Source organism: Myxocyprinus asiaticus, chromosome 47 (genome assembly GCF_019703515.2).
Source record: "Myxocyprinus asiaticus isolate MX2 ecotype Aquarium Trade chromosome 47, UBuf_Myxa_2, whole genome shotgun sequence".
In the NCBI taxonomy this organism is placed as follows: domain Eukaryota; kingdom Metazoa; phylum Chordata; class Actinopteri; order Cypriniformes; family Catostomidae; genus Myxocyprinus; species Myxocyprinus asiaticus.
The window spans coordinates 3,059,777-3,131,865 of NC_059390.1; the positions used below are offsets into that span (position 1 = coordinate 3,059,777).

Here is a 72,089-nt window from a genome sequence, read left to right on the forward strand (position 1 = left end):
TTCTTGGTTGTTGGCAGAAAGGATGTTCGAGGCTTCTTGGAGAACTTTCCACAGTTCTTCTATCTATTTCAGCTGTCTCAATGGCTTCTGTCTCTTCATGTAATCCCAAACTGACTCGATGTTGAGATCTGGGCTCTGTGGGGGCCATGACATCTGTTGTAGGACTCTTCCATTCTATTCTATTCTATTTGCAAAAGTAATGTTTGGAAGTCTAAAATTGATATTTCCTATTGACACATTAAAGCTGAGGATATAAATAACCATCTTAAAACAAATGTTTTTGTGAAACATCTTATGTGCCTAAGACTTCTGCACAGTACTGTATGTGATATATGATTATGCAATAGTCAGTGAGATGATCAGAGTTCATTTGGAGTACTCGCATAATTTAATGACACCAGACAATAAAACAAAAACAAGCTGTTCATGGCATTTCTATATTTGCTTAAAATTCCCTTTTCTGGAAATTTGTGAGAAAAAAAAAAGTTGATTTGAATTAAGTGCGCAATAATCGGGGTTATCTAAAATAATCACGAGCAGATTATGTATTAATCGTGACAGGCCTACTTGCATTCTGGACCTGTGAATGTCAAACACAAACAAGTTTGACAGGATAAACTGCTCCAAAGTCACTGCAGCCACGTCTCCAAATGTCATCCATATGAAGTGTGACGATAAACTGGTCTAGTCCCATTTATACCCCACTCTTCTAGTCCTAAACAGATGTGCAGATAACGCTGGGGCGAGAAGGAACAGCTGTAAGTCTTTGGGATTGTGGACTGCCAGAGGCGACTACGACCATTGGCTCATCTTGGTCTGTCTCATGTCCACATGCAAGAGAGCCCTGAGGGACACTGGAAACGTGACCAAGAACAGCTCCTTCTAGCTTGCATGGTGTCCAGGGTCTCTGCACATGGAGTATTGAGCCAACAAAACAAAACATTGCAGGCAAAGCAGAATTTCCTGTTTGGCTTTGGTTTCTGGTGGTAGTTTTTCACAGTCTCCAAGCCTCTGGTCAAACATGCTTGATAAAGTTAGCAGCACGTACCAATAAAAGAGGAACAGTATCTCTAAATGTACCGGCAGATATCGGAGAACTGCCTTGGGATAGCAAATCTCTTGTGATAAAGCTCCCAGGCCTGTCCTACCTGCCACATGGCCAAGATGAGATGCAACAGTGCTAGAGAGAGGACAAAGAGAGCTGAAAACCGATCCAGAAAAAGAGGCATGACCCACGGCTTATGCAGATCTCACCTCCTCAAGCTGGCTCGAAAATCTGATTGGATGAGCCATGCTCAGCGCTGTTGTAAATAGACAATCAACACACCTGTAACCACATATCAAATTCTATGGTAATGCACCAAGTTCCAACAAACCATTAAACAATATACCATCAAAGGAAATGTCCTGATAAATAAATATCAACAATCACACATCATTTATTATACAATAAATCTACTATAAATTTAACAAAATGTATCTGTCACAAAAAACAATGACAATCTCAATTAGGATTTTAGGGATTATGTGAGAGACATTAAACAAATAGGTTGGCAACATTAAATTGAGCAAATACAATCATACTAAATAAAAACATACTACAATGAACAAACAAAATACATCTAAAAAAATACTTTTATAATAACAGCATCGAAAACAGTGATAAACAGCTGCAATTACCTAAATATTATGCTTCATATAAGACGTAGTGACTTCTTTGCAGTGAATCGTTTATTTGAATTGGTTCATTTACATGAACAAACCGATTCACTCAAATGAATTGGACTTCCAAAAGCTACATACAAGTGAACTGGTGAATGCGTCTTATATGTTTTGGACTTCCCATGATAAAGAGAGACAGGACAGTTTAGGTGAGCGTGTTTGATCTCTGTCTTGGTTTGCTTGGCTGCTGCATGTGCAGTACAATGGGACAATAAGCAATGTCCTGTTTTGTCATGTTACACCATTACTCATGAAAATATTCTAACTATTGTCACACTACTGTATAATGTAATGAAGTTAGCAGCTACCTTTTGTTAATTACTTAACAAAACATGCTGCTCGGCTCATCTGGGCGCCTTAGAGAGTGACTGCCTGTGCCAAGATCCGCCACTCTTTTCGCCTGGCGGACAATAAAATGGGCAACAAAAAAAAAATTCCCATAGACTTGCTTTGACGAAGGGATCCAAGTCACATCTATAGACTCATATCTATCGTATTTATTCATTTCTAGGGACACTAGGGAGTCATATCATTGAGCGTTGGGGGTGGGCTCTTTTGACTCTGGCCAGTAAATAACCACTAAGTCACCATCCAGAACATTTCTCCTGATGGAAAGCTAATAAGAGAAAGAATACCAGATCCTCAACGGATGCAATTGATCCAGCAATTGATCGAGCATCATGCCAAAGACCCAGCAGGCACGCTCGCTTTTCAGAGGTTGCTCCAGGGAGCACAGGTGCAGATTTTCCACGACCCCTCGTCCCTCACGTCTCTCCCCGCGAGCTGGCACTAGCGCCTTACCTTCCGCTTCTGAAACCTGTGGTTGCTAAGCACATGGTAATTCACACAGGGATACGGGAGTTCTGCTTCCACTTAATGAGCATCAATCAGGCAGCACTATCAAGCTGGAAGCATACAAACACACTCAATCTGGCCATTGATACAGTGGGAGAGAGATAACGACATAATGAGAGCGGTCATTACAGACGGATACTAGAGAAGGTGAATGAGACATTGAGTGTGTTTACATGTATGCCAATGCAATGATATCTACCAAAAATCTGCTTATTCAAAAAGTCAAACAATACAAGAAAACTGCTCTTACGTGAGACTTGAAAGCACCAGATTATTCTCTGTTTTGAATGTCAAAATGTAATTAGGCATGCACGCAACTATTTCGCACATTGGATAAACCAGTAAAAATGCCATTTGAAAGATGTTCAGATGCAATGCTAAATTGGGGTAATAGGCAAATATCAACCTGTGTCAATCATTTTATGCTTTAACCATTTATTACCTTAGTCCTATAAAGGAAAGCCATTTCAACATGGCCACACACGTTGTCAGCTTATTAAGCATAATCTGTGTAAGGTTGTGCATGTAAATTTGCTTTTTGAATCAAAGGAAACAGAGCTTTGGGGCATGAGGAATTGTCTAAAAAATAAAGAAAACATGCACACACTCTTTCTCCCTTTTTCAAAGCTTCTACCGAGAAGTGTCTTGGGACAGGGTTTGAATAAAAAGTTAACATATTAATTCACACCTTGAAATATTTACATGTACGTTCAGCTTTGTAATTTGAAGCATTCTGTGTGATATTTTTATGTTCTACAAAGATGGATTTTTGAATTTGGTGAGAAACTAATGTTCTATAATTAGTCCTATTCTTCCTCTACTGTATCAGTGTGCACCAAAACACCCACACATGTATGGCGGCAATGACTGAACCTAAAACATGCCTCATGCGAGGTTGTCATGTCTGCATTATGAAGAGTCGAATGGAGCTCTTGCTTTCAAAGTAAACTCACCCAAATCCTTGCTCTGGGCTATTACATACATGGATTTTCTTTAAGTATTCCTGTCTGCCCTTTCCTTTGTCCCTCACTACTTAACTGTGGATCTATAGAGAATTAAGAGAGAAGATAAGAAATAGTGTATTTGTTACAAGGTCCAACATCAGCTCTGCAAAGAGAGTAAAATTCACGTCTGGGGGAAGGCCCTTTTGGAGCAATAGGGTAAGAAAGGGTTACAACTATTCCAGGAGACCAGTCGGGAACCAGAAGAGTGTTATAAACCACAGCGGAGAGAGGGAGGAAGGGGGAGGGAAAGCAAGAGTGAGAGAGGCGAGGTGGGAGGGAAAGAGAGAGAGAGGAGGAGGAGAGAAGAGTAGGTAGGGCTAAGCGTAGGGATTGAGAGAGAGAGAGAAAGACAGAGGTAAGGAACGAGTAATAGGAGAGGAGCAGTTCTCTAAGCAAGATGCATGGCACTACATCCTGGAGCATCTGAATTCCCTACCCCTCCTGACAGACGAGGCAGCGCTCCGAGAAAGCATCACTCTGTGTAGCATGTGCTTTATCACTCCACCTGGCATGGCTCCACCCAAACTGGGAAAAATATGGGCTACCAGGTCACTAATTCTTATGGCAGCACCAAGAGGTAAAAGCTTCAGGTTTTGGCACTTTAGCACAGATAAAACTGGAGCATGTGCTAAGTAGAATGCATGCTTTTCACAGATCCATAACTTGTTAGAATCCAACAAACTTTTTAAAAATAAAGCAAGTAATTTGCAGGTTGTGTATAACTTGTGATTATGTGAACAATTGTATATGTCAGTATGTAGTTAGCCTCAATTGATTCAAAGGTCTGTGCATTATTCTACTGATTTGAAGAAAATTGCATTGCATTGTGCATAAAAGATGCATGCTGTATTTTATGTACTTCCTCCAGTGGCTAACACATTAACGGACACATCTAATGCAAATCATCTTCATTACTGTATGTGTAAAGTGCATGTATGTGTAATCGAAAGCCATCTAGCACATTATCCTCTTTCAGGGAAGATGATGTGAGCACTCTTGTCCCCTTCACAGCTTCTAGCTAGTGCTGAAAGCTGCCTCGTAACTCAGAAAAAGGGAGACAGAATATGAGATGCTTGGAGATTCATGATTTCATTTCTGTTCTGCATAAATGGAGTAGAGTCTATGTAGTTCACAGGTTTGGTGTGGGAGTACTGAAAATCTGCTCTGTGAACAACCACTCACAGTTGCTGTAGGAATCCATTAAACCAAAAGAACATTAGTCTAATTAGTTGTTATTGGGCTAAAGGATTTTCGACTAACAAATTACACCAGAGACAGCTTCAAAGACAAAACAGTTAAAAAGCCCATTAACTTTGACTGGGGATAAAACTTGCAGAGAGAATTATGAAGGGTGCATAATCTCTGCAAGGTTAGAAAACATTAGTGACTATTAAATATGAAAAAATTAAAGCAAATTGATTATATTTGCTTAAGGGGTTATTGTAAAGTAGCTTATATGAATACCAAGGAGATATCGATCACTAGATTTTCACGGTAATAAATGTCTCAGGTCGAATGACAAAGAAAATAAATCTTACTCTTATGTTCTTGTACCTACCAGCATCCAGAGTGTGCAACTACTGAGAATGGAGCTCCTGTTTTGGTGTCACACATGAGCACTGTGAATAAAATAAATATACCACACAATGCACAGCGAGCCCACATCTACTGGCCTCACTACCTCCTTCCCTCTGGAAACCTGTGACCTTGCTGTGATTTCTGTGTACCTCTGTCTATTTGCCTGGTCTCCTGGAGCTGTATTGTGGCCACAGCAGGTGGGATTGTGATTATTCTGCTGGAATACAAGGGACGGTGAATTATATCAAGGGGCCGTAGAGTCTGCAGGGGAATAGAACAACTTGTGTTCTATGGCAAGTAGACAATGTCAGTCCTGACCTAAGTGAGATGCACTTTTGCTTGTAGTCCTGGAATACAGACTGAAAAGAGTGGGCACTTACGAGGATGGGACATGGCACTCGCTCTGATCGATTTTGCAAGATCTGTTTGGCCAACACAAAGGACAAAAGGGTAAAGATGAGCCTGAATACAACACAGCTTTCATGTCAGGACCACGTGGATATTACAATGCACAACCCATTCCCACGCTCTGAGAAGAACAGAGAGCGTCTCCATCTCCCACACCCTCCTACAAAAATCTGAGGATGCGATGGATTGAGTTATGACCTGTTTGGATGGTGTTTAATCAATCCTACAGAGAGGAAACTGCTGAGTCCTCCCTTGTTTGGTCTGTACCATGCTGGGGCCGAGGACAGCCTTAGCTGGTACTCTAGGATAATTTTAGCTAATTTCAAATCACTGCTTTCAGAAAAAACTAAATCAAATCCTCACAAAGCCCACATCGGTGTAGGTACAAAACTGAAAGTGTCGAGTGGCCAAAGGACACTGCTGAGATAAAGAGGCATTGGAGTATGGTTGGCGCCTATGAAATCCTGCCAACACATCAACGCTTTGGTCGCAATTGCAACACAAGCTCCGAACGAGGACGGTGAACACAAGGGAGGGGTGAGTTTCATTAGTCTATGCACAATTGTTATGTTCATGTGAAGCGCAGATAAAAAGTTTCATCCTTTTAAGGTTCCTACTTAATTTTGAGACCTTCCATTTACCTTTTAAAATTCACTTCACATAGTAATTAAGAAACTAACCAGTTCTGGCGTTAGGATGTACCAGGCCATGGAAATGCTTCTACAACAGCTTTCTTGTAAAAGCTACTTTTGTCCCTTTAATAGACATGTTAAACAATAGACATATGTGTTTTATTTTGTGTAGGAGAATGCATACCCCTCCTGTGCTGGGATTTCAAGCCACCATGAGCAACGTCACTGTCCTCGATAACGTTGAACCCCTTGACTTCGATATGGACTTGGACGTTCCCTACCCTGTAAGCTTCCAGGTGTCTTTGACAGGGTTCCTCATGCTAGAGATTGTGTTGGGTCTCAGCAGCAACCTGACTGTGCTGGCTCTCTATTGCATGAAGTCTAACCTGGTGAGCTCCGTCAGCAACATTGTAACCATGAACCTGCACGTGTTGGATGTGCTGGTGTGCGTGGGATGCATCCCACTGACAATTGTTGTGGTGCTGTTGCCACTGGAGGGCAACAGTGCACTAATTTGCTGCTTCCATGAGGCTTGTGTATCCTTCGCTAGCTTGGCTACTGCTGCCAATGTCCTGGCTATCACTCTAGACCGCTATGACATCTCAGTACGGCCCGCAAATCGAGTTCTAACAATGGGACGAGCAGTGGCCCTATTGGGATCCATTTGGGTGCTATCCTTCCTTAGCTTTCTGGTGCCCTTCATAGAAGAAGGTTTCTTCAGCCAGGCGGGTAATGAAAGGAATCAAACACAAGGTGAAGAACCTTCAAACCAATACTTCACCGAACTGGGCCTCTACTATCACTTGCTGGCACAGATCCCAATATTCTTCTTTACTGCCGTGGTCATGTTGGTTACCTACTACAAGATTCTGCAGGCGCTTAACATCCGCATTGGTACTCGTTTCCATGCAGTGCCTAAGAAGCCAAGAAAGAAAAAGACCATCTCCATGACTTCCACCCAGCCAGAGTCCACTGACGCCTCGCAGAGCAGTGCCAGCCGCAATCCGCCGTTGGCCATGCGTACCTCAGTGTCCGTGATCATCGCCCTTCGTAGGGCAGTCAAACGGCACAGGGAACGCCGTGAGCGACAAAAGAGGGTTTTCCGCATGTCCCTTTTAATCATCTCCACCTTCCTGCTTTGCTGGACACCCATCTCCGTGCTCAACACAGTCATCTTAAGTGCTGGGCCGAGCAACTTCATGGTGCGCCTCAGACTGGGCTTCCTGGTCATGGCCTACGGAACTACCATTTTTCACCCACTGCTCTACGCCTTCACCCGGCAGAAATTTCAGAAGGTTCTCAAGAGCAAAATGAAGAAGCAGGTCGTGTCAGTTGTGGAGCCTGACCCTATGCCTAATAACGTGGTCATCCACAACTCATGGATTGACCCAAAAAGGAACAAAAAGGTGACTTTTGAGGAGACGGAGGTCAGGCAAAAATGTCTCTCATCGGAGGATGTGGAATGAGCTACTGAGACAATGTAAAGCAAATATCCTTATCAGGTACAAAAGCATTAAAAAGGGAAACCACTAATCCAAAGCAGTAATGAACTTGAAGTGTATTAATTGTACAGTACCATAAGAGGAATAATTTATAACTATTTATTGTGATGGTGAGTAGGTGTCATAGACAGTGAAGTGTAAATACCGCATGTGCTTAGTTCAAGTAGTCATGGACTACTCAGTAGATACCCGAGTAAAGTATAAACCACAAATGTACAGACAGATACTGATGCTCTTGGTTTTGTTTATTTGTATTAAATGCCCCAAAACAGATGAAGGGCTCTTTTGTTATCAAGATGAACCCTACTTAAATGCTTTGCGATGATAAGAATGGAACACTGGACCACATTTCAGAAGTAAAGACTGTTTAAAGTTTTTTGAGTGGTTATATGTCTTTGTTTTCCTTTTTAAGTTTTAATATAAGATCACTACTGTTTAGAATTCAAACTATGGGTCTCATAAAGTGGATATCCACTATTTGCGCTTTGCCCCGGAACAGAGAGTACAGTACAGCTATATTACAACTCAGGTCAACATGGGTGGACTTGCCAAGTAAAAACTCGGTCTGCTCCCTTTCAAAATCACCCTCCAAGACAACTGGAATGAAAATCATCTCTTTTTATAGGGATGAGGGTATGGAGCATATTGTCCAATAAAGGTGCTAGGGTTTGAAGTGGCTGGCAAGTGTCAATGAGAGGGTGTTGATTCGAAATACTTGACCGTGTGAGACCCATAAAGCTGATGGTGTTTGATTGGGAAGGCTGGATTAGAGGGTGATAATTGTCCCTTTTGGCAGGCTATGAAAAATAAATCACCCCTTGTATTCCAACAACGGAAGATCAAATACTGATTAGAGTCATGCAATTGCACGCAGTGTTGAAAAACAGGTTGATTCCCAATTGAGTTAACATGCTCAAATCCAGGAACAGACGTGAGTAGTGTTGGTTGACAACTAGCTATCATGTGTGTTTACAATGAAGTTAAGCTAAATTAATAGCATTTGTGGGATAGTGTTGATTGCCACTAAAAATATGTATATAAAAAAAAAAATTAAATCATGGTTTTGTGTATGTATGCTCAAAACAAATTTCCCTCATTGGGACAAATAAAGTATATATGGTTACAGTAAGAAACACAGTGGAAGTGAATGGGGCCAGCTGCTAAACACTAAATACACTGTTTCATAAGTATAGCCAAAGGACGTAAACATTATACATGTTAACATAATTGCAGTGTGATAAATTTGCTTAGAAACCATATATGTTTAAAGTTAAATTCACTATTACAACTGGTTGTAACTGTTGTCATGACAATGAAATTCTATAATCCCGGTACTGCTATAACTAAGGTTAGCAAGCGATTTTATGCCACAAATGTTGTTGATTGGGCTTAACTTGTATTGAACCCAAAACATTCCTTATAACAGTTGTTGAAATCAAGCTTGTTCAAATTATAGCTTTTAAAGCAACTAGTAAACTTGCCATAGTAAGACTGACATAATGTTTGTGATGTCATGCAACCAGATAATGCAAGTGAGATCACTTGAGAGAGCTTCCAAGGTCGGTCAAGAAGTGGAAATATCTCTAAGGGTATCAATGTGGCTACATGGGCTACTGTGGATGCTCTAACGTAGAGCCCATAATATCTGATTGAACATAATTTAATAATAATAATAATTAAAAAAAACAGCTTTTTCAAATATTAAAAGATTTTCACGCACCAAATCTTTCAGTTAATTTTAAGCGCTTGCTCAAAAGGCAAAAGACAAATTATATGCACGGGTACTGGCAGTTATCCAAAGCGCAGCTCAGTTGGGTATGCTTTAAACTTAATTGAAAAACCATCTGACAGTCTATTACTGGTTACAGCAATCTCTTGTCATCAGGAGCTACATAACATTCAGCTTATATCATCAAGTGATTTTAAAATGCTACGTTCTTGAGTTTATCTATAGATAAAGGGTCAGAAATCCAGGTCAGTTGATCCATAATTAGAGCTTACACACCATGCAGAACAATAGCAAGTGGGCGTTGTGGAGTGCATGAGTGATGCATGTCTTTTATGGAGTAACAGCTCTCTCAAAATAGTAAGTTACACTGGTAAAACCCACACATATACAAATCCATCCAATCTGCCACGAGAACCAGAAACCCAACAGCAATCCGAGCCAAAATGCAGTGGCTAATGGTCAGCTTGAAATTGCTTAAAGCAAATGGTATCCTCATATGCAATGAGTCACATAGAGGCTTTCGCAGCTATTGCCCTCTGTTGAGTTGACTGGGTGTTTACGTGTCAGGGTTCCCACTCTTCTCAAGGCACAATTTTCCAGGACACTTTATGCACCCAGCAAGTGTAATATTTAAGCAAAAACACATGCGTCCATTTAAATCGAGCTTTTATGCTCGATTTGTTGGCGTTTATATGTGTCCAACTGCCTTCGTTGTCTAAAGTTTATAACTCACAGGGATGCGAACTCGTGAGGGGCGAAAAAGGTGAGACAATCACTGATCCACGAACATGTTTTCCGAGGTTATTTGTTTTTAAAGCAGATCTACTGAATTACTTTCCTACAGCATTTAAACTGCTGAGCATGACTTTTATCAGAAAAGACAACAATGGGGGGCTGTGTAGCTCAGCAAGTAAAGACGCTGTCTACCACACCTGGAGTCGCGAGTTTGAATCCAGGGCGTGCAGAGTGACTTCAGCCATGTCTCCTAAGCAACCAGATTTGCCCAGTTGCTATTGAGGGTAGAGCCACATGGGGTAACCTCCTCGCGGTCGCTATAATGTGGTTCACTCTCGGTGGGGCGCGTGGCGAGTTGTGCGTGGATACCGTGGAGAATAGCATGAAGCCTCCACATGCACTAGGTCTCCGCGGTAACGCGCTCAAAAGCCACGTGATAAGATGCGCGGATTGATGGTCTCAGAGGCGGAGGCAACTGAGATTCGTCCTCTGCCACCTGGATCGAGGCGGGTCACTACACCACCATGAGGACCTAGAGCGCATTGGGAATTGGGCATTCAAATTGGGGAGAAAAAGGGGAGAAAAATAAATAAAATAATAAATAATAGAAAAGTCAACAATAATAGCCTAATAATAATAATTTTATGTTTCAATAATGTCCTTTCGTCATTGAAAAGCACATTTCACAGGAGTTGAGTCTCACTCAACGCCAGCGTCAAGCGGCGCTTTGCCCTCCACATGACAAATGTTGCAGAAAACGTCACAGAGGGCGAATTTTCGAGAAAGTAAAAAGAGGACTCGTTTATGTTTAATAATGTAATTACTGTAGTTCAATAACTGGAATCTATGGATACTCGGAAACGATAAGGTAATAATCAAATAAATTATAAGACATTCAATATTTCTTCAGAAATTTGGACAGTTTTAAAATATTTATTGTAGCTTTGTACTCTCAAAGACATCATTTGTGAGGCAAAAACATGTGCGAAAAACACTTTGGTGTAAAGTTGGAGCCAAGGTTGCGCTGACGCGTCTCTTCATAGACAGTGCTGACGCGAGTCAAGTGAAAGTCATACCCCTCAACGTGCATAAACATCAGTCACTTTTACACATTAATAGCTCTTCTGCCCTTTTCTCTCCGTGATGAACAAGGTAGACTCACATGCCAATGCTGAAGTAAACAAAACAATAGGAATTTGTGTATTTTACTCCTATTCCGAATACCGATCGTTACCATGTTTTTGTGCATGTAACGAAAACCTTGCTAGCAACACAGTCAAACCGTTTTATTATACTTAAATATTTTCCATGCCATTTGGGTATTTTTCTAATTTTTCATGACTGAAAAACTGCATTGCAAAATTCCAGGTTTTCCAGGACACTTGGGAACCCTGCGCGTATTCATGAATGGAGGCTTTAAGGTTTTTGCTGTAGACAAGCTGTGTTAATGTATCTGGGAGGACTGTGTAAAAACATTCTGATTGAAAGTGGTGGGTCCCCTGCCATTGAAAAATGCTGCCAGTACCGTTGCTGAATTTTAGGGGCCTGAAAACAAGTGTAATGTTAGCACCAATACTAAGAACTGTTTCAGACTTAATTAATAGAACTTTGTTTGTTGTTGCGTGTCTGCCTGGTATTGCTATTACAGATATAGGGCTCTATTTTCGTAAGCACGCATAGCGCTACATGCACTATATCTTATCCAATTTTCATGACAGTACTAATTCCAAGCACATTTTCTGTGCTAGAGCAAAGCGCAAGTGGGTGGGAGTGTTTGCGCTATCTGTGGGTGTATGCACGCAAACTGTGGGTGTATTGTTTGTTTATGAAGTGGCACAAAGACGTTTGAGAAGCACGTTTGTTTTCAGTGTAAATTCAGCCCCTACATTTGCCGTTTGGAGATTCCACCAGCAGGTTGTAATAAAGTTCATGTCCAAACTCTGAAAATTTAGTGGAACATCAAATTAAGTCCCTGACAATTGCCGATTTATGAAACAAAAATGTATTTGATTGTGTTAAACTATCTGTAGGTCATGGCTTATTTTTTAATTATTATGTTTATATTTACAATTGTATGTATTTATTATTTGTGTTGGTATTTTTTCACCTGTTGTCATAGGGTGATTTTTAAATCAATGCAAAAGGTGCCGGTGGAAGAAGTTGGAGAGGGTAACATGTTTGGATTTGGTATGATTTTTTGGACCACTTCATTATTTTGATTATATTTTAATTTCGTTCAAAGTTAGAAATGTTTTAATTGTATTTTTCTGTGTTTTAATAAATGAATGAAATTTTTCAAGATCAAAATCGACCGGTAAACATGAAGTGCGTGCTGATACAATTACTATTAATACTAGCCATGATTTGTGTGTCAGTAGATGAAAATGATTAATAATACTTTCATTCTCTATAATTAAATGGTGCGTACATCCAAATCCTGAACCAAATTTTCATGAGTACAAAAGGAGCATGTCACTGTCAAAGAAATATGCCTGACATTCAACAAGGACGTAGTTAATGCACAAAAGAACACAAGTCCATATTTCTATCCTTCTAATTCATTGCATTCAGTCCATTTACACTACCAACTTCTTATAAATGTGCTGTCTTTGTTCATTTCGCTGGTTCTTTCAGGAATGGACTATATAACAGGATGCAGAAGCTGCAATAACCGGACCTTCTAATTAAATTACACTTGACCCAGCTAATTAGCACTTTGCATGCACAATTTCTCCAAACCCACTTGCGCCTAGACTTAGCGCATGCTTACACGAAAAAAACAACTTCATGGCCATGCCCATTGACTTAGCACATATTACTTATGGCAAAGCGCTCTTAAAATAGGCCCATAGTCACATACTGTGTAAGAACAGAAAATTACTTTATGCAAATGCATATGTTTGACCAACTCATTGGAAGCGCTCGACCAGTTGAACATACTGTACTAAAAGTACACTCTTGTTTCGCATGTAACTAATTCAGTGCTCATGGGGTGACAGAATTCCTTTCAAATGTCTGCGCAATTAAACCAGATAATATTATTCAGGTAAATTGCGATAAACATATCAATTTCAAATGACTTGCTCAGCAAGATTCTCTTCAAACTGTAGCTAGTTTATGCTCATGCTCACTATAGCACCCTTTGTGGCAACGCTGAGATTGCAATGCATAAACACGTGGTCTGATACCTCTTGGAATAAAACAATGCACAAAATTGAGCATGTGTAGCTAGAAGTGACTGCATAATGTACATGTCCTTGCATAGCTTTTTTATACAATACCAACCATATTCTAAATGCTTTTAGAGAAGATTATTAAACCTTGAGCAGCACCCAAGAGCCAAATGTTCCCCCAGCTGGCATGCATATCTGCAGCCTGTAATTAAGACTGAATCAAGCCACAAAGAGGATTTTATCACCTGTGTGCTTTTAATCGGTGGTTAACTGGAGCGTCCTTAATTTCCACTGCCTGCTTTCATTCACCCCTTCCATTCCTCTTATCTCTCAATATTCCTGCTACACTGCTCTCGACATCCACATGTCACTCATAATGTCCCAGAGGAAAGCGTCACTAAGTCTAAAGGCCTGTGATTGGCATTCCATCCCCATTTGACAGACAGGTGCAGTTCAGGTGATGCAGACAACAAACAGAATGAAACTCCCCAGTGTGAACCACTGCATGTTGGGTTTAAATCAAGTCAGCTATTCTAAAAGCCATCCAATCTGTAATTTTGTCATATATTTGGCTCCTCATCAGATAGACTGAATAAAGTTTTAAAGCATTCTTAATATACAAGAGTATTTTAATATATAATGCAACAAGACCTCTTATGTGAATCTCACACACACAAAAAAACATGTCTTGGTACATATTTTTACCCCAAAATGAAAAGAAAAACCCAACAAAAACTAATTATATTTTACATGAAGTAATTACTTTTAATTTTACTGCACTATTACAGTATAAAAATACTGTAATGCACCAACATAAGCAAATCAGCAATCTTTCTTTTGATTTTGGGGTGAAATATGATCTAGAAAGGCTCTTGACAGGTTTCATGAGTCACTCATTTTTTTATTCGGTACAGGTAAAATCAATAATAAAAAACAGGTTGGTGATGTAGCTGGTGTTTTGCCATTTACGAGCAGCTGAAAATCATGCTGGATGTTATGCGCTCTACATAATCTGACCTGGTGGAATATTTCAATTTCAAAGAGGTAAATTTACTCGCATGAGAGATATTGGTTTCTTATTTATTAAAACGCCCTTGAGTTCCATGATTTACTCTGTGATTTATTCACCTTTCCTATCTCTATTCAACCCTATAATTTCCTTTTCCCCATATCCTTTTCGTGTTGCAGGGAGCAGCTCTTCAATCCTGCTCTTGACATTTATCTGACTTTGATTTCCAGTCTTCAATAACAGCATCTTCTGCTGTTCACGATGTGACTCCACTCCAATCATCTCATTACGGTCGACAGCATTCACTTGTGTCCTCTGCCTTTCAAAACTCCTTCACCTTCCTCAATCTTCCCTTTAGCCATTTACAGCATACACACCATCACCTGATCTCCTACATCTCTGCATCAATTAATGTGTCCCTTCACACACTGCATCCTGCGCTGACACCAGCCAGTTCAGTAACTGCTGTATGAGTCACAAATCGCATTAGGTATTCTGTAATTACTGTGTTAGGATGTAATTCAGGGCTGTTTCAAGCATGTGTTCTGTATACTGTATAAAGAGAAGCAAGAAAACCCAACAAAACCAAGAAAATAGCCTGCAAAGTGCTTTGAAATCTGAGAAAGCTGAGAAAAGACACTAGGGCTGGGTGGTATGATCACAATCTTATATCACTGTACAGGGTTAGTACACATTTTGAAATTTCCATGACGTTTTTATGAGTTTCCAAAACTCTTTTGCAGCGGTTTTGAATGTTTCTATTAGGGCTGTTGGTTTAACGCGTTAATTCGGTGCGATTAATTAAATAGAAAAAAAATTATATGTTAAACAAATTAACGCAAATAATCATGTCCCCAGACTGTAATAAGGAATATTCCTACCATCTTGAAGTACGACCTGTTTTCAGCAGGGGGCGGTAAGCAAAACTCCAGCTGTATAGACAATATGCAGCTTATACAGAGAACAAACCACACTTAGAGGAACACATTCTTGCGTATAAAAACTGCTGGACGGAGCGCAATTCAGAATGCAGGGATCTTTACTTGTTTCAAACTACATTTAACTTGACACAGCAACCTAAAAACGCTGTTTATGACACGAAGCAACCAAAACGCTCTAAAAGCGTTCGTCTGACACGTGTACAATGATGCATCCTTAGAAAAGCCCTTATAAGAAGTCTATCTAGGACAGATTGAAGAATTCAATTGCAAACTGGATTGCTGTGGACTGTAGGCCAATGAAAGGCTTATATGTTTAATAATATGGAAATAAATATATTGCCTTCTAAAGCCATTGTTTTTTTTTCCAATGTTGGAATGCCCAATTCCCACTACTTAGTAGGTCCTGATGGTGGCGCGGTTACACACCTCAATCCGGGTGGCGGAGGACAAGTCTCAGTTGCATCCGCTTCTGAGACCGTCAATCCGCGCATCTTATCAGTGTCATGCTCGTTGTGCATTTAATAATATAAGCCTAATCAAATGTGTATATAATATAATTATCATTCGTAGTGTAACCTCTGATGGAACACGCATTCCCTTCCATACAGTGGCATTTTGCCTAACCGCAATAGAAACAATACTCAAATTTCCACCAGCTGAAACATTTCCACCACTAGCCTATATTAATTTAACCGGTACAGAGCCCACCCCAAGTTCAAACTCTAAATTTGAACCAGACAATCCACATTTCAAGCCATAGTAAAATTGCTGATATGCAAACCAGTAAACGGACATCAATTGAATTCAATAGTAATGCAGCAAGTTATGACATTGTTTGGTAACCGTAAACAACTAAGCTCTGCTTCATGTTGTGCCTGACAAATATCCCTTAAAAACAAGTTAATCTTGACTTGCTTGCTCTGTATTTTCACATTGCTCCATGTTTCTCAAATATTTATTATGTAAAGATGTGCTGCCCACTGATAGTGGCACAAATACATCTACCACAGTATAAATGGTATGGCAAAACCTCTAGCGCTTGACAAATTTATACCATTGCATAGCATACAATGCCCATTCAACCAGCCCTACACTGGCACAAAATGCAGTTATGCCAAATGGTAAACCGGAAAGCATTTTGCATAAAAGCATAAAAAATCCATTATCATTTACTGATTGCCTAGTTTACAATCCAATAACATGATGCTATCAGCGGTTCCATAAACTCTCGAGTCCAACTGCACCTCTTCTCAGTTTCATATAACAACGTCTGAGGACAGTGTGCACTAGACTTCAAAACAAAGAGACATTTCATTGCTTCTATGGTTTTAAAGTGGCATCCTCCTGCATCTGGAAAAAAAGACAAATGTGATCAGGCAAGAACCATAAAAATATCCTGTCAATACCTAGAGGCAGCCCAAAAGCTTTCATGCCATTCTAAAGACAGCAGTGTTTGGTTGAGGCAGTATGTAGACAATTCTGACACAATTACGGTTGCCTAATGGAAACATTTGTAGGACAGCTTTCACACTGAATGCCAACGAGCGAAGAGAATCAAATCAGACTCGAGCAGTTCATGTTATGCCTTAAAAAGGTGGCGGGGCAGGCATTAAAGCCGAGCATTTTCCGTGAAAAGGACAGATGCTCTTAGTGCAGTCTAATTGTCTTGTCTTCGACGTTGACACTAATGCAGAGATGTCTCTGTAATCCATTAGCTGTGTGAGGCGAACCCAAACATGACCCTCACTTTGACAAGATAAATAATTCAATGGATGCGGAAAACATTTTACTGAATCTTAACGTGTGAAAAGAACTGTAGGCCTATAGCTCTGTTCCAAAACCGAGTGTGCTGCCTTGCGCTCTATTGCCTACTGCTAAGGCTTCTACGGTCTACAGTTATCTAAGCTTGAACACTCAGTTTTCAGTTTCCTAACGGCACCGTTTTACAAACTATGTGGTAATGGAGAGCGTTTTTGAAAGTCGGTGTTGCCGATGGAGGAAAACGCCATTCCACGCAGCAATAACAAGATTAGTGTGGATGCTGCCAAGCTCATTAGCACAGGAGTGTACTGTTAACTACCAAAAAGCAGCAACTCTCACATAAAATGCATGGGAGATTGCATTCAGAATTCATTTCAATACATTTTGATGTTAGCATGTTGCTAAGCTAACTACACGATATTCTAATTAGCAAAAAAAAAAAAAAAAAACGCAAAAAGCTTGGATAAAACAGTCAATTTTGAATTTGATTCAACTACTTTAGCAACACTTTTTTGATACACGACAACATGAAATGCCATTCACTACCCATTTCACTTCTGTAATGTGACATTACACAATGATCACTGTAAGACATTATAGATATTACAGTTTCATTTTTTGTTTGTTTTTGTTAATGCATGATTTTCTGTAAAGCTGCTTTGAAACATGTGTGTTGTGAAAAGAGCTATACAAATAAAAATGACTTGTGAAACAGGTCACAAGAAAAACAAATGTAGGACGGGACTTGACTTTATCGAGAAGTGATTGGATTGTTTCAGAGGTGGAGCACATTATTATATTTAGATAAAAGATTATGAAAAAAAAAAGTGAATTTTGTTTTCATTTGAATTTTAATTAAATTTAAGTACATTTTGAAACAGCCTTTGCATTGGAATTAGCCCTATTTTTGAAACAGAACTATATATATATATATAAATATACATATATATATATATATATATATATATATATATATATATATATATATATGTTCATGTGTGTGCGTGAGAATGAATAATAGAAACAGACGGGAATACTTAGTGTTTCTGGTCACAGCATAAATATGCAATCGGTAAACAGAAAAATCAGTATGCCTTCCATTTGCACAACGGGAAACTATTGCATGCCTGCATTCATTTAGCTTCACTTGAAAACAATATGCAAATACAAACCTTGGAAAAGTACCTCACTGATATTCACTGGAATCTATCCTACAGGGCCTGCGACATAATAATGAAGACTTGTTTACTGTATTACTTACAGCTCGGAAATAATACAAAAATAAAAAGAGCACAATGAATTTGCAATGTGCTACTTATCGGTCCGTAAAACACCTGGGCAAATATAACACTGGGGTCACAGAGTATGGGTTGATATTAATGTCATTAAAACTCAAAACAGAAAACAAGTTTTGTATTTCAGATAACATTCACAACCACATGAATTCCAGACAGTAGTATGGTGTGGTTCTTTTTTTTGTGTGGATTTTTCCCCCTTTTTCACCCAATTTGGAATGCCCAATTCCCAATGCGCTTTTAAGTCCTCATGGTCACGTAGTGATTCGCCTCAATCCGGGTGGCGGAGGACGAATCCCAGTTGCCTCCGCGTCTGAAACCATCAACCCGTGCATCTTATCACGTGGCTTGTTTAGCGCGTGTTTAGACATAGCGTGTGTGGAGGCTTCACGCCGTCCTCCGCGGCATCCACGCACAACTCAACACGCGCCCCACCGAGAACGAACCACATTATAGCGACCACGAGGAGGTTACCCCATGTGACTCTACCTTCCCTAGCAACCAGGCCAGATTCGAACTAGTGAACTAGCGAACTCCAGGGGTGGTAGCCATCGTCTTCACCACTGAGCTACCCAGGCCCCCGTATGGTGTGGTTCTAAAATTACAGGGCAACATTTAGTACATTCAGCACCCTTAAAGTCAACATGGAACAGTGTTTGCACCCTATATTTTTATGTAGGCATGGGACATGATTGTATCAACTGGGAACTGATTGGATTGGGAAGAGTAACAGATGGTTGTAGGGGAGGGGTTGAAAAATAAGAGGGCTTGGTGATGTCACAAACAAGTAAATTATTACATTTTGATTTCAAAGACATTTTTTTCTTTGCAATAACGTGTACTGAAGAATCTTTCACAATAGGACCTGAAATATGTATTAGGAAAGTAAATGGGGTGGATTTTCGACTTTTATGTTGACTTGAAGCTGTCTGAGATTATTATGACGTACTCTGGTCACTATTGGCACTAAAGTAAACTCTATTCAGGTCAGATATTAATCAAGAGGGTTTTTACGATGCACAACCTAAAATATCTCCAAAGCAGGCCAGACAATTCCGGAACCAGTTTTCGCACATGTACTGCGAACTCAGCACAACATTTAGGCCACAAAAACCGGGTTGACCTGGAAAAAGTACTACATTGAACTGAAACTAGTGGAAGATGCCATAGCACTTGAAAAAAATTGCCCACAGTGCCAAAAAACAGCATTTTGAAAGGCTTGGACAAACAAAATCATATGGGAAAATATCCTGCATGCCTACAAAACAAGTTTGCATTCTGACTGTGAAAGTGATATGACCCGATAAACACAAGTGCGGCCACTCATGCTGAGTGGTTTTATTGTGATTGAATATTTTGTAGGACGTGAGGGACAGTGAAGAGGACATTGGTTGTGATGGGTCACTCACCCAGTTCGTTGAGGCTCTGGGCAGCTTTGGTGATCTCTCTGCTGCCCCCCTGCAGTTGCCCATGCAGTCGTTTGCTCAGGTACAGAATGCGGATGATTCTCCTCAACAGGTCACACGCCACCTGACAGAAAGAATGAGATATTCTTTAAAGTGTAAATAAAATGACACGAAGACTATCCAAAGCAACGATACAGTCAAATCTCCTTTCAAATTTACTACAGTTTCTATCAAAATACCATAGTTACACCAGTTCCTACAAAAAACAAACAAATGTATTTTTATCGTTTTAGCAACTACTTTTATTTTTGTATTCTAAAAGCTTCTTACACTGTTTCTCATGATTTTACAGTAGTAACAATAAATGTACACCATAAAACATGTCAGTAATTTTAACGGTAAAAGAATGAAAAAATGCTACAGTAAAAAAAATTAATTGGTTAACAGGTAGATACTGTAACATACAGTAACACTTTACAATAAGGTTCCATTTGTTAACATTAGTTTTGTTAACTAATTAAATGTTAATTAGAATCGATAACATATTTAACGAGAAAATACATGTAATTGTATGGTTCATAAATAAATAAATAATACATATACACATATATTTAAATTACGGTGTAAAACAATAAACAGGCATTCTCAAAAGTTCCTGCGTGATTATATTTTAGAATAATTATGTTTATTTAAGTTATGTGCATTGGGATGTTCTGTGTTATATCTGATGTAGTTTAGTAAATGTTTATTGCATTATTTTAGAGTCACATGTTACACTGATGGTGTTTTGTGTTTGTGAGTAACACTGTTCACGTCTCTACATGTGTATTAATTACTGCTCATGGAAAGGGTCACTCTTAATGAACTTTAAGTCATCATGTGGCCTTTTGTAGTTACTACAGTAATTAACAATACATTTTAAAGTGAAAAGTAGACTTCTATAGTTCCAGAAGTTTAGTATATCAAGGTTATATCATTTAATAATATAAACGGTAGTGAACCGTAATATATAAGGGCATCAAAATGACATCCTGTAAAGCCTGAAACATAGTCACCGTATTTTCTTTACGGTAAATATCTGGCAACCACAGCTGCCGGTATTTTACTGCAAATTTAACATTGGGTGAAAATTATGGTTGGGAAGGGGGCCTGGGTAGCTCAGCGAGTACTGACGCTGACTATCACACCTGGAGTCCCGAGTTCGAATCCAGGGCGTGCTGAGTGACTCCAGCCAGGTCTCCTAAGCAACCAAATTGGCCCGGTTGCTAGAGAGGGTAGAGTCACATGGGGTAACCTCCTCGTGGTCGCTATAATGTGGTTCTCGCTCTCGGTGGGGAGTGTGGGGAGTTGTGCGTGGATGCTGCGGAGAATAGCATGCGTAGCATCCACACGTGCTACGTCTCCACGGTAACACGCTCAACAAGCCACGTGATAAGATGCGCGGATTGACAGTCTCAGACGCGGAGGCAACTGAGTCTCGTCCTCCGCCACCCGGATTGAGGCGCATCACTACGCCACCACGAGGACTTAAGAGTGCATTGGGAATTGGGAATTCCAAATTGGGAAGTAAAGGGGAGAAAAAAAAATATTATGGTTGGGAATCTGGCCAGAACAAGTCCAGGTCACACTTCACCCTGCCTGTCAAATAAATAAATAATTAAAAATACATAGCATTAAGATGTTTTGCATTATTTAATAATCATGACAATTAAGCACATTTTCACCCCAATTCTCTACTACTAAGATAATTCAGTCATTATCTTTATTTATAAGTAATACGCTGATTTTTTTTAAAATAATTGATATCAGCATAATATAAAGGCAGTACAACAAGTATTACCATGATGTATAATTACTTTACAATTTAAACAGTGTATTTTTCTGGCATTAAAGTAATGAAAAACTAATAATTTTATATGCTTTTAGGAAAATACCACCACTTGTTTTCACACAAAGCATGGTTTATAGATTAAGAACTAATTTACAAGTGGTGTTTTAATCAATTTTGGATTGGCATGAGTAAAAGGTTTGGTTCCCATCCTGTGCCAACAGTTCCTATATTGTAAAAGAAACGAGAAACCCTCTTCTGCCAGTGCATTTGTCCTGAAACACTCGACAAAGCCACAACTTCAGAAAAGTGTGACGATGAAAGCCCGTGGGCTGATAGCCGCCGCATGAAGGACTCAGAGAGGTCAGGCTTTTTGGGTTTCAGTGAATAGGTGCAGCCGAAGTGTACCAGAGGTACACACATCTGTGACTGTGTGTGTGTGTGTGTGTGTGTGTGTGTGTGTCTCTGATTACTTCATCCCGGGATGACGGAACATCAGATACTGTGACAGAAAAATTACAAAAGGAAAACTGAAAAAATTACAAATAATTCAGCTGTGTCCCTGTTGTCAGGTCTGCTCTTATTCTTACGGGAATAAAAAGAAATGAAACTATGTGACTAAAGGCAAGGACATCGATGGGACAGACACAGACAGAACATGCAACTAACACTGTCCCACACTTCTGAATCTGTGCCATCAAATATCATCTAACACAAACGTAACTCACTACTAGAAGTAGAGGAGACCGGGGTGACTTATCATGATACAATTTAATAAAAGGTTGAACAACAGGATTTTTCACACACGTCAAGTGGGGGCAAGTTGTCACATGTGAAGAGGCTTGTTGCATTTTAGATAATATTTCATATTTCACACAAAGGTGTGTTCTCCTCAAGTCAGCAGGTTCCAATTGTGACGACTTGCTCCAACATACAACAGTTTGCTGAATGTTTTGTGCTGTAGATTCCAAAGAACCGGTTCATTAGATTAATTCCTTCAGGAATCAAACTACACTGGTCGCACTTTAGATTCCAAAGAACCGGTTCATTAGATTCATTCCTTCAGGAATCGAACTACGCTAGTCGCACTTTAGATTCAAAAGAACCGGTTCATTAGATTAATTCGTTCAGGAATCGAACTACACTGATCACACTTTAGATTCAAAAGAACCGGTTCATTAGATTCATTCCTTCAGGAATCGAACTACACTGGTCGCACTTTAGATTCCAAAGAACCGGTTCATTAGATTCATTCCTTCAGGAATCGAACTACGCTAGTCGCACTTTAGATTCAAAAGAACCGGTTCATTAGATTAATTCGTTCAGGAATCGAACTACACTGGTCACACTTTAGATTCAAAAGAACCGGTTCATTAGATTCATTCCTTCAGGAATCGAACTACACTGGTCGAACTTTAGATTCCAAAGAACCAGTTCATTAGATTCATTTGTTCAGGAATCGAACTACTCTGGTCACACTTTAGATTCAAAAGAACCGGTTCATTAGATTAATTCGTTCAGGAATCGAACTACACTGGTCACACTTTAGATTCAAAAGAACCGGTTCATTAGATTCATTCCTTCAGGAATCGAACTACACTGGTCGCACTTTAGATTCAAAAGAACCAGTTCATTAGATTCATTCGTTCAGGAATCGAACTACTCTGGTCACACTTTAGATTCAAAAGAACCGGTTCATTAGATTAATTCGTTCAGGAATCGAACTACACTGGTCACACTTTAGATTCAAAAGAACCAGTTCATTTGAGTCTTTCATTAGGAATCAAACTACACTGTATGTTTCGCGCTTTAGATTCAAAAGAACTGGTTCATAAGAGTCATTCATTTGGGAATTGGACTACACTGTAACACGATTTGGATAAATGAATACAAATGTGTTAACCACGACTGCATTAAAACAATGTGAGCAGACCACTATCGGATCACTACATAGTTTATAATGGTGCTGCTCTTAAGATAAACAAATGTGAAAGTGTTTTTACACTACAATAAGGCCACACATGAAAACAAAGAGGTTTTGAGAGCAAAAAGAGCATTTCATAACCACCGTGACCTTTCCACGGCTGTATATCATTCGTATTTAATAACATTATTAATATCAATTCCCTAAAGCCACTAGAAACAGTGCCGGAAGACCCTGTAAATGCACAGGACGTGTTGTGCGGGCCACTAGCTTTAACCCAGCTGTGAGTATTCACATGTGACTGATGGAATGAGAGGGAACCATCCGTTCCGGGCCAGATTGACTTTTATTGATTTTTTCCGCAGGCTTGAAGCTTTACTTATGATGACATCATGCGAACCTGGCACAGGATGTGTGAGCATGGTTAAAGCTGCGTTTTTCTTGCCTGGAGAGCCTTAATGCAACCTTCAGATAATAATAGAGATTGTGAACAGGTATTATTACACAACAAATACACTTTGTGGAGACGCTGACGACTTGGATCTCAACATAAATGCAACATGCATTCCTTGACTGTGCAATAGTTATTCTTAATAGATTTAAGAGCTAGGGAGGGCAAGATTATCAGTGAATAAAGACTCAACTTTAAAGCTATTTTATGATTTCAGAAGACTTGGAACATAGCACACAATTCAAACTACTTTTAAGGTGCTTTTTGTACCTTACAATGAACTGTCATTGTGTGCAATCCAAGGTTATACTAATTTCACTCTGAAAACTGATTTTGTTTGGTTTGTTGTTTTGTTTTGAAGTGACAACCGGGTGTCAGAAATCAATATCCAAAAACATCTATTCTGCCAGAATGATTTTGTCTGTGTGCGTTTATTTTTTCCATCTCAGTTGTGGCTTGACTGTAAACAAGCGTAAAGGCAGGCTGTATCTATATCAGATGTCGAGCCAATAAACATGTAAATCAAGTTCCTGAATAAAAGTGCACAGTGTTTGTAAAGTAAGACAATCAAGAAGTAATAGTTCGGCAGACAGCCAGTCTCTGTCTCTGCAGGAATATCCAGAGTTTGAAAGATATGAGATGACAAAGCAAGATAGCTTTACGTAACAGTAATCACCTGTAAGCGGGCCAGCTGGGCTGTCCGTGCCACAATCCTATTGTAAGGGTCCGCGATTTTGGTCCTTATCCTGAGTAAGCAAAACCATTAAAAAGAATGCTTATCAGAAATCTTTCATCTTTGTAAATAAATAAAGCATCAAGTAATTAACTAATATATTGTTGTAAGTAGCAAACATTTTACACCCAAAGCAATTTACAGGTCATTAATTGCAGGAAGCCTTCCTCTGGATCAAATTGTGAATGAGTGCTTAGATCAAGGGGACAACAGTAACGGAGCAAGACTGTGATATCAGTACCATTTCAGTTCCAGTTTTCAGTCTCAACCCTTAATCAAAAACAAGAGCATTTTAATGCCTTTACTGGAATCATTCACCTGTCCACAGCACTCTGCAGAGCTGCAATCCTGGTCTGCATCATTTGTAAGACACCTGCGTGAGAACAGAAAAATATGGAATTCCTGTGATGGGAGAGCAAAACCACAAACACTTGGAAGTGTGATAGATGTGGCATTAGATCCCCCTGCTGGGGAGCTGTGAAATTGCATGTACATTTGCCTCAGTATGACAATTCTTCAGATTTGAATTTGTCAGATTTCATTTTTTAACCATCCTGTTGCATTCAATTTTGAACCAGTGAAATTTAAGCTTATAAAACATTCATAACCCAATGGTTCACCTAAAACCATATTGTAACTCATTGTTAAGTTCTTAAATGTTCATCCATTTTAATATATATATATATATATATATATATATATACACATACATACACAGTTGTGCTCAAAAGTTTACATACCCTGGCAGAAATTGTGACATTTTGGCATTGATTTTGAAAATATGACTGATCATGCAAAAAAACTGTCTTTTATTTAAGGATAGTGATCATATGAAGCCATTTATCATCACATAGTTGTTTGGCTCCTTTTTAAATCATAATGATAACAGAAATCACCCAAATGGCCCTGATCAAAAGTTTACATACCCTTGAATGTTTGGCCTTGTTACAGACACACAAGGTGACACACACAGGTTTAAATGGCAATTAAAGGTTAATTTCTCACACCTGTGGCTTTTTAAATTGCAGTTCGTGTCTGTGTATAAATAGTCAATGAGTTTGTTAGCTCTCACGTGGATGCACTGAGCAGGATAGATACTGAGCCATGGGGAGCAGAAAACAACTGTCAAAAGACCTGCGTAACAAGGTAATGGAACTTTATAAAGATGGAAAAGAATATAAAAAGACATCCAAAGCCTTGAAAATGCCAGTCATACATACCCTTTAGATAGAAGTTCCTAACAGAAGTTTGTAACATCTGTAATGTCTGTTTTGTGTGCGTGCATGTTTGTAAACAAGATGCAGTCCCATCAGGAGACAACAAAAGTGTGTGTGAGAGCATGGGAAAGAGGCTATTCTAAGTAAAGTATTTTAAGAAATATGTAATTCATTGATGTACAAAGAAATCTGAATATTATCAAGTTTAAAGCCACAGTTAATGCCCGGGTCATAATTGACCCGCAAATGCCTTACCTTCAAGAGACTCAATGCCTGTAGCCTGAGCCAATAGATCCTCATGTCTGGCAACAACCTGTCATCATAAACAAAATAATACATCAAAGATAAGATGCTAAATATTTCATAATAACATCTCTTTTTATGCACCATTGGCAGCTTTTAAAGCTAAAGTATGTAACTTTTTCAGTGTTAAAATACTTCTATCCCAGCTTAATATGCAGAGACAACTACAAGTCATTCAGAGGATAATTTTCTAAAAATGGTAAAGGCTTTGTCTCTGTGGCACTATAAAATTCCTGTGTTTGTTTAGAGCGACCTGCTTAGACCCGCCCCAACAACGTTACTCAACCAATGGCATAAGCTGGGGGGCGGGACTATCTGACAGTTAGAACAACAGCAGACGAGGGGCGTATTCAGAAAGCCGTTTTGAGAAAATTTTTATTTTTGCAAATCCGTTCAGCGGTGCTAGTGTTGCAGTAATTACATACTTCTGTTTTAATTAATAATTTCAAGTTTCATTTGTTAAAGGGACAGTTCACCCAAAAATGAAAATTCTTTCATAATTTACTCACCTTCATGCCATACCTGATGTGTATGACTTTCTTTCTTCTGCAGAACACACATTAATATTTTTAGTAGAATATCTCGGCTCTGTAGGTCCATACAATGCAAGTGAATGATGGCCAGAACTTTAAATCTCCATAAAGCACATAAATGCAGCATAAAAACTCCATACAACTCCAGTGGTTTAATCTATGTCTTAAGGACGTGACACACCAAACCGACGTCAAAGAATTAGAGCCGACTAAAGCAGACTGTGGGGTCGGCTCACGTCGCCTGCGTCAGAAATTTGACCTTGAACACACTGCAAAGACAACAACCAATGGCCAACTAGCACGTCCGTTCTGCACCTGCGTGAGAGGAAATAACTTTCCGTACCAGCAGGTGGCAGTAGTCTGTATTCATTACTCAAAACGGGAAACCGGAAGAGCTAGTGACTGCTGGCATACAAAACATAAACAAAGCAGTGCTTGTTTAACATCATGTCGTACAGAGCTGTCCTCTCCTGAATCATGCTGATTAATTCGTCTTCACTTGCCTCGTTCCAGACAGCCATGTCGTTTGAAAATATTCGCGTATTGGAATGAGAAATGTGAAGAAATGAGAAGAGCGTTCTGTGTGTTCCCTCTTGACTTTGTCGTTTGCTTGCTTCGTCACTTCTGTTTTTCTTCTCGTGCACTGGTTCGCTAAGCTGAACAGCCAATCAGAATGATCCGACTCACTGACGAGCTCAAATGCCGATTCAACATGCTCAATCGGCCGAAAAAAAGCAGATGGGGCCGACTTCAGCCGACGGTGCGGAACACACTGTAAAAGATGCTCACCGACAGCCTGACATTGGTCGATTGGTGTGTCAGGGCCTTTAGCGATATGATAGGTGTGGGTGAGAAACAGATCAATATTTAAGTCCCTTTTTACTTTAACCCCCCCCAGTAGGTGGCGATATGCATGAAGAATGTAAATCGTCACAAACAAAAGAAGAATGTGAAAGTGAAACTGGAGATTTACAGTACAAAAGGACTTAAATATGTATCTGTTTCTCACCAACATCTATCATATCACTTCTGTAGACATGGATTCAACCGCTGAAGTCATATGGATTACTTTTATGCTGCCTTTATGTACTTTTCGGAGCTTTAAAGTTCTGGCCACCATTCACTTGCATTGCTGACTTACAGAGCGGAGCTGTTCTTCTAAAAATCTTCATTTGTGTTCTGCAGAAGACAGAAAGTCATACACATCCGGGATGGCACGAGGGTGAGTAAATGATGAGAGAATTTTCATTCTTGTGTGAACTATCCCTTTAAATCAGCCTGGCGCTTAGAGATAGTTCCATTTAAGGATTACAACTATTGCAAGATATATGCACCCTTTTATAAGCTGCTCTGATATAGAACGAATAGAATAGAATATTTATTGCATACAGATGGTAAACCCTAAAAGAGTATTACAGGTTAAACTAAAATAGCTTGCTGAGGATCTTGCCAACAAACAGATCCAACCTATTCTGCGCTGAACATTCGGCACTGGCTGTTTTTGACAGAAATAACTCACCTGACAGTGCAATTCTTTATCCAGCTGACTGATGCCCTCTGCCAGCTTTGCCAGCTGCTCTGCAATGACTGCATGATGAATAGCTTGAGCTGTGTATGTCTTAACATCAAATTCCTCTTTAAGAAAACCAGCATAGCACTCTGGAAGGAGTTAGATGAACATTTATGAAACACATGACTGCCGAGCACATTAAGAGATCCGCCTACATTATAAACAGCGACTAATCATACAGACTAGTACTGTGTTACTGTGCTATTATTGCAGCTAAAGATCAATCAGGGTGATTAATCTGCCTGTCCACAGTAAAACCACACGCGTAGATAGAAATCAAGACGAAAATATGTGTTAAAAGTGAATTACCTTCTTTCAGGAGTGAATTCGCTGTTGATTCCGCATTAGCCTCCATCATTGCCACTTCATCAGTGACGAATAATTCGTGCGTCGCTGTGTCAGTGGGCAGCCAATGGTGGAGGGGTGTCTCATTAATATTAATTAGTTATGCTGACGTTGCGCGGAAACCTTTTTGATAACTTCTCGGACGCGCAGTTTTTGTTATAATTTTGATTTAACCCTTGTGCGACCTTCGGGACATTTTTGTCTTTTTCATTTTAGTTTTTTCGATCATTTTGGCTGTGTTAATGCCAACGGCATATATTTTGCCAAAGGTGTGTATTGTCGGGGGGAATTTTTGATATTTCAACCTCAGTTCCTATAATACATCTATAATACACTGTGTACATAAAATAGTTACACTCAGGACCTTCAGGACAAAAAATGTCCCCATTGAAACCCATTAAAACTGCAGTATTTGATCTCAGTGCCATTAAAGCATAAAATCATGAATTCTGTGATATTATGCTTTAATTCCAGAGTGCTGGCTTCAAAATGTAAATTTTTAATATTTTCCACCAGATGGCGCCATTTTTCTCATGTTTAGCCTATGGAGCAAATACATGCTTTTCCCCTATTTTCTGTTTGCTGTATTATAGAGCACTGCAGACCAATGAATAAATGATGCAGCTAAAATTGTGTGAATGTATTGGTATGGATGTCAGAGTGTGTTTTGTATGTGTGTTTTGAGGTGTGTGTGTGTGTTTGTGTGTAAAAACAACAGTGGCATTATGTAAAACTGGCATTTAAAGGGTTAAAATACTGAAAATTAATGAATATTTGGTAGTCATAATCAGGACTGATGTTGGTTAAAGAAATTTAAGACAGTGAAAGAGGAAGATAATATTAATATATAATATTTGTATGGCAGTTTTTTGACACCAACATTTTTGTCCTCTAAGGTCGTGTGTGTGTGTGTGTGTGTGTGTGTGTGTTTTAAATCTGACACTGCACAAAAAATAATGCATCAAAATCAATGTTGTTTCTAATCATTGACATTGAGATTGTGATAATCCAAAACAATAATAATAATAATTAAATAAAAAAACTCCCCTTAACATTTAATGTATGGAAATATATATTATATTTTAAAAAAAAATAACAGTGGCATTATATAAGCAAACTGGAATTTAAAGGGTTAAAATCCTGAAAATTATTGAATATTTGGTAGTTATGATCAGTACTGATGTTGGTTAAAATTATTATTGTTTTTTGACGCGAACATTTTTGTCCTCTAAGGACCTCTGAGTAACTTTTTTTAAAATTGACGCACAAGGGTTAAGAGATTTTCAAGGGACTCTGTGCATTTTTACAAATTAATTAATCACAAAATAACTGTACATAAATAAAAATCTCGTTGCTTATGGAATTGAGTTCAAAGGTTAAACACACCCACTGAGCGCAAACCCGGAAGTGTTAATCCAGCTCACATGTGAATTTCATGACGCTAGTGCAGTTTGTAAACATTCCCTTTTTAGTCCAGTTTAACGGGGTGTTTACGGTTTAGAAAATGTTGTTGTTATTTGCACTTGCTGGAAACGGAATAAACTTTAATAAGTTGTTGTTGTTTTTTTTATTTATCTATTAGCCTTCTTGAACTGCGGGTGCTTTGCTGACGAGTTCCTACAACATGTCTTGAATTTAAGAGCCAGAATTTATGACTGTGCTCCTATGGTTCGATTCTCAAAGTAAGTTTAATAATATTTAACTTTATGGTGGATGTTAGTGATGGCAAAATGAAGCCATCAATAGTGGATGTGTTGAGCGTGTTTTAATTATGTGTGGGTTCTTGTATCATGTCTATTCTTTTCAGGTTGCCTTTCAGATGATTGGTGAGGAAATATGACTGTGATGTGTGTTTCACCCCCATGATCATTGCAGCTGACTTCATGGGCTCTGCAAAAGCCAGAGAGAGTGAATTAACCACCAACAAGTGTAAGTTATATACTCCGCACTTGAGTTTTACTGTAGGGGAGAGTGGAATTCTAGGCATAGGAAATGCAAGATGTGATATACACTGAATAGAAGCTTATGCTTAATGACTACTCATGTAATTGTAACATTTGTGTGCCATTCAGCTGATCGACCCTTGATTGTCCAGTTTGCTGTCAAGGATGCACTGACGCTGGCAGAAGCAACTTGTTTTGTCTCTCCTTTTTCAGATGGGGTGTATCTGAACTGTGGCTGTCCACATTGGTAATACTAATATTAAACAAAAAATATACATAACTGTTTATGACATATGATGGCATGACATTTCACATACTACCTTAAATATTTGCAAATATATACAGTATATACACTGATCAGCCACTACATTAAAACCACCTGCCTAATATCGTTTAGGTCCCCCTCGTGCCGCCAAAACAGCTCTGACCTGTTGAGGCACGGACTCCACAAGACCTCTTAAGGTTTCTTGTGGTATCTGGCACCAAGATGTTAGCAGCAGATCCTTTAAGTCCTGTAAGTTGCAAGGTGGGGCTTGTTGGTCCAGCACATCCCATAGATGCTCAGTCGGATTGAGAACTGGGGAATTTGGAGGCCAAGTCAACACCTTGATCTCTTTGTCATGTTCCTCAAACCATTCCTGAACAATGTGTGCAGTGTGGCAGGGCGCATTATCCTGCTGAAAGAGGCCACTGCTATTAGGGAATACCATTGCTATGAAGGGGTGTGCATGATCTTCAACAATCTTTAGGTAGGTGGTACGTGTCAAAGTAACATCCACATGAATGCCAGGACCCAAGATTTCCTAGCAGAACATTGCCCAGAGCATCATACTGCCTCCGCTGGCCTGCCTTCTTCCCATAGTGCATCCTGCTGCCATTTCTTCCCCAGGTAAATGATGCACACGCACCCAGCCGTCCACATGACCTAAAAGAAAACGTGATGCATCAGACCAGGCCACCTTCTTCCATTGCTCCATGGTCCAGTTCTGATGCTCACACGCCCATTGCAGGCACTTTTGGCAGTGGACAGGGGTCAGCATGGGCACTCTGACTGGTCTGCACCTACGCAGCCCCATACGCAGCAAGCTGTGATGCACTGTGTGATCTGACACCTTTCTGTCATGGCCAGCATTAAGTTTTTCAGAAATTTGTACTACAGTAGCTCTTCTGTGGGATCGGACCAGACGGGCTAGCCTTCGCTCCCAATACGCATCAATGAGCCTTGGGCGCCCATGACCCTGTCGCCGGTTCACCAGTTGTCCTTCTTTGGACCACTTTTGGTAGGTACTAACCACTGTATACCGGGAACACCCCACAAGAGCTGCCGTTTTGGAGATGCTCTGACCCAGTTGTCTAGTCATCACAATTTGGCCCTTGTCAAAGTCACTCAGATCCTTACGCTTGCCCATTTTTCCTGCTTCCAACACATGAAATTCAAGAACTTACTGTTCACTTGTTGCTTAATATATCCCACCCCTTGACAGGTGCCATTGTAACGAGATAATCGATGTTATTCACTTCACCTGTCTGTGGTTTTAATGTTGTGGCTGATCAGTATACATACACTGGTGGCCAAAAGTTTGGAATAATGTACAGATTTTGCTGTTTTGGAAGGAAATTGGTACTTTTATTCACCAAAGTGGCATTCAACTGATCACAAAGTATAGTCAGGTCATTACTGATGTAAAAAACAGCACCATCACTATTTGAAAAAAGTCATTTTTGATCAAATCTAGACAGCAGCCATCACTCCAACACCTTATCCTTGAGTAATCATGATAAATTGATCATTTGGTGCTAGAAAATCACTTGCCATTATATCAAACACAGTTGAAAGCTATTTGGTTCATTAAATGAAGCTGAACATTGTCTTTGTGTTTGTTTTCGAGTTGTCACAGTATGCAATAGACTGGCATGTCTTAAGGTCAATATTAGGTCAAAAATGGCAAAAAAGAAACAGCTTTCTCTAGAAACTCATCAGTCAATCATTGTTTTGAGGAATGAAGGCTATACAATGCTTGAAATTGCCAAAAAACTGAAGATTTCATACAAAGGTGTACACTACAGTCTTCAAAGATAAAGGACAACTGGCTCTAACAAGGACAGAAAGAGATGTGGAAGACCAGATGTACAACTAAACAAGAGGATAAGTACATCAGAGTCTCTAGTTTGAGAAATAGATGCCTCACATGTCCTCCGCTGACAGCTTCATTGAATTCTACCCGCTCAACACCAGTTTCATGTACAACAGTAAAGAGAAGACTCAGGGGTGCAGGCCTTATGGGAAGAATAGTAAAGAAAAAGCCACTTTTGAAACAGAAAAACAAAAAGAAAAGGTTAGAGTGGGCAAAGAAACACAGACATTGAACAACAGATAATTGGAAAAGAGTGTTATGGATCTTAACCCCATTGAGCTTTTGTGGGATCAGCTAGACTGTAAGGTGTGTGAGAAGTGCCCGACAAGACAGACACATCTATGACAAGTGCTACAGGAAGTGTGGGGTGAAAGGTCACCTGAGTATCTGGACAAACTGACAGCTAGAATGTCAAGGATCTGCAAAGCTGTCATTGCTGCACATGGAGGATGTTTTGATGAGAACTCTTTGAAGTAGTTTAAGAAGTTCTGAACATTGTTTTCAAATTGTAATTGTAATTTTTCATGTTATTAATGTCCTGACTATACATTGTGATCAGTTGAATGCCACTTTGGTGAATAAAAGTACCAATTTCTTTCCATAGGAGCAAAATCTGTATGCAGCAGTGTATGTGTGTGTTCACATATATATATATTTATTATTTTTTGTGTGTTTGTGTTCCGGTTTTCTGACGTCAGAAATCCAATTGTCTCTGAACAAGTTGTTTTTGCATCTTAATTTCAATAAGTGCTCTTTTTGAGCACTTTTTTGCTTATATATTTCATCAAACTCTTTGCTTTGAGCTCTTTTGAGTGTATTTTCAGAGAGCATCTCATTTCCTAACATTATAGATTTTTTTTTTTCTTGTCTTCAGAATTCATAAAGATATGAGGAAGACAGTGGACCTCTGTCAGAAGGTGGAGGCGGCAGGGTTGTCCTGGATTACAGTGCACGGTCGTACAGCTGACGAGAGGCATCAGCTGGTTCACTGGGACGCCATTAAGACGTCAAGGACAGCCTCTCCATCACAGTCATTGCCAATGGTGACATGAAGAGCATGCAGTATGTGGAAACCGCCTGTGACCTCACAGGAGTGGATGGTGCGTGTCAGTTGCGTGACATTTGATGTCAGGGTCCAAACTTTTGGTGTTTAAGTTATTTTCTTTAAGTGCTCTTTAGTGCTGCTCAATTGAAATGAAATTGAAAATCCAGATATGATCTTGTGTAATTATTAAACCACAGGGCTGTGATTGAGTGTGCGTACTGCTTGCTTCAAAGCTCCTGTCTGTATTGTGTTAGTGCATTATTACATTGTTTTCAGAGTGCTTCTGTGCTCCACAATTTCATCTCATGTTCAGTAACAGATGTGCTCTAGTCTAGTTTGATTCCTTTTGCTTACGTGCACGGAGTTAATTCCAAATATGTTTAGCTGCTACAAGTTGGTATGCAATTACAAATAATAATTTGGAAGTCCTATGGCACAGGAGGAGGAGAACATGTTAAAATGAGGTGCACATAATACAGCTGTTGTGACTTTGAACTTGGCTACAAAAGTCTTCCTGCAGTTGTCAGCCAAAATAAACCAAGGAACTCTAAACTGTCAAACTTTTAAGTGGGCCGTATAGCAATGTCCTGTGCAGGTTAAGATTTTATTACAGAAATATGTTACCATTGTATAATAATACTAATAATTTAAATATTACCATAATATAATATTTAAGTTGACAGTGTTCCAAAAATAATGATGATGAACAGTGGGCTGAGACAAAGTGTACAAAAAAGACATACACAGTGGATAGGGTACAATGTGAATACTAAGAAGACAGTGTTATTTTCTGTTTGTTTCAATTTTATTTTATTTGTTTGTTGTTGTTTTTTTTGGGGGGGGAGTTTGGTTCTTTGTAAGAGGATTCAATTGTGAACCCTTAAAGAATAGCTCTTTTTATTGGCAGTGGAGCATGGGCAAAACATTACCAAATTTTAGTCAAAAGGAATCGCTTAATAGTTTTTTTGTCTAGTTATAGAAAATTTGCAATTTGAAAAATAATTTTAAATCAAAGCATAATAATTTAATTCAAGGTTTTCCTCTCTTTGGAGTTTTATCCATAGAAATGAGTGTCAATGCTGTAATTCACACAAATTGCCACTGGTGGACGTCTGTACCGGTGTTGTTCACAAATCACTGCAGTTCAGCTCCTCCAACTCAATAAAAAAAAAAATATATAAATATTATTTTGGGATTTGTTTTTTGACAGTAATCGCTAAGTTAAAACTCATTTCAAAACAATACTAAATAATTTAATTCAAGGTTTTCCTTTCACTGGAGTTTTACCCATAAAAATAAGTGGCAGTGGTATAATCCACTCAAATCACAACTGGAGGGCGTTTGCCGTTGTGTAATTCACTCAAATCGCCACAGGAGGGCGTTTGCCGTGATGTAATTCGCTCATATCGCCACAGGAGGGCGTTTGCCGAGATGTAATTCGCTCATATCGCCACAGGAGGGCGTTTGCCGAGATGTAATTCGCTCAGATCGCCACAGGAGTGCGTTTGCCGTGATGTAATTCGCTCAGATCGCCACAGGAGGGCGTTTGCCGTGGTGTAATTCGCTCAAATCGCCACAGGAGGGCGTTTGCCTAGATGTAATTCGCTCAAATCGCCACAGGAGGGCGTTTGCCTAGATGTAATTCGCTCATATCGCCACAGGAGGGCGTTTGCCGTGATGTAATTCACTCAGATCGCCACTGGAGGGCATTTGCCGTGGTGTAATTCATTTAAATCGCTTCGTTTTGTTTTATCTCAATTTTAAAATTATTTTTAAAACTACAGAACACTCAAATTGGAGATGTCTGGGTTCAAATCCCTTTTATGCATTTTATTATTCTCATGTCATCTTCAGAATTATTCAAAAGAATAAAAGCTACCAGAGCACTAGGAGGAGTGAGTACTTGGTAGCTCACTATGGAAGAACAGCGCCTTCAGACCAAAAAAATACAGTGTTTAAAACCTGTTTCTTTAGCTTGAGAATTGTTTTAAAGACTTTTTCTCACAGAACAAGTGTCATGGGCCTTTAAACCTGAGAAGTGATGCTTCAAATGCCATTCAAGACATTGAATTATGCTTAAGAAGTTATTAACAACTTGGGCACAGAGACCAGCACAAGGAGATAGCTCGGTGTGGAAGGAGATCCCTTTCAAGCCAGAGAAGTATGGGTTCAGATCCCAAATGTCTGGAGCTATTCCAAGCCTTGAGCTGTTCTTGTTTTTAACTCTTCAGAATTATTTAAAAGATTTGGGGCCCACAGAACAGGCACATCTGTGAGCATTTGGTAGCTCAGTGTGGGAGAAGATGGTATTTGAACCAGGAGAGTCTGGGTTTGAGCCTTGGCTGAGACACAATTGGACAGTTGATGTTGAAGGAACTGAACTGGTAAGTTGGAAGGGTTTACAAGGTGTTTTTTTAAATATGCAAAACTTAAACAGATTGCTAGGAAAAGCTTGCATCCTTGTGCATAACCATTTGAATCCATCTTCAAGGAACCCGGGGGGGGGACCACACTTCATCATCCCCCCCTTTCTTGGTCAGGTTATGCCAACTGGCCTTCACATACAGGACAGTCACCCTGAACCACCTGGTTCAGTTTTAGTGCTCTTACCACTGAGCCACTGGAGCCTGCACATTAAGAGCACTTCTCCTCGGAGCTTTATCCTACACTCTATGTCTGGCCTATGGAACAAAAAGTACAAAGCAACATCATTTTGAAGTGACTTGCACCATCTCCTAGACACCCAGTTTACTGGGATGCAAGCCCAGAACTTCAGGTTTGTGGGTGCTTTGCTCTACCAGTTGAGCTACTGGCTTTTTAGGTTTGACTCTTTGTTATATTTCAGTCTAGACATTAAAAAATGAAACACTAGTGCTTAACTCTGGAGCCACTGAGCTTGGTTTACTTTTCATTGTGTTTGGGGGGGGGCTGATCTGTTACTTATGACTAAAGAAACTTAAACACTGCAGGTTTTTAACCCAGACTTCCAGGTATTTAGAGCAAATGCTAATCTACTGTGCCGTGTTTGGAGCATTTAACTGTGTGTCTTTGGGGTTGATGGTTTGTTACATTTGACTTAAGAAACCTAAAAGATGGGGGACTTGAACCCAGACTTTCAGGCATGATGGGTGAATGTTAATCTCTTGAGCCACTGATTCAGGTTGTTTGAGTTTGGGGTTAATGCCTTGTTACATTTGATGAAAGAACCTCAACATTTGTAGGACTTGAAACTGGACTTTCACATATGAAACACAGAAGTTCATCTGCTTAACCACTGAGTTGGGTGCGTTTTGCAGTCTGTTTTTGAGGTTGATGCTCTTTTACACTTAACTTAAGAATCTTAAAAGTTGCAGGATGAACATTTAACTCATGAGCCACTGTTTGTAGTTTTGTAGTGTGTTTTTAGGGTTGATGGCTTGTTATATATGATGAAAGAAACTTAAAGATCTGGAACTTAAACATTCAGGGATGAAAGGCAAACATTTATCTCTGCAGCCACTGAGTTTGGAGTGTTTTGTGATGTGTTTTTGGGTCAGTCATGTATTAAAACATCTGAAAATGAAAGAATTGGACCAAATGTCTTAACAATCAAGACATTAAGAGTATTATTAATCCTTTACAAGTTTTCTCAAACTCTTTTGCTGAAATGTAAAATGTCATAGTACATACATAAACTTAATACACCATAATACATAACTTGTAAATAACTAAATGTGGGTTTGAAGTATAAATGCTTTTATTCAAAGGTCTTTATATGCATTGTGTCATGTTTTGTGTAGAAAAGAAACTAGGCAAAAAGTCCTGCATTTTTTTGCACTGATTTTATTGTTCAGTGACACTGCATGTGTAATAGGCTTAATATTTGTTTCTCATAAGCAATAACAAGGCCAAAACTGCTAGAAAAACACACCAGAGAAATCTCTACCATGTGATTAAAATGGCACAATATTTAAGAAATCTTTAGGACTTATAATACATCAAATATAGAAACAGAATATTCCTGAGGACCCACAGGCACTGGTATACAGTACTTTAATCTCTCAAATCATGTTAAGCTACAAAGGCGGTTGTGAGAAAGTTCAACAAATGCTATTACAGAGAGTCCAATGGTGTATCGGGGTACAGAGCTACTATTGTATATACATGAATCCATAAATATGGCTTTGGGCCAGATTGATTGGCATGCAAAAATTGCACATTTAGCCCACAGATGTTAGGATTACATCCCATCTGTTTTCCTAATGCATAGTGATGTCAAGCAGGGCCAGCCACACCTTCACCAAAATGACCTCCCCTAAAAAACCTTCAGAAAGACACACAAAACCATTAACCTCAGTCAGAGTATAGCATTCTCTCTAAAAACATGAGCAATAGTGATAGTGATCTTTGCCTTGGCAAGCCACACTCATTGGACAACTTGGCTAAAAGGTGTCAATTTTGCACGGTTTCAGCAGGCCCGGCTCCAAAGGGGGGCCTGGCCCACCCAATCATGAACGTGGCCCACCTTGAGAACTACACCCACCTCTCCAACTGTTCGGCCCACCTTACATCATAGAGCTGGAGACAGGCCTGGGTTTCAGGACATAAATATACAGTATAAGGTTTGGTGCCCCCTAGAGGTACAAATGGTATTTACATAACCCTAACCGTACACACCGTTTGCACACCACAGGCTGTGCATGAGTGGGCTTGTTGCTCAAACACAAAAGTGTCAGACAGAGTACTTGCTCAGACAAATATGGAGGAAAAATCAACATACAGCATGTTACATTAGTTATTGTTTATCTTGGACCTTAGATCTTAGGGTTTAAAACATGGGGCCCAGGGGCCACAAGGTGGTGCTAGGGGGTACGCAGAAATATTAAGAGAAAAATTATGTAAAAGGACTGAATTTGACATTATTACTGTTTTATTCTGATTTTTAAAGACTACATATAAATTGAAATTGAATTGAAAATATTTTTCAAGTTTGTACCGTTGCTCTGTTAGTTGGTACAAAAAACAATTTATGCTGCCAACTTAATACAAAGTTAATATTTTTTAAATAAATTATTTCGGCTTTAGTGCAATGACAATACAAATGGTACTCATTGCATCTTGTTGAAACTTGTTGAAACTACAGAACTGTCCTGAAATGCGGCATATTGTTGTCTGGGTCAGGTACAGAAATTTGCAATGACAATATCATACTGCTGCACATTTTTCATTCAAGTCATTATAATTTATATAGCACTTTTCACAATACAAATAGCTTCAAACAAGGGTGTAGGTTTGGTTGGAAAGTTGATAGGGACATTCTTCAAAATGTTGATATTAAGAATGCAAGAATGTATCATGTCTATAGGCACAATATTTCCTCATATAACAAGTCCAATGTTTTTTCCTCTGCCCCACCATATTAAATATGAGCCTATTTTGTATTAGCACTATTTTGATCACAAAGTTTTAATTGTATTTCCTGTATTTTATAGACAAAACATGTTTTCCCCATCTTTTCCCAACTACCCCGATGTTCTTCACCAATGTGCAAAATAAAACGTATTGGCTAAATGTTTGCTATACTTTGTGTGCAAAACATTAATTAAAAATACAAACATAGACTGAGCTGCTTGCTTGACTCTCTCACACATGCCTGTCGTCATAGAAACACACACATACTAGACCCGTGCCTAATATTTTCTGCTCCCTGTATCTTTATAAACTTTATGGATGAATGCATTAAAATCAAACCACAAGTTTATTTGTATACCGAAAAAAAAACAAACAAAACAAAATATATAGCGCAGCCCCACTGGCCACCACTAATTTCTTAATTGTGGAAGGCAATCAGTTGTCAATGCATTTAAATTCATTATTTTCCTCAATTCTACAAACAATACCCCATAATGACAACATGAAAGAAGTTTGTTTGAAATCTTTGCAAATTTATAAAAAAATGTTTTAAAAAAAAAAATCACACATACATAAGTATTCACAGCCTTTGCTCAATACTTTGTTGAAGCACCTTTGGCACCAATTACAGCCTCAAGTCTTTTTGAGTATGATGCTACAAGCTTGGCACACCTATTTTTGGGCAGTTTCTCCCATTCTTCTTTGCAGGACCTCTCAAGCTCCATCAGGTTGGATGGGGAGCATCGGTGCACAGCCATTTTCAGATCTCTCCAGAGATGTTCAATCGGGTTCAAGTCTGGGCTCTGACTGGGCCACTCAAGGACATGGCGTTGTCCTGTAGCCACTCCTTTCTTATCTTGGCTGTGTGCTTAGGGTCGTTGTCCTGTTGGAAGATGAACCTTTGCCCCAGTCTGAGGTCCAGAGCGCTCTGGAGCAGGTTTTCATCAAGGATGTCTCTGTACATTGCTGCATTCATCTTTCCCTCGATCCTGACTAGTCTCCCAGTTCCTGCTGCTGAAAAACATCCCCACAGCATGATGCTGCCATCACCATGCTTCACTGTAGGGATGGTATTGGCCATGTGATGAGCGGTGCCTGGTTTCCTCCAGACATGACGCTTGCCATTCAGGCCAAAGAGTTCAATCTTTGTTTCTCATGATCTGAGAGTCCTTCAGGTGCCTTTTGGCAAACTCCAGGTGGGCTGTCATGTGCCTTTTACTGAGGAGTGGCTTCCGTCTGGCCACTCTACCATACAGGCCTGATTGGTGGAGTGCTGCAGAGATGGTGGTTCTTCTGGAAGGTTCTCCTCTCTCCACAGAGAAATGCTGGAGCTCTGTCAGAGTGACCATCAGGTTCTTGGTCACCTCCCTGACTAAGGCCCTTCTCCCCCGATCGCTCAGTTTGGCCGGGCAGCCAGCTCTAGGAAGAGCCCTGGTGGTTCCAAACTTCTTCCATTTACGGATGATGGAGGCCACTGTGCTCACTGGGACCTTCAATGCTGCAGAAGTGTTTCTGTACCCTTCCCCAGATCTGTGCCTCGACAAAATCCTGTATCGGAGGTCTACAGACAATTCCTTGGACTTCATGGCTTGGTTTGTGCTCTGACATGCACTGTTAACTGTGGGACCTTATATAGACAGGTGTGTGCCTTTCCAAATCATGTCCAATCAACTGAATTTACCACAGGTGGACTCCAATCAAGTTGTAGAAACATCTCAAGGATGATCAGTGGAAACAGGATGCACCTGAGCTCAATTTTGAGTGTCATGGCAAAGGCTGTGAATACTTATGCACATGTGATTTTTTTCGTTTTTTATTTTTAATAAATTTGCAAAGATTTCAAACAAACTTCTTTAATGTTGTCATTATGGGGTATTGTTTGTAGAATTTTGAGGAAAATATTGAATTTAATCCATTTTGGAATAAGGCTGTAACGTAACAAAATGTGGAAAAAGTGAAGCGCTGTGAATACTTTCTGGATGCACTGTATATGACCTATTTCCTAAGTGGTAAATTTGCCCAAATGTTGGTTGGGACATTTCAGATTTTCTGATGTTTCTATCATCCCTACCTTAATCTACACCTATGGTTTCAAAGCAGTTTTACAGAAAATAATGTTGAAATGCAAGTCATGTATTTTAGTATTTAATATGCATACACACTGTGCATATTTTGGTATCTGACACGGATGACCATGTTACTTTTGAGTACCATATACATGAAATTATATAGCTTATATATACATGAAATTATCTAGTGGATCATCATATTGTATTTGGGGGTCCTTGGCATCAAAAAGTTGAAAACTTTCCTAAAACTGTGGAGCTTTTCCAATGATAGCCAGCTTTGACATTTTAAAGTTTTATTCCTTTCTTGACAACTTATTTACAGCTGCATGTTTTCAGACAAAAACCAAAAGCTGTTATATGTTCTGACTGGTCACACCATTGCCGTGATCGATTCCTAAGGTAGGATTGGTCGTTAAAGTTTTGGTATGGGTCACGAAACTTTTGGATAAGTAGGCCTATGACTTCAGAATTACACCACTTTAAAAACACCAATGTTCTCTCGACATAGACAATGCATGCCAGGCAAACATGAGATTGACTGCATTTAGGATTCTGAACGCTGAACAAACACAATCCAGGCAGCAGTGTTAGGTCGGTGGGGGATGAAAGTGACAATTGCACCACACTCATGGAAGACTGAAGTTTATTCAGATAATTAGTGGTACTTGCTAAAGCAAAAATCACTAACCCATTGCTTTGTGTAGACAGGGTGTAACCCTAACTAGGAGCAAAAATAACACCCTGTCTACAGGGGTTTATTCAGAAGAATATCATTTAGACTTGAGGGTTGGTTCTTTTGACTTATGGCAACCTAGACTTGCCACGATATCATCATTTTCACACCGGTGTGGTGTTCACGTTTAAACCGACTAACACCGGTATTACCACTGGTTGGACGCTAAGTGGTACTATGGGGTAATTTTCGTTAAGCAACAGCCTACACAATAATGCAAGGCAGCTTGATTTCAAACTTTGAACTTTATTTTGTATTTATTTTATTTAAAATTTCAAATGAAAATGAAAACAATGAAGTGAAGTTAAAATGTGTGTTGTTCAACGTTTTGAAAGATGGCTTTTCAACACTTGTGAAGGGCAACATCTCTTTGGCAACGAACCTACTTACCTTTCATCCCAGGACCCAGTTTAGCTGCTTCGGAAGGGTAATGACTTTGAATATGTGTGAATAAATTCGTTTTGTTCCCTCCTAGGACTGGGCTATATGCAAGAAATATGTTCATGATATTTTTTAAAAAAAATAAAGAAAATCACAATATCCAATTATATCATCAACCCCCCAGCTGAGGGATCAGTGAATATTCTTGCTTTAGTGATTTTGCATTGAAAATTAAATTAATTTATTTAAAAATGAAAAACTTCTAAATTCAAATTGCACTTCAAACAAAACGAAAAAGCAATTAAAATAACGAAGTGGTCAAAAAATAAATAAATAATAATATATAACCACCTTTCCATTTACCGTCACGCTAGTATCCGTTTACGACAACAGGAGGAAAATTACTAATACATATTAAGATCTAAAAACTGAGCTGAGATGGTCTGAGGTCATTTGCAGCATTCTCATAGATGATCCTATTCTTGCAAAAAAAATTCAGAAGACTGAAACAAAGAAAGAGTGAGAACCCTTCACATACACGTGTTTCACGAGACTGCATGCCTCCAAACAAACCAAATCAGACATGCGCTTAGACGGCTTTTCTGTCATTCCGAATCCGAGATGTATTACAGTTACCCACCATGCACATTATATTCTCTACCTGCAATTAAACATCTTCTGTCAGTGCATGTACTTTGCTGCCTGTGTAATTTGATATGTTGGTAAAGAACATCTGGCTTTCAATGTGTTATTTAGGTTCATTTATCATGGGTTGCAAACTCTTCATCGGGCAACTATTCTTTATTTAAGGTTATTCTATTCGTAGGTTATTGTATTGATATTGAAAGTCCCAATCATAGTGTTTCCCCCTTTTTTTTTCACCCAATTTGGAATGCCCAATTCCCAGCGCACTTTTAAGTCCTTGTGGTCGCATATTGATTCGCCTCAATCCAGGTGGCGGAGGATGAATCCCAGTTGCCTCCGCGTCTGAGACCATCAATCCGCACATCTTATCACGCGGCTTGTTGAGTGCGTTGCCACGGAGACATAGCGCGTGTGGAGGCTTCACGCCACCCACCACGGAATCTGCGCTCAACACACCACGCGCCCCACCGAGAACAAACCACATTATAGTGACCACGAGGAGGTTACCCCATGTGACTCTACCCTTCCTAGTAACTGGGCCAATTTGGTTGCTTAGGAGACCTGGCTGGAGTCACTCAGCACACCCTGGGATTCAAACTAGTGAGCTAGCGAACTCCAGGGGTGGTAGCCATCATCTTTTACCACTGAGCTACCCAGGCCCCCTAATGTTTCCCCCTTTTACCCGGTATAAACAATTTGACACTGGTGTTGTCCCTTGTACCGAGTAAAACCGGTAACACCGTGGCAACCACATACTGCATAGCAACGCCCTGGCAACCGCCCCAAGCACCCTGCAGCATGGTGGCTGGTATTGCATGAGCAAGCACCACTCACATTTCTTTTGTAAAAATCTAGTTCGTAATGTCATGGTCTATCAGGCATTCTGCAGAAATAAAAGAGGACACTTGTTAACCTACAGCAAGTACTTTGTGTGCCAATGACCTTCTTTCTCCTAATCGGACTTCCTGTGAGGTTTTTTTCTGCCCACCTTGACAGCTCTATCAGCTGTTACATCATCAGCGTCACCACCGCTGCAAAACTCTGCAGCAACTTCCTGTATCAGGGCAGAGGGCACAGCGTAAAAAAGGAATATTCTGGGTACAAGATAAGCTCAGTCGACAGCATTTGTAGCATAATATTTATTACCACAAAAAATATTTAAACTTGTGCCTCCTTTTCCTTTAAAAAAATTCAAAAATCGAGGTTACAGTGAGACACTTACAATGGAAGTGAATGGGGACAATATTTGGAGGGTTTAAGAACAAAAATGTGAAGCTTTTATATTTTGTAAAAATACAAAATGATATACAAATGAGGCTTCATGCCACCCATGCTCAACTTACCATGTATCCTACTGAGAACAAACTGCATTATAGTGACCATGAGGAGGTTACCCCATGTGACTCTACCCTCCCTAGTAACTGTGCCAATTTGGTTGCTTAGGAGACCTGGCTGGAATCACTCAGCACTCCCTGGGATTTGAGCTAGTGAGCTCCAGGGGTGGTAGCCAGCATCTTTTACCACTGAGCTACCCAGGCCCCCTAATGTTGCTCTGTTTTATCCGGTATAAAATTTCACACTGGTGTTGTCCCTTGTACCGCGTAAAACCGGTAACACCGTGGCAACCACATCCCGCATAGCAACGCCCTGGCAACCGCCCCAAGCACCCTGCAGCATGGTGGCTGGTATTGCATGAGCAAGCACCACTCACATTTCTTTTGTAAAAATCGAGTTCGTAATGTCATGGTCTATCAGGCATTCTGCAGAAATAAAAGAGGACACTTGTTAACCTACAGCAAGTACTTTGTGTGCCAGTGACCTTCTTTCTCCTAATCGGACTTCCTGTGAGGTTTTTTCTGCCCACCTTGACAGCTCTATCAGCTGTTACATCATCAGCGTCACCACCGCTGCAAAACTCTGCAGCAACTTCCTGTATCAGGGCAGAGGGCACAGCGTAAAAAAGGAATATTCTGGGTACAAGATAAGCTCAGTCGACAGCATTTGTAGCATAATATTTATTACCACAAAAAATATTTAAACTTGTGCCTTCTTTTCCTTTAAAAAAATTCGAAGTTACAGTGAGACACTTACAATGGAAGTGAATGGGGACAATGTTTGGAGGGTTTAAGAACAAAAATGTGAAGCTTTTATATTTTGTAAAAATATAAAATGATAAAATGTTTGTATTATTTGAGCTGTAGAGTTGTTTAAATGGTCGTTTTAGGGTTTATGGCGTTACGTCATTATGGCAACAAAGTTGTAAAATTGGATATAACTTTACACAGAAAAGGTTAGTAGGCAATTTTACTACATTAAAATCATGTTAAAATATGCATATTGTGGCTATACTTTTAGAGTGATTATTTTAACATTTACAAATTGGAACCCATTCACTTCCATTGTAAGTGCCTCACTGTAGATTTTAAAGAAAAGGAGGGACAAGTCAAAATACATTTTTTTAGTAATCAACATTATGTCACAAATACTGTCAATTGAGCTTACCTTTTATTGAACCCGGAATATTCCTTTAAGCCTATTTTAGGATTTTACCATTTAACATTATAATTTTTTTTTATGATTATTTTGCACTGCAACATTATTTTATCCTTCCCTCAAATTCCCACCACCACAATGCATCTAGACTTTTTGCATTTTTGTAATTCTTTACATTATTCTCAATGTTGACACTGTTTAGATTCTAATTACTCTACTATATACAATAAATTACTGTATAACACCCTGTCTACACCAGGCGTGTCCGTTGACGTGACACAACAGCTTGAGGCTGTCTACACTGGACTCGTCGACACAAACGTCCTAAACCGCTTAATTTGTGTAGTAGCGGCACCGTGTGCAGTGCAATATAGAATGCGACACCCGCTTATTGTCACGCAATGGATGCTTCCAGTGTAGACAGCATCATTGATTTTAACGGGGTTCTATTGCTTTTGATGCGACATGACGTGCCACTCACGTCCAGTGTAGACAGGGCGTCACAATGTTTTTATATAAATCAGCATTAAATGTAGTACAATAAATGTTACAATGACATCTAAATACTTTTCAATTTAAATATATATCTTTTCCCCCATTAAAGTAATGAGAATGACATTTTTTGGCATTTAATGTCATGATAATAATATACTTTCAGTTTTAGAATCTGCTCTGAATCTTGTCACTGAATTACATAAACAGACACATAGTAGTCCATCTTATCAACTTTGTGCAGGCGAAAAACTGCAGCTATATGCCACACAACACATCTGACACTTTGAATATCATTTGACTATGTAAATATTGTGTTTGTGTGTTTGAAAGTGGGAAATCGGTGTATCTCTTCTTTTGAGAAAGCGAGACATTTACTTCCTGGAAGCTTTTGAAGAGTGTCACTTCTGTACATGGCGATTACAAACTCAAACATGTTTCTAAATGAATTACTAAAGACTTAAGATACTGTAACAATCCATGCATACGCTTGTTAAAGAACTGGCAGCATATGTTTGCACACTAAGTACTTAACACTTGGGGGAAAGAGGGAGGCGAAGGCATTCAGCAACATCTAAAACCGTGTTAAATACTAAATCAGATTAGAATGGACAAATAGCCTTTGGTTTCTTTTATCCTCACTTATAGTAAAGAAATATCCTTATACCAGCCTTAAATAGTTGCCATTCTTTTTGGTCTTGGGACAATATCACATGTTAACAATGATGCATTTAGAGTGTGATGCAACCCACCCTTAAATTAAGGTCTGAAAAATACAAGTGGTCCATTCAGATTTTTTGCATTGTGACATTATTAGTATGACAATTAAAATAATTATTAAAAAAAGATTATTGGCGCAATGCAAAAAAACCTAATGGTTCTAAATAGTCTTTATGCAATCATTTCTCTTTATCTTTTGATTTTGGGGCAAAATGTGACAAATGTGAGTCTAATGGGACACAAATCATATATAACTCTTTAGCTCAGTGGTTCCACCTGTTTGAAATGAGTTTTCTTAACTTAAAATAAGTATGCAATCTCAACATATATACTTTGAATTGAGTAAACCCTACAAAATTAGACAAGTCAAAGTAACTCAAATATTTTTTTCTTTTCTTTATGAATCCCCCATAATATTCATCTAGCACAAAACATATAAAATAACAATTAATTTTAACATTTACTCTCCCTATCGAGTCTAGCAATCCCCTGCCCAGTTTCAGTTAACCAAACCAAAAATATCGATGTTGCCCCAATGAATTGAAACAACTCAATGTAATTACGTTCACTTGGTTATATGCATTTTTTGGGTAATATGAACAAGGGAGGATTCAGTAAACCTAACGACAATGAAAGTTTGTTTTGTTTGTTTTTTGTAAGTGAGTGTATAAGCGTAAACCAGACAAAAGTGTCTGTTTCTTAACCTCAAAAATGGAAAATACACAGCCTGCTTCAGTAACAGCCAAATCTCTCCTCCCCCAGCCAGAGTATTGAGGACACGGTCACCGTGAAAACATTCCATGCCTAAAATACACCAAAGTTATGTACACAAATCTTGGTATCTTGCAATCTTGCCAGAACTCTGGATACAATATATTGCTTTTGTTATGAGAGTTAACCTTACTTGGTTGTGATACCACAATGCTGTAGTAATACATTTAAGGCCCGAAACACACTGCACGCAAGCTCAATTTCATGTTGCACTCTGAAATGCAATTCATAAAATTCAATTCAAAAAGTGCAATTCATAACGTAACACAAGCATGCGATACATTGAAATGAATTGTTTAAAAGAACCAGTTTGTGAAAATGAGCAGGACTTCAGAAAAACAGCACTGTGGAAACGCAAAGGTGATGAACAGTCATATTTATATCTTTCATCAATTTAATGAGTGCATAGTCTGAACTGGGACAAATATAAAATCATGATGATTCTGATATGCTATTGTGATACAAGTATAAAATTCCAATACATTTAAAGAAGCAAATTCAAATGAACATTAAGTGATCATTCACAGTATTCAGAATATTATCTAGCTGCAGTATACTAATTACAATCACCGATCCATTCCTCCAAGTACACAGTGTTTATATCCTCTTATAAAGTCACAAGTGGTACATTTGAGCAGACACATCCTTAGCTGCCGAGAGACCACATGCAATAAGTAAAAAAATTAAAGAAAGTATTTCAATGTCTATCGGTAATGTTTTACAGGTCGTGCTTATTGGACGAAATCAGGGCTTTTCTAAGATAAAACATGTCATTTCTGTGTTTTGAGGCTTACGTTACAGATTCATTATACTAAGCTTTGGCCATTTCTGCCTACAAGGAAAAGTTCACCCATTATTATTATATTCTTTCTTAAGAAGGACACAAAATCAGCTGCTACTTTCCATGCAATTCCAATGAATGGGCACTGGAGCTTTCAAGCTTAAAAAAGGACACACCTTTTTTCCTTTTGTGTTCCACAGAAGAAAGAAAATCATGTGTTTTGAAAGAGGGTGAGCACATGCAAATATATATCATTTTTGGGTTAACCATTCCTTTAAATATTGTATATACAATATATAGGACATGACCCCTGACATCTTTTGGAAAAGGTAAAATCTTTTACAAGAACAAAACACACAGTATATAAAGGAATCCTCCATTATATGAAATCTTATTTTATAATCACAGCAGTTTTTCACAGTACATGGTGGTTCTGCATTTGACAAAGGTGGACCATTTTGAAAGTCAGTTTCTAATCAACTTTAGCTGCCGAAGATTACTCTAATAAAGTCAGTTATAAACCTGTATGTCTTTGTTAATATTACTCAAATGCATCTGAAAACTGAGATATGCCTGAACTTGTATTCAAACGGATGTGATTCTGATTATACTGTTGAAGTCCAGCTGCCTAAAAGTGTGAATAAAGGCACTCAGTTGGTCTTTTCATATTTTTAAAGCTTTTAAATCACAGTTTATCTCACAGTCAGTTTTGCTACAACTGTCTCAACATGCAAAATCCAATCCTGCAATAAAACTACAATCCAGACACATGATATTCAATAGCCATTAAAGCCCAGTAGCGTTGTGCTGTTAGTCATTTGTGTCAATTGCTTCCTTGTGTGTGAAATGGCAGTTCATAAGTCCAGCGACATCATTGGCTGTAGTGATAGTCGTAGGAGTAAACAATACGAATTAGCCAAATTTAGAAAAGTCGTACGAATCCTGACGATTTCGCCTTGAGAGCGTGTTGGTTGTGCTCTTCAAACAGCACACATTTGTTTCTCTGAGGAAACATTTCTCTGTGGGGTGTAACGCTGGTGCTTTTATCCTCCTGAGAACCAGCAATTTGCTTTTTGTTGACATCTTTGAGAACACACAGTAAAAGCCACACTTTAAAACCCTAGAGTATCTTGGAGAGCACATCCTGGGCTTTTCTGTCATACTAAATGTTTGGGGGGGGTTGGCCGATATTATTAAATATTAATCAATGGTTTAAAAATGACAGTGTGGCCTAAAAATATAATAATATTTTAAATAAGTAGGGGGAGACTGGGGCTAGTTGTCACATGGGGAAGTTGCCACTAGGACTTTATCTCAGTAACTATTATTGTTGTTTTTTTTTTTTAAATCAAAAGTCCAGTTGCACAAAACTGTAGCTGTGGGTTTGTATGTTGGCTTCAAACACCTATAGCTCAGATCTTAAAGGAATATTCCGGGTTCAATACAAGTTAAGCTCAATCGACAGCATTTATGGCATAGTATTGATTACCACAAAAATTATTTTCGACTCGTCCCTTCTTTTCTTTAAAAAATGCAAAAATGGAGGTTCCAGTGAGGCACTTACAATGGAAGTCAATGGGGCCAATTTTTGGAGTGTTTAAAGGCAGAAATGTGAAGCTTAAAATTTTATAAAAGCACGTACAGTAATTATTCTGTTAAACTCATGTATTATTTGTGCTGTAAAGTTGATTAAATCGTCCTTTAGGGTTTTAGGTTTGTTGACATTACATCATCATGGTAATGAAGTTGTAAAACTGGCTATACTTTTACACAGAAAAGGTTAGTAAGTGATTTTATCATGCTAAAATCATGTTTACACACATATTATTTATGTCTTGTGGCTATACTTTTGAAACAGTTGAGTATTTTAATGTAAAACGCATTGCAATGCATAATCTTATTTCTGTATTCTTTTTCTGTTTTATTCCATTTATTTTAGTACTTTTTATTCTTCTTGTTCTTAATTGGTTTTAACATTTATTTTTATACATCTTGTATTTTCTTTATCATTTTTATGTAAAGCACCTTGAATAGCCATTGTGTATGAAATGTGCTATATAAAGAAACTTGCCTTGTCTAACGTTCAAATTTGGCCCCATTCACTTCCATTGTAAGTGCCTCACTTTATCCCAGATTTTTGTTTTTTGTAGTAAAGGAGGAACAAGTCGAAATTAATGTGAGTGATAGGCTAATAAATATAATGCCACAAACGCTGTCGATTGAGCTTAACTTGTATTGAACCCAGAATATTCCTTTAAATTAGGATTATTTGTTTTTTAGCGAGTTGCATCCTGTTTTTGTACTAGCTGTTGGGTAAACAAACAAGTGAAGGCCACACTAGGATTCACTCAGGCAAAAGTCAACAATAATGAAGGTAGATTTTTACTCAAATTTGGCACTGATTTCTCAAGACAAGGGTATTTTTCCATAAATGTCAAGTTGGGACAAATTGTCCCATGTTAGCAATTTAACCAAATTAATTAATTAAGATTTCAATCAGCCATAACATTTTGTTGTTTCCCTGAATCGCTGTGTGCTTCACAAATGTTTTCCGTTTTAAATTCTGCTAAAAAGCCAGTAAATACTCCATAATAGACAATTTAATGGCAGGTTTCCATTGTGACAACTTACCCCATTTAGTGCAAAAACATTCCCCGCTATAGTTGCGTTCAATGAACAGACATCTTTTGACTTCCAAAAATAAACCTGACCTGAGAAATATTAACTGGTGTATACAGTGTGACAACTAGCCCCAGTCTCCTCTACTTAAAACAAATCTCTCTAATGCTACTTTTACTGTATGCACCAAAAACTATAATGATTAAATGCCCTTTTTGCATGGTGCCAGAAGGATCTTATTAAGAAAAGACCAATTTTTCTGTTTCAGGCTTTCCTTTTGGCACCAAGGCCTGGCATCTTCTCCTCATCCCTACTATTACAGACAACCCTCAACAGAATTTTGGACAAGACGTCCTGATACAGACTCAGACAAACCCATCCTGGCAGATACAGCAGTGTGACCAGGCCCATGAAATTGAGAGGATAATGGGAGTAGTCCCACGAGCACGCGTCAAACTGTCTGAGCACAAAGCCCCAGATGAACTCCCATGTGTAAATGAAGCAGATGTAGATGGGCAACCTCTGCCAGGTGCCCCATCCTCTTCTGAAGTGCAAATGGAGGTAGAGCTTCTCCACCACGAAGCTGCAGCTTCCATACATGAAGAAGGACCACAGGGATGTGTGACCCGTCAAGGTCCCGTCTGCTTTCTCGAACAGGTTGAACACCGATGTGAACACCACCTCATCCAGAAAGCCGTGCATCCCGAAGAACACAAAGCGCACGACGTCCGGTAACCCGTTCGGGTACGATGATCTCCCCAACACCCGGTTATTGTGACACTGCAGACGCAGGAAGCCTTTATGAAAGACATTGCTGAAGTATAACGCAAGGATGTAATGCACGGCAAGCTGCGTAACAGACACCACATTCCCGATTAAAATCTGCAAGCAGATGTACAGGGATGGATAGAAGACGAGATGGAACACGGCGGGACGTCCTTGGAAGCATTTCTTCTGCAGGTAGATCTTCTCCAAAACCAGATGCGTGATGGAGTGGATGATGCACAAAAACGGTGAGGAGAAGCCCAATAATCTAAAGTCGTTGTCATCCAGAAACCTGCGCACAGAGGACAAGAGGATGTCCAGGGTGACGCCGTGCATCCCGTAGAAATACATGCGCATCCACTGCGGTAACGCGCTCATGGAGCCCGCTCGAGCTCTGTTGCGGTCTCTCTCACTGTCTCGTCGTCTCATCGTCACGATAGCGCAGTCGAAACACACTCAGATGTCCATGCGTCTGTGTCTGATGGGCATTTCACGTTGCGCCACTCCGGAGACACGCTGCGCTCCCACGAAGCCGAAAATCTCACAAGCCGCATTTTCTACTTGAACAAGAAATTAACAAGAGATTTAATGAAACCAACCACCAGATGACGCAATCCAGTTTACCACAACAACAATTACCTTTTTTTAGATTTTATCATTTTATAATCATATTATTTAATATGATCTTCATATATAATTATAATCATATTATTTCATAATATTTCAATATTATTAATTATCTACATAATATATATTATTATTATTTTACAACAATTATTTAACTTAATAAAGTTTGTAATATTGTGTAGGTCCCCCTCGTGCTGCCAAAACAGCACCAACCAGACGGTGCCAGACGGGCTGGTTTGAGTATTTCTGTAACTGCTGATCTCCTGGGATTTTCACGCACAACAGTCTCTAAAATTTACTCAGAATGGTGCCAAAAACAAAAAAACATCCAGTGAGCGGCAGTTCTGTGGACAGAAATGTCTTGTTGATGAGAGAGGTCAACAGAGAATGGCCAGACTGGTTTGAACTGACAAAGTCTACAGTAACTCAGATAACCGCTCTGTACAATTGTGGCGAGAAGAATATAATATCAGAATGATATTCTGAGATGCGGGTTGGCGCTGTTTTGGCGGCACGAGGGGGACCTACACAATATTAGGCAGGTGGTTTTAATGTTGTGGCTGATCAGTGTGTGTATATATACATATATATATATATATATATATATATATATATATATATATATATATATATATATATATATATAATGTCTGCAGATATTTTTTTTAAAATAATGTTGTGACATGAATTTATGACTCAACTGGTGGAAGCTTTTAAGCCTTTACTGCATGACTAAAATGTCTCATTGCTGTTATCTCAGAGCTTCAGTTCTCCTCTGGTGTTTCTGAAGTGACAGATTAGCTCTAACATCACAACTATCTGTGAGAGCCACAAAGATAACACAGAGCAGAGAACAAGAAGTTAGAGGTTTTTATGGGCCCAGGAGAATATTGCTGTGTGACATCATAAGTCATATTGAACATCAGTCTGCTAGCAATGTCAATTAACAGACTATTAGATATATGTCCAGTATATTTCAACAGAGAATTGTCAGTGTGCAACATGACATGGTTAGCCAATAACAAAAAACAAACAGTAGCTGCAGTCCGTCTGCAATTCTTCAGTGTGACCACTAGATGGAGGCAAAGTGACATATTGTTTGAAGTCACATTTGACGATAATACAGTTTGTGGCACACCAAGACCACTAGGAATGGAAAAATGATTCTATGTGTTGTGACTGACAAATAATCAGCAAGCTGGTGCATGACAGGATCTTTAGAAATAATGTCATAGCAATGCTCAAAGTAAATAATTCCTTGAAATGTAAGAGTCTCCATTTCTGGCGGAGGAAAACACAGTTCCAGTGTGAATGAGAGACGAAAACATAGCAAAACTGACCCTTTTCACACATCCGGGTTTGGAATGCGGAAGTAAACGAAAGCAGGGTAAACTTGAATAATGAACGGGACATTGCTGCAAATGTAATTTTTGCTTGCACATTTTCTCCAACAGCAAAAGAAAAAATCTACTGTTACACTTTTACAGCTTTCCAAGAGAAGAAAAAAATATAAGACCGATGGATTACAGGCCAAATTTACTGTCACTCTCTCAGCAGCTTTATTTAAAACCTCATCACAGCTGTGGTAACTCGTTTTTTAAAACTTATTCCAGGGAGGATAATACAAAGCATAATGTTATAAACGTACTCCTACTCTGAATGCGTAGAATGCACATGCGCCTGGAATTATTTGCACTTATTACATGCAAATCCACAAAGTGGCAACACTCACTGATGAGCCGTTGCTTTCACATAGATGTGCTAGATGTAATCGCCGCTAAACAAAAGGAGACGAATGTAGAAACAACAACAGTGTATGTGCACGCCAAGAGCGCGTGTTGAGGAGGTCAGGAGATACCTGCATTTGCGTAACTCGAGTCTGAAGGAATATAAATATATCTTTATGGGTCTAAACTCCAGAAGAGAAATAGTCCAGTCCTTGATAATATCTTTTGGATTGGTCGCCCTTGATCTTGATTCAGCATTGGTCCGGGGGTTATCAGAAGTTTCAAGGGGTCAATGCCCTCACAAGCCCCCCATTAGACCTGGCCCTGTCGTTCAGCATGATTTGAGAATGTTCCAAAGAGCATCTTGTGTGCTTCATTGGAAACAAGGAAATCTGATCTGTTGTACAAAGAAGTTAACACGACCAAAATCTCAAATTTGCTTACATTTGGTAATAGTGGCCTAGAAATAGTGCAGAATATTAAATATTTCTTCTTTATTTTATGCCATAACTTTAAAACCCTTAAACTTTAAATGACAGTCATTTATTCATCTCCGACTCTACTAGATCTATGCCTTGCCTCCACAGAATTATTCATTCCTTTTCTAAGTTCTCAGGATACAGAGTTAATTGGTCTAAATCCGAAGCTTTGGCTCTGACAGTGTACTGCCCGGTAACGGCTTTTCAGCCGGGTGCCTTTCATTGGCCCAAACAGGGCATTAAGTATTTGGGTATTTTATTCCCAGCAAATTTGTGTGATTTAGTTAGAGTTAATTTTGACCCTTTAATAAAAGGTTTTCGAGTGATGTGGGCAGGTGGGCTTTACTACATTTATCTATGACTGGGAAGGTCAATGTTATAAAAATGAATTGTATTCCAAAATTCAACTGTAGGTACAGTCTCTCCCCACTGAAGTTCCCCTCTTTTATTTTAAACAATTTGATAGTATAGCTAAATCCTTTATCTGGAATGGTACATGTCCTCGGATGCATTTTAATAAGTTACACAGGCCAGTTGACAAAGGTGGGTTAGGTCTCCCCAAGATTTTGTTTTACTATTATGCTTTTGGTCTCAGGCATTTGGCACATTGGTTGCTTCCACCTGAGACAGCCCCTCCCTGGCTCTTTATTGAACAGGAGGTCCTTGCCCCTATCTTGCCATTGCAAAGTCTTTCTACCAAGCTGCCCAGAGAAGTAAAAACACATCCCATTATCTCTCACATGCATTTAGTGTGGACAAAGGTTTCCCGTGTGTTCAGTTCGGACATTTAGCTGAACGTTGCCACAAGTATTTGGTTAAACCCTAAATTGTGCATTAACCAGTCCTCTTTCTGCTGGACAGATTGGATTGAGAAGGGAGTTGCTACACTGGGTGACCTGTATGAAAATGGAGCGTTGAGATCCTTTGAAAATATTATACAGCGTTTTGGAATTCCCAGATCTCAATTCTTCAGGTACTTATAGCTGCGCCATCTACTTTGTACCACCTTTGGGTATCGTACGCAGCCCCCTAAAGCGGCAGACACTCTTGAGATGGTGCTTGCTGCTTTTGGAAATGGTCACAAGGCTTCAGCGTACTATTCCTGGCTAATTCGGGGGAATGGTTAATAACAAAAAAATAAATAAAATGACAGTCATTTTCAGTGTGGTCTCTTCAATGGGACTTTTGGACCCCACTGTACAGTATATATCCACAAAATAAGTTGAGATAATATACGGCTGTAGGTCACATATGCTGTCGATCCATTTTGGGACTGTGGGTCTATGAAAAAGATGTACATCACTCTATATCTGATGAACATCTTTATGGATTTCTAAAATGTAACTTTAAGATCTAATTTTCTCCAGTTTGCAGCTTTTATTGGTTTGACCAGCTCTGCTCATCTGATCTGGTCTCGTCTTAGATGTTTAGAGGGGTGAGGTCAGGATTATGAGGGGGTAAATGTGGAGGAAGGGGTTGAACTGTAGTGGAAACCCAAGTCCCGTGGGTGGTTTCACACTTGTTTAGTTTCATCACTTTATTAGGTGTTCCCTTTCCTTCTTGTTCTCTTTCTGTCTTCCGTAGCAACACCCTGGTCAGCCTTGCATTTTTAATGAGGTTTTCAATGATCCTCGATCCTCGTCAAGGTTTCCTTGTCTAGCTTGACCAAGAGAGAGTGGATAGAAACATCTTCCAGTGGCGAACAAACCAGCACAGATAACCACCATTATATCTTCATCATTGCACACCACATACATGCGAGAAATTGATTGACACTATCTTTACCTCCCATCTGTAATTCATAATCTCAGATGTCACACTCAAAGGCCATTAAAGCAGGACAAGGTCATCACCATGGAGACAACGACTTTAGCGGTACCTTCCTTTTATTGCACATTTGTCACATTTGGTCAGTTAATACCTTTACAACCGGAACTGGCTAATCTTTTAGCATCAAAGGGAGGAGGTGTTAGGTAGCAAAGCAGCTTCAGTGTTATTGGATCTGCGTTTTCTCACTGTTTGATAGAAGCACAGCCAGATGCTGTTGGTCTGCACATCCTCAGCATGTCCTTGCATCTCGAAATGGAAGCTGTCCCACCTAAGGCATCTGGTTGCATCATAACCCACCATTAGAAAAACACTCCCCTTCATTTACAGCTGCTTTGCAGAAGCGTCCATTAAATGCAGAGATATATCCGTATGAGAAATAAATAAAGAAATAGCCATAGTTCTTCTTTAATGAGCTCCCATAGCAACCTGAGTTTGCAGTGGTGTGGAAACTAGGTTGAATGTTCTAGCATTTGAAGTGAGGGAAACAATGCATGTCAGGTTGAAAGGGTACAACTTGCTTTTCATGTATAGAAATGGCTGTCATAGTACGACTGGTGTGGAGTGTCAACTACATTCTGTCAAACTCACTTAATGATTCCACTTGCTTATATGCAGGAAGAATACAATCTGTCAAAAGATGTAGAATATAGTTAGGGATAGATAAAGAGGAAGATAAAAGTAGATAAAAAAGGGGTTTGCAAGGGCACTGCTATGCAATTGCTGAGGTGTTTTAAATGGGTTCTAGCACATTGCTATGTGGTTGCTAGGCTGTTGTGGGTGGTTCCCAGAGCATTGATAGGCAATTGTTAAAGTGTCCTGAGTTTTTTTTTTTTTTTTTTTTAGCATTTTGCTATGTGGTTGCTAGGGTGTTCTGGGTGGTTCCCATGGCATCTCAATGCAGTAACAAAGGTGTTCCAAGTGGTTTCTAGCATTTTGATACAGTACTGTATGTGGTTGCTAGGGTGCTCTGGGTGGTTCCAGGCCATTGCAAACAGTTGCAAAGGTTTTCCAAGTGGTTTTTAGCATGTTGCTATGTGGTTGCAAGGCATTGGTATGCATTTTCAAAGGTGTTCTGAGTGGTTTTTAGCATGTTGCTAAGTGGTTGCTAGGGTGTTTTGGGTGGTTGCCAAGGCATTGGTATGCAGTTGCTAAGGTGTTCTGAGTGGTTTTAAGCATGTTGCTGTATGGTTGCTAGGGTGTTTTGGATGGTTGCCAGGGCATTGTTATGCAGTTGCTAAGGTGTTCTGAGTGGTTTTTAGCATGTTGCTAAGTGGTTGCTAGGGTGTTTTGGGTGGTTGCCAAGGCATTGGTATGCAGTTGCTAAGGTGTTCTGAGTGGTTTTAAGCATGTTGCTGTATGGTTGCTAGGGTGTTTTGGATGGTTGCCAGGGCATTGTTATGCAGTTGCTAAGGTGTTCTGAGTGGATTTTAGCATGGTGCTATGTGGTTGCTAGTGTGTTTTGGATGGTTGCCAAGGCATTGGTATGCAGTTGCTAAGGTGTTCTGAGTGGTTTTTAAGCATGTTGCTGTCTGGTTGCTAGGGTGTGTTGGATGGTTGCCAGGGCATTGTTATGCAGTTGCTAAGGTGTTCTGAGTGGATTTTAGCATGGTGCTATGTGGTTGCTAGTGTGTTTTGGGTGGTTGCCAAGGCATTGGTATGCAGTTGCTAAGGTGTTCTGATTGGTTTTTAGCATGTCACTATGTGGTTGCTAGTGTGTTCTGGGTAGTTGTCATGGCATTGCTCTGTGGTTGAAAAGGTGTTTCAAGTGGTTTCTAGCATTATGTTAAGGTACTGTATGTGGTTGCTAGGGTGCTCTAGGTGGTTGCCAGGTCATTGCAAGCAGTTGCAAAGGTATTCTGAGTGGTTTTTAGCATAATGCTTTGTAGTTGCTCGGGTGGTTTGGGTGGTTGCCATGCAAAGGTGTTTCCATTGGTTTATAGCATTTTATTACAGTACTGTATGTGGTTGCTAGGGTGCCCTGGGTGGTTGTCAGGGCATTACAAGCAGTTAAAAGTGTGTTCTGAGTGGTTATTAGCACATTTCTTTGTGGTTGCTATGGTGATTTGGGTGGTTGCCAGGGCATTGCAAGCAGTTAAAAGGATGTTCTGAGTGGTTTTTAGCATTTTGCTATTTGGTTGCTAGGGTGTTCTGGGTGGTTGCCAAGGCATTGGTATGTAGTTGCTAAGGTGTTCTGAGGGGTTTTTAACATGTTGCTATGTGGTTGCTAGGGTGTTTTGGGTGGTTGCCAAGGTATTGGTATGTAGTTGCTAAGGTGTTCTGAGGGATTTTTAACATGTTGCTATGTGGTTGCTAGGGTGTTTTGGGTGGTTGCTAGGGTATTATTATGCAGTTGTTAAGGCATTCTGAGTGTTTTTTAATATGTTGTTATGTGGTTGTTAGTGTGTTCTGGGTGGTTGCCAAGGCACTGCTATGCAGTCGCAAAGGTTTTCCGAGTGTTTTTTTAGCATGTTGCTATGTGGTTGCTAGGGTGTTCTCTCAAGTCAAAAGAGTCCAGCCCCAAGTCTATATAATATTCTGGTTCCTAGATTTGCCTCGGTCCCTCCTTTAATGCAAGTTGTAGTCCGCGAGGTAAAAATCATAAATCTTATCACTTAGAAAAGTAATAGCAGAACTCTCCTCATCAAGCAACATCATTTGGAGTATCATTCATGTCTTAAGCACAAATGTATGGGAAAAGTATATTTATACAAATTATACGGGATGAGCATGAAAGTTTATTAACCCTAACCTCGAGACAAGCTGAAAGATGTTTTGTTCTTACATGGGTTGGTAACTGAAGGGAACATGTAATACAATAAGGACAAAGAGACACTAACTAGCTGAAGATGGACATTAATATCAATGGTTAGTGTTAGTTTACAGGGGGGCAAGATATGATGTGGTCAGCAATTGGATTATCTACAGGATATGGTCACTTAGTGATAGCTGAGACGACCCCAGATATTAGCTTTGTTCCCAAACCTAGTGAGTTGCCTATAGTACATAGGCAGCTACCTTCTAAGGCAACATCCTAACTGAAATGGAACCTCATAAATTACTGATTTGGAACGTACTACATAGGCAGCAGCTCTGCATGCCAAATACATTGTGCTCCTCACATGAAGCACACAAGACTTGACTACCAATTGATTCAATTACAATTGACAGTACAGTTTGACGTTAGCATGTTGCTAAGCTAATGATGTGAGTCACTAATAAGCATAAATTACATAGCACACAAATATTGGGTAAATATTCCATGTTTAATTACAACTAACTTTTTTTATCAATAGTTTTCAATACTGATAAAAATATTCCTCACTTATTCTCATCATATTAATATATATAATCACAACATCTATTTGCCGCAATGCATTTTGTAATGCTGCCTAAGGAATATGCCACAAATAGGTATCTCAGAAGGCAGCATAATGTTGTCATGTTATATTGTTGAAATTAGAAGGGTGTGGCCATGCACAGTTCAGACTTACTGACCACAGTGTGAAGAGAACACAGGAGGACACATAATGTTGCTGGGTTGGTTAGATTGCTTACCCTAGAGAACTCAATTATCATTCATAGCATTAGTCATAATAAATACAAGAATCTGATGGGTTGTTTTTTCATATTTCCTTTCAGAAACACTGAGTCGAAATGCCAGAAGAATATCAAACTAATGTCAGCAATTAGACCTGATTCACATTTTGCATCAAGCTTCCTTAACAATTATGTCCATCAAATGAGAAAAACACATTTGGAGAGCCATTAGATTAGATATATAGTACAACCAGAAAAGCATGCCATTTCTGCCATTTCTCTTTATTAATTATCAGTAATTGTTCTAGAAAGCCATCATTTAACATTGTTGTGATAATGCAGCACTGACAGACAGATAGAATGAGCACTCATCATCTCTCCAAATTTAATTACAGATATCTGCTTCACTAGGGACATGGACCTGCACAGACAGTTATTCAGACCTGAAGAAGTTTTAAATCATACATAGAAGGTAAAAAAGCTGTGACAGCTAAATGTTTGTGAGGTATTTATAAACTGTTTCTCTTCCTGGTCATCTGAGGTAGGGTTTGAGATTTATGTTTGGAATCACTCAAGCGTGAGGCGTGCTTTTCCATTCCCGAATCCCAGAACTCCCTTCTCTAATGATTGACTGCAGAAGGACAAACATCACTCATCACCCGCCCAGAATATTGGCTTCATGTTAATCCATTAAAATGCCAGAGTCATTCTGTCAGACCAACTAGAACTAAATTATTAAAGCCTGTCATGTAAATGCAAAACATTCATCCAGTGAATCAAACCAATAGATGGCTTAGCTGGATATCAGATGTGTGCCAATTAAAAGTTCTGCTCTAACAACTGCATTATTATGCTGCTCACAGCGTGGCGGTCAGGTTGTGTGTGTATGCATGTGGCAGATTGGGAAGGAAAAGTGGGTGATGATGTCACAGCTTTGGGACTGCTCCCCTGCGTCGAGGTCACTGGGCCGGAGTGAATCTGAACTGTTCAATTAGGATTTGCATAAGTAAAGATTACCACCCTTAAACGGAGGCCCATCGCCACAGGTGACAGCCTGTAGCTTGGCTACAGCACACGCACAATGCAGGAAACAGCAAATGCATGCATGTACAGGCTCAATCCAGAAAAAGAGCTCAAGTACAGAGGCAAAACACACAAAGTTCCTCCACATTTAAGTTATTATGCATGTCCAAAGTCTTGCATCTGAAATGACCAATGGGTGAATCTCACAAAGTGTGTCAAGAACATGTCCAGGGTATATTTATCCCCCAAATGTATGAGAAAATTATATATATATTAATAATAATAATAATAATATTCTTTATTTATATAGCGCCTTTCAAGAACCCAAGGACGCTTTACAAAATCTAGGCAAAAACAGAGATCAACACACAAAGTAGTTTCAAGCAAGTAAGCAAGCAATCTATCAGGCATATCAAAACTTGAAAACGGAGACATGTACAATATAATACAGAGATAACAGCTGTACGAGGATCAATCAGATAGAAAAACATACTTTAAATAAATGAGTTTTTAATTCTGTCTTAAACGTCTGGTGCGATGTAGATTCACAAAGGTTTTGGGACAATTAGTTCCAAAGCTTTGGTGCAGTAATACTAAAAAGCCCTACCACCGACAGTAGACAGTCTGGATTTAGGTATGACAAGCAAGTTTCCAGCACTAGATGTAAGAGTGCGGACGGGAACATAAGGATGTATTAGTGCTGTCAAATATGAGGGTGCTAATCCACGAAAGGCCTTAAAGACTAAAACAAGAATTTTGAACTGTATGCGAGAGCCAGTGCAGTTTGTGAAGGATAAGAGTGATGCGAGTTGATTTCTTGTTATGTGTGAGAGCACGAGCAGCAGAGTTTTGCACAATTTGTAAGCGGTGAAGTGCTTTTGTGGGTAAACCTGTGAATAAAGAGTTAGGATAATCTAAACAAGAGATTATGAAAGCATTGATGACAGTTTCAGCATCTTTTTTTTTACCCCCTTTTCTCGCAATTTGGAATTCCCACTACTTAGTAGGTCCTCATGGTGGCGCGGTTACTCACCTCAATCCGGGTGGCGGAGGACAAGTCTCAGTTGCCTCTGCTTCTGAGACCGTCAATCCATACAGTTTATCACGTGGCTTGTCGTGCATGACACCGCAGAGACTCCGCATGTGGAGGTTCATGCTACTCTCCGTGATCCACGCACAACTTACCATGCGCCCATTGAGAGCGAGAACCACTAATTGTGACCATGAGGAGGTTACCCCATGTGACTCTACCCTCCCTAGCAACCGGGCCAATTTGGTTGCTTAGGAGACATGGCTGGAGTCACTCAGTACACCCTGGATTTGAACTCGCAACTCCAGGGGTGGTAGTCAGTGTCAATACTCGCTGAGCTAATCAGGCCCCCAGTTTCAGCATCTTTAAGGTTAAGTGAAGAATATAGGCAGGCAATATTGTGGAGGTGAAAGAAACAGGATTTAACAAGTTGGCTGATATGTGCTTCAAAACACAGTGTAGGGTCAAATAACACTCCCAGTTTTCGTATAATGGGTGAAGGCCTAACCAGGACTCCATCAATGTCAATGGAAATGTCATTATGGGAAGAGGCTAGGGATTTTGGGCCAGCTAACAAAATTTTTATTTTGTCAATGCCATCCAGACTTTAAGATCTTGGAGGCAAGCTGTTATGGAAGTGGGTGCAAAAACAGATTTGGACTAGGAGGTGATGTAGATTTGTGTGTCATCAGCATAACTATGAAAACTAAGACCGTGGCGACAAATGATCTGGCCTAACAGAAACATGTAGATTAGAAAAAGAAGCGGACCAAGAACTGATCCTTGAGGTACACCACGTGTAACAGTGAAAGAGCGAGATTTGTGTTTGTTAATACTGATGAATTGTTTGCCTATCACAGAGATATGAAGTTAGCCACTGAAAAACTGTACCAGTAATACCAATAGCAGATAGGCGAATAAGGAGTACGGAATGAAAAACAGTATCAAAAGCTGCGCTCAGGTCTAATAGGACTAGGAGGCTGAGGTCACCAGAGTCTGATGCGAGGAGAAGGTAATTTACTACTCTTAAAAGGGCCGTCTCTGTGCTGTGGAGGGGGTGGAAACCCGAATGAAAAGGTTCATGCAAGTTGTATTTTTCCAAGTGAGACTGTAACTGAGCAGCAACCACCTTTTCTAATACCTTAGCTAGAAAAGGAAGGATGGAGATAGGCCTAAAGTTACTCAAGACTGTATCATAAAGACCTTGCTTCTTGAGGACTGGAATGATAGCATCAGTTTTTAGTCTAAGCGGTGTGTGGCCAGTAGCAAGAGACTTGTTAATCATATGGGTGATAGGTGAAATTAGAGTAGACAAGGAGATTTAAGGAGATGTGTTGTAATGGATCGAGCTGGCAGGAGGAAGAGTTTGATTTACCAATCAGATGTTCAACCAAGGATGTGTTGGTAGGTGAAAAGGCCATGATGGGGTGGACTAAAGGTGCAGGAGAAAGTTTTGAGAGAGTAGAGGGAGAGAAAGCCTGATAAATATAATCAATTCTATCTAAGAAAAAGGTTTGAAAAGATTCCCATAAGACTTTAGAGCCAGTAAGAGTGGCAGGTGGAGGTTTGATAAGTTTGTTAATCTTAGAGAAAAGTGATCTGGGTTTGCACTTGGATTTACTAATAACAATGGATAGGTAGGTAGAGCGTGCAGTGTTAAGGGCTGATTTGTACTGTAACATGAACATAAAGCCACGTCTTCTTGTAAAGTTGTTCAAGACACCTGCCCTTAGCTTTCATTACTTGGAGTTCGGGGTGTACCATGGGGAGGAATGAGTTGAGGGGACAGTTCTAGTCTTAAGTGGGGCAAGTGCATCTAGTACATTAGAGATAGTCTCATTATAAACTGAGAGAATTTTATCTGGGAAAGAAAGTTCGATAGAGGATGGTAGAGAGGAGACAGATATAGCAGCAGAGGAATTAGAAGTGTTTATGGATTTCAGGTTGCAATAGGATATTGTGGTTTTCAATTTAGGCTTCAAGAGTGGCAGAGTAAAACTAAAATCAATAAGTTTATGATCAGAGATGCCAACTTCAAGACCCTGCACACAAAAAACTAGATCAAGTGTATGGGAATGAGAATGAGTAGGAAAATCAATGTGTTGTAATATGTCAAAATAATCAAGAGTAGCCATGAAATCCTTAGCAAGCTTCAATCTATGTCAACATGAATGTTAAAGTCACCAAGCATAATTATGTTTTGGTGTTGTGCACATGCGAGAGTGAGTTCAGTGAGGTCAGAGAGAAAACTTGCATGATGTTTAGGGGGTCTATAAATCAACAGTATCAGAATTGCGACCATTGCGCCATTTTAAATGACAAAATATTCAAAGCTCATAACATCATGGAAGTCAATATGAATGGTCTTATAATTATGATTAATTACAGCTGCCAGGCCACTGCCCATGCCAGTGAGACGGGGTTTTGACAGGTGACAATATTCAGGGGGAGTCATGAGGTTACGTTCGATAAAGTCATTCGGTGTTTGCAAGGTTTCAGTGAGAAATTATATGTCCAGTTTTCTCTCAATGATTATGCCACTGAGTAATGTACTTTTGCCAGCCAAGGAGTGGGTGTTCAAAAGAGAAAAGTTGTGTCTTTGTGGCACACAAGCATCACTGCGTTGTAAGACACATTTTGTCAAGGGGTATGACATTATGAGAATTAATGTCATGGCGGGGAGTAGCCTCGGCCCACTAGACCAGATTGTAGGAATCGAGGATGTAGAGGGGCAGTCACATGTCCACCAGCGTTTAGGAGACCGATGGATATAGTGAGGCCTACGAGTGATTTCGAGGGTCTTACACATTTCATATGTTATTGAATCCAACCGGGAAAAACAGTTCAGATGGTGCAACTGCGATGGGGTGTAATAAAGTTCCATTTTGACAGAGAAGACCAGAATGAGCCAAAATATAAGAAGGGCCACCGGTCTCACATTCAAAGGTTTGTTATTTGCGGAAAATATCACCTTACTTGAGCCGAGATGAATGGCACTCACAGACTCTTGTAAACAAGCCACAACACGCCACGTTAGCCAGACCCGCAAGGACGATTAATAACTGAGAGGCCCATGGACCAGTACACCATGGAGGCCCCCCATGACGTGACTACGTTCACCTTTATGTGGAACAGGATGCTTGGCAGATTTGGTTGGATTTTTCAAATTGATGGAAGAAAAGTTTGGAGCAATGTCTTACGGCCAATTATATGTAGTCTACTTTTTAATTATGAACCGTTCCAAAATCATGCGTTATTCATAGGGATGTGCATGGTATTCAAATACCAAAATCACTATTCGGTTATTCTGCACGTGTAAGGTCTTCAACCTGATCTGAGTTCGATGGTACCCAAAAACCTACAGGTTTTGGGCCAGGTTTGGGTCAGTTTTTCAAGTAGGCTATAGGTCGAGTTACGGGCTGTTCACACGTGCGTCGAGGCCATGTAAACATGCACTGGATGGACGTCTTTGATCGTTGTGCCACAACTCACTTATTCAGCATACCGCGCAGGACCATTGCATTTTTTTAGAGACTGTTAACTTAAAAAGAACTCCAATAATTATAAACGCATCTCGAGATACCTGTGTTCAGTTTCATCATTTGTTGCGCTGCATCAAGCTTTTTCAGCGCTGGTGTCACAAATGGACATTCTGATGAAGTTCAGGTTAGAAAGAGGACTTAATGTGACTTACACATGATTCCAGATTGTTTTTCATATGGCAAAGTTTCAGCGCTAACGGTGAGCCACTGTTTTGATAAACTGTTATTTCCCCCTTTTGCTCTGGTGTGCATACAATAATTACACAAGTTAAATGCTGAATCATTTCAAATCAAAGCATCCTGAAGAGGTGTATGAACCGTAGCGTTCGCTGCCTCATGGAAAGTGAACCTGAGAATTATGAATTTCCATTGATTAAGAATAGACCTATGTTGCAGGCAGTGTCAGACATTATTTTTGTTAGATTTTAATATGATTTTATCATTTGAAGTTCTATGTATTGTACTATTTAGGCTCATAGCTCACTGTGCACTTTATTCCCTGCTAATCTGAGGTTGTGTTTGACGAACCCATGGCAATAAACATTCTTTATTCCCAAGTCCCAACAAATAACGTAATAACCGTTCGTGAACTCTCGCGGTTAACCAAAGTATTTAATGAATTAATGAAAGCATCTATCCACACACAAAGGGTTGATAGAAGAGTTCTCTGACACTCCAAATGATGCTAGATAGTCTCTGACCTACTGACATACATCTCACACCCCAAGAACATCCATCTGCGTTGAGACTCCACTGGAGACACTAATGCTACTGTGCCAACTCCCCTAAATCACAGCAGGAAGTATGTGTGTGTGTGTGTGTGTGTGTGCATGAGGATGCATCTCTCAACTCGCTTAATATTTACTGTCTATATCACCGCCAGTGTGTATAAATTATTCAGCTTGACACACACAGTCTGTTTTCACTTGTGCCCAATTTTACTTAGCATTAGCTGCTATCATCCAGATGGCTAATGTAAACATCTCCCCAATATTTGACACCCCTCCAGACTAGAAGTCATAAAATGCTTCATTTCATACTAGAGCTTAATCTTTTAAAATCAACATGAAATTATTCCACCTCTAAAATGACATCACCTAGGCAGGAAATAACGTTAACCAATAGTCAAATAGCTACTTATTTAGGCATTTGTTTAGGCTACAATTAGCCTGGATGAGATTTGAAAAAGAAGCGTTACCGGTGTAATATGTTCAGAAAATCCTTAAAAGTGTGTGCCGGTGTTGTTTCTGGACAGATCTGGTCCCATTGGAACCATAATGGAATGCCCACTTTTCACCATCCAATTAATTGCAAGTCTGCCCTATAGTTTTACTACAACTTGCTGAATATTCCAATTAATTATCAACCAAATCTGCTCTCATTATCTTAGATTATCATAGACTATGAATATGCAGCTACCGGTGCATTAATAATGTAAATATGTGGCTGTGGCGAGAATTGATTGGAACTAATTGATTAATGAGTGGCACTAATCTGAGATAATGTGCTGTCAGTCAATGCGAGTTTACGGGTGATTCAGGCCGGACGTGAGACCAGCTGCCAAAACACTATCAGTCACTGACCCAGTTCTTCCTGGCTGACTACATCAAAGAAATAGATTCACATTATCACAAAATTACATCTCGAGGAGCGAATAAACCGCAAGCTTTCATGGTAATGTGATTGTTGGTAGGTTTCTGAGTAGCAGGTGTCGGAAATGCACATGTAAATGATCATATCGGTTCAGAATAATCTGAAGAACAGGGTTTATCCGGGGTGATGCATGATGTATGGTGATTCATACACACACTGACACTCATATTCATATTCATCAGATTCTCTCGCGCTCTCTTTATATTCACTTCTTCACATAACTATAGAAATGGAAAACGAAACAGATTCTAAAGATGAACTGAGGTGACATAAATTACATTTTTGACACAATAAAAGGTTTTCTAAACCGTATTTGCATGAGAGATAATCTCTCTAAGCATTTCTTGGTTATTTTCTCTATTTGGTTGAATCTCACGAAAACATCTTCCATTTTTACCCAATAGAAAAACAAAAAAGTATGAGATTATATGTTGCATGTTGCATAAAAACAATGAAGCCTTTTTAAAAACCATTGAGATTGTTTTTTTTTTGCAATGTAACATCATTTGCATGACAGTTGAACATATTTCCCCCCAAAGTTTTCATTACCATAATGCATACTGGTATTTTAATTTTTGTACAAGTCCCATTATTCTCAATGGTGATTGGTTATTAGAGTGTCATCATAATAATACAATATTGTTTTACTGTTTAACATTATTATATGCATTATATGCAGTATAAATATAAGCATAACTTAAAGCCACTAAAAGCAAATACTATGTTGTATAAATACAGGTATATACCATGTAACATGATATGTAAATACTTTATAATTCAAATATATATGTATATACTATATATACAGTATTATATATATATATATATATATATATATATATATATATATATATATATATATATATATATATATATGTTTATGATGCTGAATACCAGTGAGATGCTCAAACGCGTCCGACTGAGGCACGCACGTACTAACCAGGGTCTGAGGGCCTTGCAGAAAACACACACAAACATACACGCAAGCACACACACACACACACACACACACAAGCTCTTATGAATCATCTCACAGTGGGCGTCTAAAAGCCATGTCCTCCCCCACTGCCAGCCCTTGTTTTCTGTTTTTTCATATATTTATCTTCATTCCAACAGTACTTTCTGTTTTTTGTTTTTACCATGGATGTTTTTTTGCCCATTATCTCTAACCTTGTCTGAATTTGGTCATATTGTCATGCCATGACAACCACATTCTCTCCTTTCATTCACCCGGCAACAGGCATCTCTAGGTGAGCGCTGCTCCCCACCTCAGCTTATTAACCACTAAAAAAGACTTCAGCATCGTGGCACCTGCAGATTTTCCCAAACAGCCTTTTATAGAGATTCGATGAGCGCATGCATCACTTTAATTTCAATCTGAAAGGATCTCTAGGATGACAAAGTCAAGGAATGATGCTTTGGTTACTATGGCAATGACAGGAAAATGAATGGATCATCGCCTTTTGAAGAACAGAGGCAGGCAGGAAATTTCCATTCCCAAGCAATTACGGCGATGGCTCGTGAACACCCCCGAGAGAGGGCACGTGACCTCTCCACCAAGAGAGAGCACTTTAACACTTTTTCGTAAATGGGAAATGCTCCTGTCTCATTTCAAACTGAGCAGAAAATGACCACAGACACGAGGTCGTACGATTATGCTTGACTGCCCTTCCAATGTACAGACTTTTACCTAGCGGTTCTGAAGCCTACACCTTTTATCAGAAAAGCATGCCTCGTTGTGCATTTTGCCGCAGTTTCCTGGTGAAATGAACACTAGACGGGCTACAACAACAAGTTGATGACTTTTATTCCATTTCACACAAATCATGAGTAAAATGTCAGATTATCAGTTCATAAACACTTAATTTGCCTTGTTCCTGAAACACTTTTATTATACAATTTAAAATTGAACAACTACATGATCAAATAATGCAGTAACTTAACTGATAGCGTGTTGCAATAGCATGTAAGTCAACAGTGCCATAGAAGCAACACAAAATGACGTGGTTGCTTTAGCAATTGTGTTTTATCTTGCATTTGCTTTTTATGACTATCGGTTAGGTTTAGGTTCAAGGTTTAGGGTAGGGAGGTAGGTGTTATGTTACAAAAAGAAAAACAATGTATGAGAGTGAATTAATGACTGATTATTAACGTGTAGATTGAAAAATAAATATGTTTGTGGGCTGGGTAGAAACAATTTACTAATAGGCGAGTGAAATGTGCTTATGTAACTGTTTTGGATTCAAACTTGTACTGAGATTTGCGCTTCTTTTGAACCAGGTACCGAAGCAGTCACGTGGTTTTCAGCCAAATGAAGCTTTGGACGTCACAGTTCATGTGGTTTTTTCCAAAACTAATCAAGCTCCGATATAGTGCTTCAATACAAATGTGTTGTTTTTTTACACAAGCTTCGAAGCTTCGGTGTGAAATGTCCCATCACTACATTAACCCTAAAAACTTCATCTTTTTTTGAGAGAATTTAACTCTCTTTTAATGCCACACAGAGAACATTTCACACCGCTATATGTGTAAGGAACCATGTAATATCATTTTCCAAAAATGTCACAACAGTCATGTAATTTTCATGAGATCATGCTTGCAATGACAGAATCTCAGGTGTTTTTAACAATACAAGTTCTCACGTGAACATGCTAGCCACTGTGAATGAGCTTCTCTATTTGCGCTCATGAACATGCAAAAGACGTCAAGATTTTCAAGACTTGGGTTGTTCTCACCGAAACCTATCATATGCCTTCATAAGACTTGAAATATAATGCACAAGTTGCATGAACTAATTTTGGGTCCTTTTATAAAGGTGCACACAGTAATTTACCCTCAATTAAACATTTTTACTACCAAATTAATTAATAGTAATTTTGAAACATGCATAAATCAAGAAGACCACTCACATGAGGATGAGATGAAGACTCCAGTCACATCAGTAATCTCATAAGCTGTTTTATTTTATATGGAGAGGGTCCCCTCACGGGGGCTGACATGTTAGAATCACATGACCAACCGAATACTACTTACTTCTGTTTTTGCATACTTTAACTCACGCATTATTAAATTAATCATTAAATGAATTGAAATAATGAAATGAATTTAAATGAACTGTGAATAGTGAAATTCTACAATGCCATCAGTAAACTATTGCATTTGAATTATTCTGCATCCAGGCCCCTAGGTGTCAGTGTAAGTCCAAGATGGAATATTTAAAAAATTACTAAGTACACCTTTAAGTTTTAAAGTGAGGAACTATCAATTGCATTTATTAAAGATTTTGTGTTCCGTGTAAGAAATAAAGTAATACAGGATTGGAATGCATGACGGTGAGTAAATGATGTAAAACTTTATATTTTTGGGTGAACTATCCCTTTAAGAAGTGTTGTTTTGGTGTACCAATGCTTCACAGACATAGCTATTGGATGCTTTCTCTTCCTGTCTTCATTAGTCTACTGCTGTTGTGTTTTAGCTTGGAAAGCAATTGCTCATGTCCTTCATTTCCTCCTTATCTAACCTCCGTACAAGCAGCTGGCCGCCCCACACTGACGAGTGTCTTTGTGAGCACTGAGACAGAGGTGATGTGGTCCAACGCATCCCACCAGTGCAAAGAGTCACAGAGCGGGCATTGTTTCACGCCTGGCATATGACTGCAACAGTGACGCACGTTTGCTACCTCAGTTTGTCCATGCACTGAACAGATTGCCTCTGAAAATGGCAGTTAAAGGAATAGTTCACCCAGAAATGAAAATTCCATCATTTACCAACTTGATCACAAATAAGTCAACATGTTGATCCCAAAGGTTCCAGTACCCTGACATTGACCCCATTCTGCAGATCTACTGACTGGCGCCATACCCCATCAAAAAATTTTCATGAATTTGAATGTGTTTACCTCTTCCAGTAGCACGATTGATAGTGCGTTGTGTGAGCAGCCTCAGGGGCAACGGTTCTAGTTCCAAGGAAACCAGAAGGTAAATGCATTCACATAAACAATAATAGGCGTGGTTTGGAGGTTGCATTCTCCCTTTAAAATGACAATTTTACTCCACTGATGGCTAGGTTTAGGGTCAGGTTTGGGTTAGAGCATATGTTCAATAAAATATGCATTCCTGTTGACTGGATTACATAATTTACAACTAAAACAACTCGCTTTTGGCACCACCCTGTGGACATTTCACCCAGAAATGTACTCACACATGCCCATACGTTTAACAACACTTCCAGCTTTGGCCACTGGGGGCAATGGTTCGAATTTCGGTAAGCATAGACCGATTTCAGCTGAAGAACTTACAACCTATTGTTGCTGAATTCACAGTGAGATCAGTCTGTCCATTCACCCTCAAACAACGTATGCTGCTACTTTTCCTGTGGAACTCAAAAGGAGAAACAGACTGCAATTTAAGTCATAATTAAAAAGGGAAAATCACCCCCTTTCATTTTCTAATCTGCATATTCATACAGCCATCTTGAAATCAGTCGCCTGACGTGCAAGAACCAATAGCGTTCGATGTCGAAGAGTCTTGTGCTCTGTGTCAACGCACTATTATTGAATGTTCTTTTCTGAATATACAGGGTGGCCCAGAAAATACGGGGCCATTATGTTTGATTGCTCATATCTTAAAAATGCTTAAAGGCGTTTGCACGATTTTTGTCGTACTTCTACGACTTTTTGTAAACAACACAATGAAGTCACTGTGATGTCATCAAGTTTTCTATGGTAGCAAACTTAGGTGCTTCATTAGTGACTTCATTGTGTTGTTTACAAAAAGTCGTAGAAATACGGCAAAAATCATTAAAACGTCTTTATGCATTTTTTATATATGAGCAATCAAACATAGTGGCCCCATTTTTGGGGCCCACCCTGTATGAAGTTTAAGAGCATAGTTTCAAAATGTTGGTACATTTTGGTTTGTTCTGTATGGCTTGGAATATAGTGCACAAGTCATGTGGCGTACTATTATGTTTTTTTTTAATGAGCAAGAGCATTTCTGTAGAGTA

The 72,089-nt window shown here is 39.3% G+C and overlaps 2 protein-coding genes, 1 long non-coding RNA gene and 1 pseudogene across 4 annotated transcripts in view; 2 read left to right on the plus strand and 2 right to left on the minus strand.

Moving 5' to 3' along the window:
- Positions 1–28,675, minus strand: part of LOC127436515 (conserved oligomeric Golgi complex subunit 5-like) — a 104,929-nt gene extending 76,254 nt beyond the window's left edge. Inside the window, exons 1-6 of the mRNA XM_051690764.1 lie at positions 28,619–28,675; positions 28,259–28,398; positions 26,159–26,216; positions 25,005–25,059; positions 24,630–24,699; positions 19,754–19,874 (exon numbers count right to left, since the gene is read on the minus strand). Coding sequence (XP_051546724.1) covers positions 19,754–19,874; positions 24,630–24,699; positions 25,005–25,059; positions 26,159–26,216; positions 28,259–28,398; positions 28,619–28,667 — 493 coding nt within the window. The 5' untranslated portion in view covers positions 28,668–28,675. The remainder of the gene's footprint in view (positions 1–19,753; positions 19,875–24,629; positions 24,700–25,004; positions 25,060–26,158; positions 26,217–28,258; positions 28,399–28,618) is intronic.
- On the plus strand, positions 3,496–8,077 carry LOC127436532 (G-protein coupled receptor 22-like; annotated as a pseudogene).
- A 1,389-nt stretch (positions 28,676–30,064) lies between the features above and the next one.
- LOC127436547 (uncharacterized) lies at positions 30,065–39,409 on the plus strand. 2 transcript variants are annotated; one of them, XR_007896423.1, is made up of 5 exons: positions 30,065–30,336; positions 30,462–30,583; positions 30,727–30,844; positions 33,607–35,331; positions 35,373–39,409. It is a non-coding gene; the product is annotated as an uncharacterized LOC127436547 (long non-coding RNA). The 2 variants fall into 2 exon arrangements; XR_007896422.1 differs by having other exon boundaries at positions 33,607–39,409.
- Positions 39,410–47,613: 8,204 nt separating this feature from the next.
- On the minus strand, positions 47,614–52,799 carry LOC127436538 (transmembrane protein 229A-like). The gene has a single exon (XM_051690805.1). The coding sequence runs from the start codon at positions 52,064–52,066 to the stop codon at positions 51,137–51,139; it is 930 nt and encodes a 309-aa protein (XP_051546765.1). The 5' UTR covers positions 52,067–52,799; the 3' UTR covers positions 47,614–51,136.
- Between the last annotated feature and the right edge of the window lie 19,290 nt (positions 52,800–72,089).

What these genes read in the sequence shown, in the direction of transcription:
- LOC127436538 (XM_051690805.1), bottom strand. Translation starts at nt 52,066, where the DNA reads ATGAGACGACGAGACAGTGAGAGAGACCGCAACAGAGCTCGAGCGGGC.